Genomic DNA, 71,883 nt, shown 5'->3' with positions numbered 1-71,883 from the left:
TGGCCCTGAGCTAACATCCATGCCCATCTTCCTCTACTTTATACCTGGGATGCCTACCACATCATGGCTTGACAAGTGGTGTGTGGGTCCGCACCTGGGATCTGAACCGGTAAACCGCAGGCCACAGAAGCAGAACAAGCAAACTTAACCACTGCACCACTGGGCTGGCTCCAGCTTTGTAGTAAGTTTTGAAACCAAAAAGTATGAGTCCTCTAACTTTGTTTTCCTTTTGCAATATTGTTTTGGCTATTTGGGGCCCCTTGCAATTCCATATGAATTTTAGAATTGGCTTTTCCAGTTCAGCAAAAATGGCCTTTGGAGTTTTGATAGAGATGGCATTGACTCTGTAGGTGGCTTTGAAGATTATTGCCATCTTAACACTATATGTCTTCCAATCCATGAACACGCGATGTCTTTCTGTTGAATTAGTCCTTCTTCAATTTTTTTCAGCAAAGTTTTGTAGTTTTCAACATACAATTTGTTCACCTCCGTGGTTAAATTTAGTCCTAGGATTTTTGTTCTTTTAGATGCTATTGTAAAGGAATTGTTTTCTTATTTTCCTTTTTGGATTGTTCATGGCTGGTATATAGAAACACAAGTGATCTCCTACCCTACACATTTTTTAATTCATTTCTGATCTCCTATTCAGGTCTACTCCCCTTTATGTTGTTAATGTCATATTGATATCTTTATACATGTGTACCCATAAGTTTTACAATTATTGGTTGATGCATTTCTTATTTGATAATTATTTATTATTATGCATTTATGTATTTTAAATCATATAGGAAACAAAAAGAAGAGTTACAAACCCAGAGTAGACTAATACTAGCTTTTATATTTATCTTTGTAGTTCTTTTTACCAGAAATCTTTTTTCTTCATTTGGATTCAAGTTGCCATCTAATGCCCTTGTTTCAGCCTGAAGGACTCCTGTTAGCGTCTCTTGTAGGGCAGGTCTACTAATGATGAATTCCCTTAGCTTTTGTTTATCTGGGGATATCTGTATTTCTCCATTTTTTTGCAGGGCAATTTCACCAGATATAGAATTCTTGGTTAACAGGCTTTTTTTTCCTTTCAGTACTTTAACTATATCATCACACTGCATCCTGGCCTGCGTGATTTCTGATGAGAAATTGACAATCTTACTTTGAATCATATGTCCATAATAAGTCACTTCTTCTTGCTACTTTCTGTATTTACTCTTTATCTTGGCATTTGACAGTTTGATTATAGTGTATCTCAGTGTCGATCTCTGAGTTTGTCCTCCTTGAAATTTGTTGAGCTTCCTGGATTTGCATATTCCTATGTTTCACCAGATTTAGGAAGTTTTGGGCCATTATTTCTTCAAATATTTTTTTCTGATCCTTTCCTTTTTCTCCTTCTGGGACTCCCATAATGTATCTGTTAGTATTCTTGATAGTTTCCCATGGGTCCTTTAGGCTCTGTTCATTTTCTTCATTCTTTTTTCTTTCTGCTCCTCAGAGTGGATTCTTTTCTTTGCCCTGAAAGTTCATTGATTCTTTCTTCTGCCTGGTCAATCTATTGTTGAATCTCTCTTGTGGAATTTTCATGACAGCTGTTGTACTTTTTAGCTTCTAAATTATAATTTCTGTATATCTATGGATAGTATCTACATTTTCATACATTGTTCTTGATTTCCTGAGTTCCTTTCATATTTTCCTTTACTTCTTTGAATATTTTAAAGACAGCCAATTTACATTTTGTCTTATATGAACAATGTGTGTGCTTCTTCAAAATGTTTTCTGTCAATTTATTTTTCCCCCCTGTGAATGGATCATATTTTTTTGTTTCTTTGTGCCTGCAATTTTCCAAGAAAAGTGGGAATATTGCATATTGCAATGTGGTAGCTCTGGAAATAATGCTGTCCCTCTGCCCCAGGGATGGGCATATTTCTTGTAGAGTGGTACAATTATCCATTTGTTTAGTGACTTTTCCAAACTTTTTTGCAAGGACTATGTTCCTTCTTTGTGTGGTCACTGGAGTCTCTGTTACCTTATCTCTATCTAGTTGTGTCTGAGAAAACTGCTTCAATCTCTGTCAAGACAAGAAGCAGAGAAATATTTCAGAATACAGTTCATGGCTTCAAGTGGTGTTTGCAGTCACGAGTAACAAGTCAATCCCTTGATAAGACAAGGTATGACAGGGTCAACAGAGCACGGCACTATGGAAACTTTATTTGCTCTGTTTCTGGGGTGACTGGTGGTCATTCTGCTGACTGGAAGCTAGAAACTTCAGGGCTTTATGTCCACTCCAGCCCAACATGACTCTCCTTGGAATTGCTAGAGTTCCCATAATTTCATTAATCACTACCATGCTTTAGTATATTTGGAAAGCACCAGCTCCTCACACAGGAAGGAGAGGTTAGAGGAGGACATGAAACCCCTGAGTCTCCGGCCCTGCCCTTTCCCATCATCCTCATTCCTGACCCTCACCCAACTTGGGTTGGTTGTTTAACAGTGAGGCTAGGGCCCTGAACTTAGCCACCTTGACAGGATAGACTGATTAGCCTAAGAATGGAGGGAGTGGGAAATTCAAGGAAAATTTTCTTTTAACCTCAATGGCTAGTCAAATGGCCAAGGTCATGGAAGAACCTCCTCACAAATCCAGAAGTTGTAATACAAATTTAAGGGAGTGGAAAGCTCAGTGAGGAGGCAGACATGTTGAAAAGCGTATAATACAGGCGCCTTCCTAGAAAGAATCCTACCTGGAAGAAGTCTCAGTGGAGAGACTAAATTTCTTCTCAGATTTGACCAAATAGAGAAAGACCAAAAGATGGTGAAAAGCATTTATGACTTGTAATTTTAAGAAGCTGTGTTGAAGTGAAAGTTGATAATAAAAATATATCTAGAAAAGAAGATATGATTCTTCAGTTTGTTGAACAAATGAGTCAATAATATCCAATGTCATAATGTCGGCTGATATTTATTGATCACCATCACAGATCCTCGCCCCACCATCTGAGTTCCTACCGATGTTTCTTCCATTTCACAAATGAGGAAGCTAAGACCCTGAGGAGCTAAGGGACTTCCTCCACATGACTCAGCTCATGAGAATGGAGGGGACGTGGGATGAGAATGCAGGGATCCGATTCCAAAGTCTGGGATCTTGCCCACACCTCTACAGCTTAACCCTATCATACAGTGTTCAAGGAATCCGGGGGGAAATTTAAGGAGGTGCTGAGGAGTAAAAGTTTCTGTCTATATCTTTAATATGTGACTCTAGTTCTCTTAGAAAAGAAAGCTTCCTCAGTGTCGACCATACTGTGATGGAAATTCCATCATATTGTGATGGAAAATGTCCTTGACATCACACAATCCCTTTGCTTTTATTCTTCATTCTCCTGATTTTCTTCCCTGACGTGTAAGAGAATGTCATGCTTGGCCCATGAGGGGCAATCCCCTTGGGCCTTAGCCTCTTACCGAATCACATCTAGTACTTATTGGATGTGGACAGGGCCATTCCTTGCAGCAATGACAATGGCACAATGACATGACATTCCTGCACTCATACATGGAATTTGAGTTTGCTGCTATAAACCACTTTCCCTGAGTCTGATCATTCTCTTAAGTTCAGCCTGAAATCTGAACCTACAAGCATAAAGGGCCCGAGGTGATTTCATTTGACCATGAGACTCAGCCATGCTCTTGAGAATAGATTCCTGCCTCAGGTAGGAGTTGTCTCTACATTCCTATTAGGAAGCTGGGATGATATTTAGAATTTCTGGGGTGTTTCCAGGGCATCAAAAACAGTTTTCAGGGAAAGATGTGTCAGTGAAGGAGAACCTAGGTTATGTGTGGGAGTGGGGAAGATTGTACTTCCCTTTTGCCTCTGTAGTGGTAAGGATAAGGGAGAGAGGGCAGGATTGGGGAGAGAAAAATGTCTATAAGACAGATATAAATTTATGAGATTCCCAAAGTTTTGGTAACCACTAGAACACCCTTTAATTTCTCCTTGTTGCCTACTCTAATCATTGCCCAGCCACCAACAAAGAGCAATGTGTGGATGTTGGGTTGGGGATAATTCAGTAAAGCTCTGGTGTGGGTCAATGTCTGGGGTGAGAGTAGACAGAGGACTATAGAGGAAGGGGGAGGAGAAGTGGGCTTGGGTGAGAACAGTGTGCCCACCTCCTCCCAACTGGGGGCAGGTGTTGACCGCACTTCTGGGTGGGAGCAGGTTGGAAGGGAGTGATGTTCTGGGTTGTGATGTCAGTTTTGATGTGACCTTGGATCACACTCAAGACTCCTCTCCCCCAAATCTCTACCTGAGAGTCTTTAACTCCCCAGTAATTTAGCCCACCTAGGCCATTTCCTTTCCCCAAAGCATTCATTCCCACAGGGCCTAAAGGTCACACCTTAACCTTCTTGAGTAAATAAGTTCTTTCTTCTCCCATCTCACTCAGGGGCTAGTGCTGTGTGCTTTCTTACTGTGTCGTTACCGGATGTGGCAAATGGTTTGGTTTGGGGTAGATAAGTGGGGTGCTGCTGAATCATTTACGAGAACCTCTAGTATATGCGTGCAAAATTGGTGGGTCTTTGTCTTTCTTTCTGTCTCATGGTTCAGCGTAGATATAAGGAAGTGTTATATTTGCAGAATATAATTCACACCTAAGAATTCTCGTGTCATGTCTCCTATCTGTCCTCCAGTCTTGACATGACATTTGCTATTAGTAGGGCCCCCGCCCCCCACTGCAATTAAACTTCTATTTCTGACCAAGTACTAGGAAGTAGCACTGGAACCACATGTGGGCAAAGCAGAAGATCTGGACCATTCTAGCCAGCCCTTCAAAGGCTGCACATGAGAAATTAGGAATTGTAGAAACCTGCTGGGCCACTGAGAGCATTTTACCCTTCAACCTGCTGCAGAATAATTTACTGAGATACCAAAGACTATTATTCTCTCTGTCCTCTCTCTGGCTGAATTTGCCAGAACCTCCAGCATATGATTGCAACACTCTAAACATTTTTAATGTTGCCTTGTCTCAGGTTCCTATGCCTGGAAAATGGAGGATGGACCTGTTACTGGACCACACTTAATTCATGAAGGCACTGAACTCCACCACTGAGGGTTTTAGGAGTCAGCTTTCTGGCCCCCTGGTGATGAAATGTTAAGACTTTGGCTGAGCAGCTCTGAGCATCTTAAATACCTACACATAAATACCTAGTCATGAGTGACGTTCGATAACTCCTGAGGAGATGATGGGGACCAGAATGAGTGTGATTAGCATTGGCTTGTGTCTTTGGCTTGGCCCTTGCCTCCCAGAAATCTCATCTTTCCTGAAGTCTCACGGGGGCAGGGAAGTTAGACATTTTTGTTGACCCCATAGAGGATATAACAGATAAGAGGCAGAAAGCCTTGTCCCAAGAGGGTGCCACCCTGGGCTCTGCTGAGTGTCTCAAAAGAGAGGGTCCCCACTGGTAAACCAACTCCCAGCAGACATGTGTAGGAAAAGATGGGTGGGGGAGGGGGTGTGCATCATGCTATCTTCAAATGGGTCTTTATTTGGTCTCTGCTTTTTAACACAATACAGCTTGGGGGAAATCAGGGAAGAGAGAAGGCCAAGGGCATTACTATGAATCCACACCTCACTATGTTCCCAGGCATATGTGATTCATATATGTGATCTCACTGAATTCTCCACTTTCTGCATGGGCATTCTCAGGAATCACATTGCAAAATGAAATAGACCCAGAGAAATTAAATGATGTGCTCAAGGTCACATGGTTACAGAAAATGTGTACACACACATACATGCACAGCACGCATGCATGCCCAGCTGCAAACTCTCTTTTATATCACTCTAAGAGGTGGTGGAAGCCACAGCGGGCAGATGTTAGCTCAGCAAAGGAGAGTGTTCTGACAATCAGAGTTCTCCTAGAATGGCACTCAGGTGGCCCAGGAGCTTCCTCTCCAGGGAATTGTTGCGAGAGAGGCTGGCACACAGATTCCTCAGGGGCCAGGGAGGTTATCTTGGGTGTAGACATAAGATCACTTAAAACTTTGCAGCTCTGAGCCTTTATCTCTCAGTTGAGGACGACCTGACCTGGAGCTTAAGAGCCCTCAGCTCCTGCTCAGTCATATCAATTTCTGGGCCTCATGTCCTCCTCTAACATAAGAGCATCGGGCTACAGCAGAGGCTTTGTAAACATTGTTAGCCATGGAAATCTCTCTCAAATGGGTTATGTGTGTGCCAGGGTAGCTTTTTGAAATCACATTTCCATACCTATACCTGTATCTACACATATGTACATAGACACATGTATGCATATTTCACATATGATACACACTGAAATATATGTCTGTATGTGTTCATATATATTTGTGTATCATATATATTTGTGTGTGTATAGTCGTGTATTTTTCTTTGTTTTGTTCCCTTCCTTTTCTCTTTCTGAGCATGATCTTGGAATATCTTTGCTTCAGGAGGATTTTCAGCCCTCAGACCAAAGCTGTGTGAACACAACTGTTCTCCCCATGTTATGAAAGTGGCCAAGATCGTTAAAATATTCTGCTGCAGAGGTCTTTGTGGCAATAAGATGTGAGAAGGCACACCTGCCAGGGTGACGAGAACCCAGAGGGAGATCTTACCACATGTGAAAGTGAGTCTGCTGTGTGTGTGTTTTGGTCGGGGGATATTCATCTACTGCTGTGATTGGACTGAACTCTAAAGCCAGATAAGCATCAAGATCTGGGAGGGGATTCCTGACCTGCATGCCCAGCTCCACTGACTAGGCCCATGGGAACCAGTGTCAACACAGAGGCTTTTATCACACATGTGGCCTCCAAGTTAAGAGCTGGCCAATTTTGAGGGTCACTGTGACCTTGAATGCTAAGGAGCAGTAACCATGGTGGCCTGTGGGTTGGAGGCTGTTCTCCATTTTTCTGGCACCACGTGAGCCTCCCTGATCTGGTGTGATTTAAGGAAGATAAGGAACTGGGGTATGTCTTCCAAGTCAGTGTTTGTACTGAACTTTCTACCCATAGGGCACCCTAGATGTAAACCATAAAGAAATGGCTGTCCTGGTTGTGTTTTCCTCCTTGTATCTCTCTTCCATCCAGAGGTGGGGCTCCACTGACCACAGGACTGGAAACTTCATTTCTAATCCCAAACATGCTGTTCAGGAGACAAATGTGACAGTGCATGTGAAAACTGGAAGTGGTAAGACAGATGGATGTTGTTATTCTCTGACAAGATGATTTTCACTTGTTTGGATTTCCCCCGCAGATTCAGAGCAATCTGACCAGCCTGGACAAGAAAGGAGACTTGGGGAAATTCTGATGAAAGTCCTTTGGGCTGTAAGTTTCATGAGGGTAGGACTGGTGTCTGCCACGTTCACTTCTGAGCCTCCAGTGCCTGGCACATAGCGGGTGCTTGATATTCGTTTGCTTGCTGATTGATGGCAAAAGTAATTCTGATCAGTCCCTCTGCAAAGACTCCCTCCCTTACTTGACTGGCAGCTATAGCCCAGGTGGGCAGCAAAAGTCTGAGGGCAGAAGCCAGGTTACCACAGGTGACAAAGAGACAGGCTCTGAGTGAATGGTCTATGAGCCAATTCTAGCCCATAGGGGCCATGGGGCTGGATGTGAGGAGCTCATCCAGGAAGAGGTGTGGAAAAGCAGCAAGCTGGCTCATAACACAGCAAGGGTTTATGAGGAGGTGGTGGGAGGTGGGAGAGAGGAACATGCTGAAAACTGTGGAGAAACGTAAGCAGAGGCTAGCCTGCCCACAGCTGGTACCCAGTGACTGTTGTTCAACAAATAGAAGAGAAATCAGTCATTTCCATCTAATTATTAAGGTCATGGCAGCCTCCATGCAGGGAGGTCTGCACTCTTCCCCAAGAAAATGGTCAGTCAAAGAAGGGGCTCTCCTTGATCTCTTTCTCCAGGACAGAAAGCTCAGGATCTTGGTGAAGACCTGCGAGGGTTCCATTTTTCATCCAAAGGAGACCATGCCCTGGGCAGCATTGTTACACAGGAGGAGCCCCCAGAGTCTCCTGTACGCAGAGGAAGGGAGGACTGTGCTGGGCTCCATGTGGTCCTGCTCTCCCCATCTCCCCGAGGTGAGTGGTCTCTGTTTGGGTCTGTGTGGGAGATCAGGGGCAGTACTGGGGTCCAGCCCTGGCCTCGAGTGTTCTCCCAGCTTGACCCTGGCCTAGCCCCTGCCCACTGAGCTTCTGTGAGGCTGCACCTCTGGAGCTGCTGCCTGGCTTTACGCAGGCCATGCTGTCACACAGGTGTGAGCTTGAACTTGGCTCACTGGGGCTAATCCCCGGCTTGGGGATGCAGAGCCTTGGAGAAATGGCCACCATTTTCTTCACACAAAGGCGTAGTTTAATACCCAGTAGCCACATGGTGAGAGTCCTGAGGGGGTGCCTGTCCATACTTATAGCTGTCAGTGGGGGTGGCTTTTTCTGAGGCTCTGTATTACTTTCCTATGGCCACTGCAACACATTCTCACCAACTTGATGTCTCTAAAGGGTGGAAATGTATTCCCTCACAGTTCTGGAGGCTAGAAATCCAACATAAGTTTCCCAGGGAATTTGTTTCTTTCCTCTTCCAGCTTCAGGAACTGCATTTCTTGGGTCACAGCCCCTTCTTTCACCTTCAAAATACACAAAAATATAATTCAAGGAAATACAAATAAGCCGAATTAGCAGGAAAAAAATAGCATTATCTAATATTCGTCGCCTACTTACTACCGCCACCAACATTTTCCTGTCTATTTTAATAGGTATTTTACTATGGAAATATGTATACTTCATAAAATAAAAAAGGGATAATGTTACACATAAGATTTTCCCCTTGTTTTATTGAGGTATAATTGACATATAGCACTGCGTACGTTTAAAGTATACAACACAATGACTTGAATTGCGTATATTGTGAAATAGTCAACACAATGATTTAGTTAACATCCATCATCCTTCTAACATGATTTGTCTTGGTCTCTGCAGTGCAGGGGGTGCTTCAGCCTCGGTCCTCTGTTCTAAGATTTTCTCAGTGGTGTTATGTTCGTGAATAGTTGTTGGTTGTTCTTCTCATGAAGGGGAGCAAATTCAGGAATGACCTATGTTGCCATCTTGGTGACATTGCTCTCCCACACATGAGATTTTGTAACCTGCTTCTATCACTTGGTCATATATGGCTGTCAGGAAATGCTAGTCATCATTTCAATGGCTGCTTCTATTTTGTCATTTGCATGTGGTATATGAACTTACAACAATTTACTTACTGATGCTCTTTTTGCTTTAGTTCAAGGTTGCTCTCATTTTTAAACTTTTTGCCAGTATATACCACATTGCAATGAACAACCTTTAAGTACTTGTCCCATTTTCTGAGAATAAGTACATAAACTGGGTTTGCTAGTTCAAAGCATACTTGCATTTTTAATAGATTATTCCATGAATTATGTTTTCTATTTTTTTATTTACTTTTTTTAATTTTTATTTTTTTTGGATGTACATCATATTTCGAATTCTGTATACATTACATCATGTTCACCAACCGAACACTAATTATAGTGCATCCCCTCACATGTGACCCTAATCACCCCTTTTGCCCTCCCCCCTCTCTCCTTCCCCAATGGTAACCACCAGTCTAATCTCCAGTGCTATGTGTTTTTTTTTTTTTTTTTTGTCGTTTTTGTCTTCTACTTATGAGTGAGATCATATGGTATTGGACTTTCTCCTTCTGACTTACTTCACTCAGCACAATACCCTCAAGGTCCATCCATGTTGTCACAAATGGCCAGATTTCATCATTTCTATGGCTGAGTAGTAGTCCATCATGTGTAAATACCACATCTTCTTTATCTATTCATCCCTTCAGAGGCACCTAGGTTGCTTCCATGTCTTGGCTATTATGTATAATGCCACAATGAACATAGGGGTGCAAGTATCTTTATGCCTTTGTGTTTTCAAGTTCTTTGGATAAATACCCAGCAGTGGAATAGCTGGATCATATGGTAGATCTATCCTTAATTTTCTGAGGATACTCCAAACTGCTTTCCATAGTGGCTGTACCAGTTTTCACTGCCATCAGCAGTGAACAAGTGTTCCCTTCTCTCCACACCCTCTCCAACATTTGTTGTTTCCTGTCTTGTTAATTATAGCCATTCTGACCAGAGTGAGGTGATACCTCATTGTAGTTTTGATTTGCATTTCCCTGATAGCTAATGATGTTGAGCATCTTTTCATATGCCTGTTGGCCATCAGTATATCTTCTTTGGAGAAATCTCTCTTCAGATCTTTTGCCCATTTTCTAACTGGATTGTTGGTTTTCTTGTTGTTGAGCTGTGTGAGTTCTTTGTATATTTTGGATATTAACCCCTTATCTGATATGTGGTTTGCAAATATCTTCTCCCAATTGTTAGGTTGTCTTTTTGTTTTGTTGATGGTTTCCTTTGCTGTGCAGAAACTTTTTAGTTTGATGTAGTCCCATTTTTTCATTTTTTCTTTTGTTTCCCTTACCTGGTCAGACATGGGACTTGAAAATGTGCTACTCAGACCAAAGTCATAGAGCATACTGCCTAGCATTTTTTTGACTTACTGCACACATTAGCAAATTGCTATCTAGGGAGAGGGTGGAGCAAAATGGCAGGGTGAGCTGACCCGGGACTCTCTCCCCTCCAAACCACAACAAAGCATTGGAATAACTGAATTTCAGCCAATAATCCTAATGCCAGACCATCAGAAAACTACAGAAACATGACCACAGAGGACGGAGAGGCTGCAGCCGGCCTCGGAGGAGCTGTAATGGGACCAGAGATCACTTCACTCCCTCCCCTAGAGACTGGGATCACTGCCACAGGTGAGGGAAGGAGTGGGGAAGGGGCCGTGTGACCAGGGATCATCCAGGACTCCCGCAGCCACTGCAGTGGAAACCTGCTGATGGGGGAAAGCTTCCATGCATGAGGACCCATCAAACCAGGGCCCCGGTTGACCAGAGAACGAGAGCTGGTCAGAATCCAGTTCGGTGGGCGAGAGAAAGTGCCCCTCCTCCCCAACCCGCGCTGAGCATGGCCATCTTGCCTGAAGGCGGAGAGCTCTGAACACATGGCTCTCATCCCCCATCTACTGGCAACAGGCTGTAACTGCAACCGAATACTATAATCATCCGCAAAAACCACTCCTCTACCATCTAGCAATTTATAAAAGCTCCAGACAAGAGGGAAAACAATAAAAGCACAGAATTAAGTCCTGAGGACTTGGAAATAGGTAAACTAAGTGAAAATGAGTTCAGAGTAGCTATCATCAAAAAACTCAATGAGGTAGAGGGAAAGATAGAGAAACAAGTCAAGGAGTTCTGGAGTTACTTCACAAAACAGATTGTAACTATAAAGAAGAATCAAACAGAAATACTAGAGATGAAAAATACAATGGATCAGATAAAACAGAATAAGGATACCCTGAATGCCCGTGTAGATACCATAGAGGAGCAAATTAGCATAATCGGAGATAGACAGGCTGAATGGCTCCAGACAGAGGAAGAAAGAGAACTAAGAATTAAAAAGAATGAGGAAAATATCAGAGAAATAGCGGATTCAATGAAGAGAAATAATTTAAGTATCATCGGAATTCCGGAGGGCTTGGAAAATGAAAATGGAGCAGAAAGTGTCCTAAATTAAATTATAGAAGGGAACTTCCCAAATCTAGGGATTGAGGGAGAAATGTGTGTTGAGGAAGCTTTCAGATCTTCTAGATTTGTGGATGTAAAAAGACCTACTTCAAGGCATATAGTAGTAAAAATGGCAAAAATGAAAGACAAAGAAAGAATACTCAGGGCAGCAAGACAGAAGATAATAACCTACAAAGGAACTCCTATCAGACTTTCAGCGAATGTCTCTACAGAAACCTTACAAGCTAGGAGAGACTGGAGTGATATCTTAAAAACTTTACAAGATAAAAATCTTCAGCCAAGAATACTCTATCCAGCAAAAATATCCTTCAGATATGAAGGAGAAATTAAATCTTTTCCAGACAAACAAAAGTTAAGGGAATCTGTAACCAAAAGTCTTCCATTACAAGAAATCCTCAAGAAGGCTCTCTTACCTGAAAAAAAGAAAAAAGGGACAAAGGGGTCACAAGCCACAGAGTAGGGAGACAGATTGATAGAACCAGAATAGGATAGCAAATATTCAACTATAGCATTAGGATAAAGGTAAGGAAACCACCAAAGTAAAGACGATCTTATCACTCTGATTACAAACTCATAACACGAGTTGGAATAAGGGATGAAAATAATAATTTAGGAGGGGAAGAGCAAAGGGACTAAATCAGTCTAGGCCAAGTAAGTAAGAGACCACCAGAGAATAGACTATATTATACATGAGACTCAAAATACAAATTTCACGGTAGCCACTAAACTAAAAAACAGAACAGAGCCACAAAACATAAATAAGGAAAAATCTAAGAAACCCAGCATAAGAAATTGCAGAAGTCAATGGGTAGGCTAAAACACACAGGACGAGAAACACAGGTAAGGCAGGAAAACCAGATAACGAGTGACAGAATGACATCATTAAGCCCACATGTATCAATAATCACCCTCAATGTAAATGGATTGGAATCTCCAATAAAAAGACACAGAGTGGCAAAATGGATTAAAGAACAAGATCCAACAATTTGTTGCCTCCAGGAAACACACCTCAGCTCCAAGGACAAACACAGGCTCAGAGTGAAAGGGTGGAAGACAATACTTCAAGCTAATAGCAAGCAAAAGAAAGCAGGTGTTGCAGTACTTATACCAGATGAAACACATTTCAAAATAAGGCAGGTAAAGAGAGGCACAGAGGGATAATATATAATGATCAAAGGGACACTTCATCAAGAAGAAATAACGCTTATAAATATCTATGCACCCAACACAGGAGCACCAAAGTTCATAAAGCAACTATTAACAGACCTAAAGGAAGATGTTAAAAACAACACAATAATAGTAGGGGACCTCAACACCACACTCACATCAGTGGACAGATCACCCAGACAGAAAATCAAAAAGGAAATAGTGGAGCTAAACGAAAAGCTAAAACAATTGGACTTAATAGACATATACAGAACACTTCATCCCAAAACAGCAGAATACACATTCTCCACAATTGCGCATGGAACATTCTCAAGGATAGAACATATGTTGGGAAACAAGGCAAGCCTCTACAAATTTAAAAGAAATTGAAATAATAACAAGCATCTTCTCTGATCATAATTCTGTAAGGCTAGAAATTAATTACAAGATAAAAGCTGAGAAAGGCACAAGGATGTGGAGACTAAACAATACGCTACTGAACAAGCAATGGATCATTGAAGAAATTAAAGAAGAAATCAAAAAATACCTGGAGACAAATGAAAAGGATAAAATGCCATACCAACTCATATGGGATACAGCAAAAGCTGTATTAAGAGGAAAATTCATCGCAATACAGACACATCTTAAGAAACAAGAAAAGTCACAAATAAGCAACCTTAAACTACACCTAACCGAATTAGAGAAAGAAGAACAAACAAAGCCCACAGTCATCAAATTGCTATCTAAAAGGATTGTACCAATTATGTACTCAATATCAAGAAATTTCTACGGCAGTTTCTCCACATCTATGCCCATAGTGAGTATTGTCATTTTTTTAAATCGTTGCCATTCCAATATGCTAAAATGTTAACTTGATGTTTCAATAATTTTCTCTTTTGGGAGTGAGAGGATGCAAATAGTCAGTTAAGGTTTTGAGCCTGGTTTTCTGTAAGGTTCCAAAAATTCTTATTTATGTTTATATCATACTGCATTATGTGGATATACTATAGTTAATGCTTTCCACTTTGTTATTTAGGCTGCTTCTAATTTTTGACAAATTTAAATAATATTGAGATGAGCATCTTTATGCTCAAAGTTTGTTGTTTATTGTAGGCATTTGTGAACGTGAGTGTATGTGTGTTTCACAGTCTGTTTTCAGGATATATTCGCAGTAGTGGAATTATTGTGTCGTAATGTTACTGGCCAAGGGAGGTTGCTTGCTGCAACACATGCCCATAGTCAGGAGGCAAAGTGCTAGGAGAGAAAGGATTTCTTTGTTACAGCTTGATAGCAAGAGGAATGATGGTGGACTAATGTCCAAAAGAACCATCTACAGAGCAAAGACTACACGCTGGTTATAGGGGGTTGGTCTCCAGGTGGGGAAGACGGCTGGTCTCTGGGTGGTGCCTCCATCTGATCTCCAGGTGGGGCAGACATCTGGTCCCAGTTCCTGATAGTCCTTTGATTTATTGGATATGCATTAGAGAATGGAACAAGGCACTATACCCTGATTTTTCAGTTGTCATTGATGATGGCTATCAGCATAGGCTCTCTGCCCGGGGGTCATCATATTACTAAGGAACTCAAAAGAACAAAGTTATCATCTTAAAGCAGCTGGGAGGGGTCACAAAATAGGGTATGCCTGGACTAGTTAATCAGAGGTCATTCAAAGTTACAATATGGTTTCTTTTCTACAATGTGGCTTCCCTTGTGTCAACCTTGTGTTGACTCGATATCAATATAATATAAACATTTTAACAAATGGCATTGAATTATTGAACTGTTTCTCCTTGCTGCTGGGAAACTTGCTAAGGAATGGAGAAATCCAGGATCCTGGCCCATTAACTACTCTCTGGTTCTTGCCCTGCCATAGTCATTACCACAGTGCAGTACCATTTCATCACTGTGTTTCTCATCTTTAGGACCTCACCTTTACACAGGTAGATGGGGCCAGTGTTCCCATCAAGTACTAGCAATATATAGGGAGGAGCAAGAGGCTAAACCCCTCCTCATGAGGACCAAGGGGTGGGTGGGGACATTTCCGTCCCCTCTCCTGCTCCAACCTTGGTCTCACATCTACTGGGTCAGAACACTCCCTTCAGCAGCTTTCTCAGGCCTTTCTCTTTCCCTTTTCCATTGCTCAAGGGCCTGACCATCAAACATCAGTGATCTGAAGTGGAGTTAGCCCCTTGGACAACCATAGATTTTTCTAAGTTGTACAAGACTCCCCCAAATCCAGAAAAGGGAATTTTTGAAATTCAGGAGAGGATAGGATTCCAAAGTAAAGGAAGAGTTTGCACACCAGATTGGATTAGCTTTTTAGTGGAAACTTCCTCAGAAGAAAACCAACCTGTGATGAATTTGAAGATTGCACACTGAGATTAAACTGTCTTTTCACATGTGACTAGGGCAAGAGTCCACTAAAACGTAATCATTGAACTATTTTCTGTGATTTTGTGAGGTAAAGACTAACTGGCAAAATGATAGGGCAGTGACGAGGTGAAATAGTTCTAATTGTGTCCTTCACAAGAGAAACTGAATCAAGGATGGTTGAATAAATACAAAAGTAACACCCTGACTTCCATGTCTAGTGATAGCAGGCCAGGTTATTTGGACCAACGAACTGAATGAAAAAAATTTAAAGGAAAAACAGGGGGAAACATCCTTTTTAAAGCGTTGACATACTGACAAGACACCGAGGGAATGTCAGGTTAAATTTTGGATATTAATTCTGAAACCCGGAAAGGTAAGCAGAAGTCACGATAACTCAAGCTGGTTTTGCCCTGACGGTATTTGCCATGTAAACAATTGGGCCTTCCGTTTAGGTGATTTCTCGGGGGAAGAGGGATAAAAGTGAAGGCCCTGGGTCCAACCAATATGGAGACTCAAGTAAGAAACTGTCCTCATGTTAATCTGGGGCCCCACAGGCCGTCCCTTAGCATAACAGTGAGCAGAACTAACTCTACCCTCCACAGAGAAGATAGCCTTGGTAGTGAACAATGCTGGAAAATGGAGGAAAGGGAAAAACAATCGGATTCTGAGAAGCTGTGACCAGGGACAGCCTTCCTGAAGATTTACAGCCCAAGTTCTCATTGGGTCTCCAGCATGATTTTGATAAAACAAAACTGGCAAGTAATAGGATATATTGGAGTACATGAGGAAGCCATTTTGTGTAAACCTAATTCGGCCTGATCTTGTCTTTCCAAAAGGGCCTAAACGAGGCCATTGAGCATGCATTGTACATCTGTTTTAGAGATTCCCTATGGCAAGAGCAAAGGCCCTTGAGATAAAGGTGCAACTTCTCTCTCCCTCCCAACGTTGGCGTCTCCTTAAAGATTAAGCATCTTTCTTTAGGCTGGGAACCGATTGCAGCACTCATCTGTGACAGCCCAGCCTGAGGCAACACACCTGCCACCCCGCGGCATTCACTAAGACAGCAGACCTATCTGCCATTTCCATCAATCGCTGTGCTGACAGAGCAGCCTCATGACTACTGTAAAAGGGAGATTTCAATCATATGTGAAACATACTCTTTGAGGGTATATAACCACCCTGTATACCCCTACTTCTTTGGAGTGCTCTGTTCCTATAGGAAAGACTCTCCTGGGTTATAATCTTCAGATTTAAGCTCAGAATAAACTCACCCAAATTTTCATTTATAGATTGGTTATGGATTATTTTCGTCGACAATTTCCAGGTGGTTTAGAAGGGAAATGCCTCCTGGGGCCAGGCAGAAGCTGATGTGGGGTCAGTGAGCCGAGGAGTCGAAAGAAAGATTTCTTGGGGTCTCAAGATCTGGCAGTAGTGTTCTTTTATTTAGAGAATAGTGTGGAATAGCATGGGGACAGGACCCATGGGCAGTCAGAGCTGCTGTGTGGGGACAGGACCCATGGGCAGGAGGAGCCGCTGCTGCTGCCGCTTCTGCTGCAAACATGGGTAGAGAGGAAGGCTAAATTTTAGGCATAGGTATGTGAGTCATCTCTTTGCAAGACAAAGGAAAGAAGATGTAAAACAGTTAAAATGGTATCAGTGCCGGTAGGGTCCGGCCATTGGGTGGTCCCACAACTTTTAGATAAGAATCAAACCAGATTGAGTAAATGGCAGAAGTCACTGCTTAAATATCTTCAGCTAAAGACAAAGGAGGATGTTGTGGGGGGTCAGTTACATAAGGTTGCCAGACAGTAATGTCGATGAAAATAATCCATAGTCAGTCTATAAATGAAAATTTGGGTGAGTTTTTTCTGAGCTGAAATCTGAGGACCATGGCCCAGGGCCTTTCTTCCCAAAGGAAGAAAGGGCACCAAAGAAGTGAGGTGTACAGAGTGGTTATATACCCCCAAACAGGATGTTTCACATATGATTGAAATGTCCCTCCCACAATAGTCACAAGTTTGCCCTGACAGCACAGAGCTTGATGGACACAGCAGGTAGTGAGTCTGCTATCTTGGTGGGCCCAGCAGGAAGCACGTCTATTGTCTCAAGCTGGGGGGTCACAGGTGAGCACAGCAATCAGTTTCTAGGCTAAGGAAAGATGCTTAATCCTTAAAGAAATGCCAACTTTGGGAAGGGGAGGGAAATTGCACCTTTATCTCAAGGGACTTTGCTCTTGACATAGGGAATATCTAAAGCAGATATATAATGCATGCTCAATGGCCTCGGTCAGGCCCTTTTGGAAAGACCAGGTCAGGTCGAATTAGGTTTATACAGAATGGCTTCCTCATATACTCCAATATAGCCTATTCCTTGCCATTTTTATTTGTCAGTAAACAACTCAAGTTCTTGCCTTCCCCATTAAGAGTTTCCATAGATAAGGCCATCCCCTCTTCCTCCTGGCACAGAGAGGGAGGCATGGAGATTTCCTTCACAAATGCAACTGTCTCTCATCAAAGCGCAAACAAATTCCACTCCTCAGAGCCTGCTTCTCATCTGCAGTTTTAAAATTAACTAGCCTAAAATCCTCATCAAAGCCATTGTAAATCCTCTCTGAAGAAGGTACCTTTATTCCAGGCTTTGTGAAGCCTGCCACCCTCAGCCCCTACCAACCACACATGCAAAATCTTTTAAAAAGTATCAAGCTGCACATAATCAAAATGCCAAAGAACACATGACAACGTGACCCCATCAACGAGAGCCAGCAGAAATAACTCTTAGTGGGGACAGATCACCAACTACGTGCTTGAGATTTTGGAATTATCTTGCACATAACATAATACAAACTTAAAAATGACTGGAGGGAACAGGAAAATATGAAGTGTCATTATTGATTGGATAAAGAAATAGACAGAATTTCCAAATATAAAAAATGAAATTGTTACCAAAATGAAAGTGGGTTTTCTCCTGGCAAGTGAAATCAGACTCTCCACCAGAAGGAGCTGACTCACACAGAAAGGTGTCTTTGCAGCAAATGGGAGACCATGAGGAATCACTTCTGGAGTCATGGCATCCCCGCACAAAGGGAAGCAGGGATTTTTATTTCAGATGAAGACCGGGAGTTTCAAAAGGGAGAGGTGGATGGATCTGGCCTGGTGGTGCAAGGGTTAAGTTCACACCTTCTGCTTGGTGGCCTGGGCTTTGCCGCTTCCCATCCTGGGTGTAGACATGGCACCATTTCTCAAGCCATGCTGTGGCAGGCATCCCACATATAAAGTAGAGGAAGATGTGCACTGCTGTTAGCTCAGGGCCACTCTTCCTCAGCAAAAAGAACAGGATTGGTGGCAGATGTTAGCTCAGGACTAATCTTCCTCAAAAAAGGAAAAAAGAAAGGGAGAGGTGGGTATTTGGCTGTACAGGCTCAGATGGAAAACAGGTTTCCACATACTGCAGGTTGGCCCAAGGTCCTCCTGGAGAGATGTTAGCACTTAAAATAAGGCCAAGGTCATAGGTTGGTCTGGTTCAGGGTGGTTGGTAGCATCTTCTTAACATCACAAAAGGGAAGAAAAACGATTTGGAAAAATCATTAAATGCTTTCACCCCCACCCCTCTTGAATACTTCAGGGTAATTAGTCCTGACAAGATAACAAAATTAAAAACAAAGTGGGTAGATTTGCTTGCACATTGAAGACAACACATTAGAGAATTATAAAGTGGAAGAAATATGTGAAGAAATTATTAGAGCACAATACGGAAAAAACAAAACTAGTCTAGTAACTAGAAACTATTAAAGAAAAATGAACATTGTTTATTTAAAATGATAATCACGATTTCTAATGCGTTAACAAAACAGGGTAGAATTAAAATCCAAAATTGTTGGAGAAGGTAAATGAGATTAAAAGACCTGCATTTCCTGCATTTTCAGGGAGAAGGGTAAACCTGCTGATTAAATTTAATCCTTGAGAAGTTGTGGAGACATCCTGTACTTTTATGTAACCACTAAAATAATATGAACAATGCATAACTTCCACATAGTAGAAGGGAAAAAAGGAAAGGTAAAAAGTAATCCATCCAAGAAAAGGTAAGAAAGAAGAGGGGAAAAAACCCATAGAATAGTTGGGAGAAACGCAAAACATAAAGTCAGAGCAGACTTAAAAGCAAATATATCCATAACTATGTCAAATGTAAGCATCCTGAATACTCCAGTTACATTCAAAGAATCAAGGCAGCTGTGAAAACAAACATAAAGATGTGCCCTGTGCAATAGACAGGTCTAAAAAGTTGAAAGTAAGAGAAAGGAAATGGATCTACCATTATTGACAGTAACCGTAGAAAACCATTGTAGGTGTATCAATACCAGACAAAAGTGACTTCAAATCTAAAGTGTCTGTGAAGAGAAATAGGGTCCTTACACAACGATAAACAGATCAATGAATCGGGAAGACAAAATGATTTTACATTTTAATGCACCTATTATATGGCCAGGAAATCTATAAAACAAAAATTGGAAGAACTCCAATGAGATAAATAAACCTACCATCACCTCAAGAATTATTATAGTGAGTAGACCATAAAAGAATTCCATAAGGATATGGATGATTTAAAGAAAACAAGGAACCACCTGGACCTAATAGAGATTTAGAACATTGCATCCAATGTTAAGAAATTTTTTAAATACACACAAAACATTTGCCAAAATTGCTCATATATTGGGCCCTAAAGCTAATCTTGAGAAACTCTAGAAATGCAAATCTTTGGAATGTTTTCTGACCACAACATAATCAAGCTAGAAATCAATAAAATGGTAACTGGAAAAATTCTTATAATATTAGAAAAAAAGAAATACACTTTTAGATAACCCATAGGTCAAAATAAAATTTAAAAAGAAATAGAACATGTTTTTGGTTGAACAATAACAACATTAATACTTATTAAAAATTGCAAAATGCAGTTAAAGCATGTAGAGAAAAATTTATAGTCTTAAAACTCACATATTAGAAAAAACTGAAATTATTGAGGTGATCGTATAACCCAAGGAAGTAGGAATTGATAAGTGAATAAATTTAATGAAACGGGAGGAAGAAATAATAAGTAGCAGAAGTTAATGAAATAGTAGGAAAACACACAAGAGAGAGATTTAATAAAGCAAATATTAATTATTTGAAAAGGCTGATAAAATTGACAAGCCTCTGGAGAAACTAATCATGAAAAAAGAGAGGAAGTGCGAATGTTTAAGATCGGGAACTAAAAAGGGAATATTTTTACAAAGCTGCAGACCATTAAAAGATAAGCCAAGGATCTTATTAAGATCTTCATGCTAACACATTTTAAATTTTAGACAAAATAGAAATATCACTGCCTAACACTTTCTCGAGAAGGAATTGCCACCTTAGGTAATACTGGAGCTATCAAAGAAATTGCATCAGCCATCAAAAATTTTCCACATAGGGAACTGACCTAGATGGCTTCACTGTTAATTTCTACCAAAATTCAAGGAAAAAGACTTCTTTTGTTTTTTTTAAAGATTTTATTTTTCCTTTTTCTCCCCAAAGACCCCTGGAACATAGCTGTATATTGTTTACTTGTGGGTCCTTCCAGTTGTGGCATGTGGGATGCCGCCTCAGTGTGGCTTGATGAGCGGCGCCATGTCCGCGCCCAGGATCTGAACAGGCGAAACCCTGGGCTGCCGCAGTGGAGCACACAAACTCAACCACTCGGCCACGGGGCCAGCCACCCCGTGGAAGGAAAACTTTTAATCTACAAAGGCTTCCAGAAAAGAGAAAAAGAAGGCATGTTACCATCTCGTTCTATAAGGCTGGCATATCCTTGACACAAATAACAGGATAAGAAAGGAAAAGTACAGGTCAACCTCATGCGTGATTCATAGACACAAAACCCTGAACAATATCAACTCTCAAAACTAGTCCAACAATACATAGAAAGGTTAAAGCATCACAGGCAAGTGAAGTTTATACCAATAGTGTAGGTCTCATTTAAACTTAGAAAGATCGACTAATGCAATTTGCCACACAAACAGATCTAAGAGAAAAATCATATCATCTCACTAGGCAGAAAGGCATTTGATAAAAATCAACATCCACTCATGATAACAAAGATAACCTGTTATCAGACCAAAACAGAAAGAAATTTCCTGAGTCTAACAAATGGTATCTGTAAAACCTACAGAAACCATTTAACCAACCCCTAGTCTAGTAAGATAACCAAGGTTTCCATCCTTTCCCCAAGACTGTGAGAAAGCCCTTCACTCTCGGCTGCTTTGCACGCAGTGTGCGACTCTGGTGTTCTCCCAGCTCTTTCCCTTGGGCAGGCTTCAGTCTGGGAATGACCCCAAGTGGGATCCTTTCAGGAAGTCTATGGAGATTCAAGGGGGAGAATATGAAGAGTAGATCCGAGGGAGGGAGCAGGGCTGGGCTGGAATGGAGGAACCCTGCTGGCTCTTTTTCTACCTTTAATGCCTCTTCCCTGGGCCTGGTGCTCTGACTCTCCTGTTGTTCCCATATTTGGGGCCCTGGGTTCTCTTGTTCAGGGAAGATCATCAGGGCACAGAGGCCGAGCTCCTCTCCTGCCCTGAGAGGGCACACCTGCAACCCACTGCTAATTAGTTGGTCCAGGAGAGAGAGAGGTCCTTGTGATGGTCCCTCACTGAGCTGGAGGGGGAAAAAACTTTGGCTTCTCCAGGTTTTGGGCAACAAGAGTCAGAAACTGTTGGATACAGTGTGGGGGTAGCAGCTTGGGCTCAAAGGACCTGTTCATTTTTAAGAAAAACTGAGAAGGAAGAAGTGATATTCCCAGTTATTCTGGGATATTGTTCCCTGTGGATAACCCCCTTTAGGCCCTCTCCCCAGGAAGAGTTTGTTCCTTAGTCCTTACTGGCCAGGACCAGACTCTCTCAGTCACTCTCTAACTTACTGATAAAGCCCCTTTTCCTTTCATGATTAAACCAGCTGGGTGCACTCTTTCTCTCTCTCTTTCTCTCTCTCTGTCTCTCTTTCTCTCTCTCTTCTTTCTTCCTCTCAGTTGATGCCCCATCTCTACTAGTTGCCCCTCCAGTTTTGGGCTTGAATGAAAGAGCAAGTTCCATGAGGCGGGAAACTTGGTTCCCCGAAGGACAAGTGAGGAGCCAGATCATATCAGCCAGCCGGCTACAACCTCATCCCAATGTCCATTGTACCACAGACGAAAAGACAGCAAATGCCAAAACATTCACACTGCTGAAAGCTCACCAATTTCTGGATTTCACGCTTCCAAATCCTATACGAGATTTGCTCTTGCTTGGTTCAGAGACACTGTTCTTTACAAATGCAGCTCTCTCTTAGCAAGCAATCAATTCAGATTTTGTTTCAGACATTGAATGCTCCTCTCCTCCTGTGACACACCTTGCAATTGTTCTGGAGAACTTCCATGTTCTGATGAAGCTTGCTGAGAAACTTGCTTTCTTTCTTAGCAGCTTGCTGTGAAGTAATGGCCAAATGAGATAATGTCACATATCTCATTGCATGGAATCTTTCCTTGACTTAATCCTTTTTCTGCACTGTCGTTGTCAGCCTTGCACCACCCAAATAAATGGTTCCCACCATAATCTTTGCTTCAGGCTGTGCTTTCTATAGGACTGACAACAGAACAAAATGGGAAAGTAGCATTTTTGGCATTTCTTCCTTGTATCTCAAGCTGGAAGTTCAAGTTCAGAAGACATCTTCTCATAAGTTACAAACAAAATAATCCTCCTGGATATCCTTCCATTACACTCTTTTCTTCACATGGGATTCCCTTCTTGCAGCATTGGGATATTTCTCCCCTCTCACTTAACCAGGGTTTATGATGGAAGGCCTTTTCTTATTCCTTTTACAAGGAGTTACTGGGAAACGAACCAGAAATTTCACCTAACTCCTTTGTTAGGTAGAGTAAAGCCAGCATGGCAGCCTTACAAAGAGCATTCTGAGATTCTCAGCCTCACTGAGCGAAGGATGTTTACTTGGGCCTTCTGAAGGCAAGCATCTTATGGGGAAAATGAGACATCTATATTAGCAAATACTTTAGTAACAAAGGAAAAGTTGGGGCTCAGTCCTACAAAGTCACCAGAAAAAAATTATTGGCCTCAAAAGTGGTTGTATTTTCCTCCACTCTTCCACATACTTCATTCTTCCTGTTTTACAGTTGTGTGATTGTCTAACCAGAGAGTGACTAAAACAACCAAAGAATAACTGGATGTGCGCTGTGGCTGCTGGATGACAACCTTGGGGGCAGTGCACATGGAGAGCTTTATTGAATGTTGTAAAAAATGATGGAGATGATAAGACATGATGCAAAACAGAGAAGATGTGGACTTTAAGATGGGATGGATGTGGAGTAGTAAGGAGAGAGTGGTGAGAAACAAACTGATAGTTTATAAATTATTTGGTAGGTACTCAGAAGACTCTTGAAGAATCAGTGCTGGAAAGCAGAATGACTTTCCAGGAGCTTCTTGGGATATCCAGAGTACCAGGCTTGGACGAATCTCTTAAAACTGACTAGTCAAAAATTAGCACATTTTCACATTTTTTTCAATCCGTGCAACAAAAACATGATCTATGACTTTTTCTGTTTCTCTATAGATATTTCACTTCTGGCATTTGCTCTCATCTTCTTTGCCTTTTTTGGATGGCTTTTAGATGGTGTGATGTGCAGCCCCCTTCTTGTAAATCACCACCTTCCACCACTAAATTTCATTTCCAGGAACGTGACATTCTAGAAGTGAAGACCAATTGTGTAATCTTGGTATTCACTTTTTATATAAAGACGGAATTTTGTCATTTGGAATTCCATTGAACTTCCTCTTTCCTAAGTGATTTCCATTCTCATCTTTCCTTCATTATATAAAACGACTGTATGCCCCACACCTGATGTGCCACATCAATATTCTCATCTGAATTCTCACTTCCAAAGCAAGCTCTAGCCTGACTCAGGAGAGGAGGGTATATGGTATACTCAGGAAAACCTGTGTCAGGCAGACAATAGAGCATTGTGAGTGGGGTGCATATGTGCTAACCCTGTGCCATGGCATCCAGATGGAAGGCAGACATTCCAACGTGGCCTAATCAGTCATAATGTAACCTTGACACTCCTTTCAATGCCCTAAATTTAATAAGAATAAAATTATCCCTTGAAAATCTGTCATTGCAAAAATGCAAAATGCTTGGGGGATGAATTAAGGCTGAGAACTCCTTTTGATTAGCCAATAACCATAAACTTGCAGTTGTCTGCTGTCACCACAAATCACCCTTCTAAGATCTGCTGTGTCGGAAGAGCTGTTGATTCTTCACACTTGCCACTAGGTAACCTCATAAAGAGAAAACCACGGTGGGCTTTCGAGCAAAAATAGAGATGCAACTTCCTGCAAATTCTGAACCTTTCCATTGTTTGAGCCGATATGGGGAAGCCGGCCAACTCATAGGACCACTGGAGAAAAACTCCCTAAGTGAAAGGTTTTATATAAAAGAGATGGAGATGGAATGTCCAAGTCCAGGCAATTCTCTCATTTGAAAAGATACGTTGGGTACTTTCTCTGTGTGTGGTACTCTACAAAGTCCAGGGAATCAGACAGTAGCACTGACAGATTTAGTTTCTAATCTCAAGGGGTGAGTCATACTTTAGCCAAGTGTGCATACACGTATATGATTATGAACGGCAGCAAGTGCTCTGAAGGAAAAACAACTATAAGAGAACATGACAGGTTAACCTGCCCTTTTCAAGAGATAGGAAAGACCTTCCTGAGGCAGTCATATTTACCAGTCCTGCAAATGTACAGTTGAAGATGGAAAGTATTCTTTGATATGTCCAAGTAATTATCTTGAGATGACCACACACCCAGAGGTTCTGGAGTACCCGAGCATTATGAGAAATAATGAGGAGTTTTGAAAAAAGTTAATTTCTTCTATTTTCCAGAAAATATGTGGAATTCAAAGGCAATAGACAGAAACGAGTAAATTGGACTACTTGAAAATGCAAATCTTCTGTTTAACCAAAGGCAACAGCATAATGCATAAAACAACTATGGATTGGGAGACAATATTTACAGTGATCTGTTGAAAAATAGCATCTAGAATATATCAAGAAGTCTTGAAAATCCTTAAGGAAAACAATGACATGTAAATGTGAAAGTGATACAACAAACAACTCACAGAAGAGCAAACTCGAATGGCTAAGAAATATTTGAAGAGACGATTTGGTGGTCAGGCAGTGCTAATAAAAACCACAGTGATTCACCGCTTCACACCTAGTAGACTAACACAAATTATTAAGCTGTATAATACTAAGTATTGTTGGCAGCGTTAACTGGAACAATAACTTTGTGAAGCAACTGAGCAATTTCCAAGACAAGTGAAGGTACATACACTCTCTAACCCAGCCTTTCCACTTCAAGGATATACCCTCACATCCCTAGAGAAATTCACATCACAGAATGCTCATTGCAACCTTTTCCTAGTAGCAAAAGATTGGAAAAAGCCTAAATTTCCTAAGAATGGATAAATAAATTGTGTTAATTGCATGCATTGGAATATATGCGTCCCTTAAAATGAATGAATTATACTTCCGTGTATCAACATGGAGAAATCCAAAAAATATATCATTGATTTGTTTCTTCCAGGGAGGGAAACAGGATGACTAAGGAGTCAGAGGTGAAAGGAGTAGTTTTACTTTTTAATGCTTTTGAAACCTAAATTTTACACCAAGCAAATATATTTCTTTTTAAAAAAATGCAATTAATTTTTTAAATGTTAAATATTAAACAGTTTGCAGAGTGCTGGTATAGGATAAACTACTTTTTTAAAGTTTAAAAACAGACAAAACGAAGAATGACCAGCTTACTCCTGCTCCCCTCATTGTTTCACAACCCAGGCAGCTCACAGTTTAGCTCAGATGGAGTCCAGACTTCCTCCGTGGTTTCTAAACCTGAGTACTGCACTGGCTGGGAACAAAAGCTCTTCATTTTCTTCCATTATTTGCTTCTGACAATAAAGACAACAGGAGAAGAAAAATATAGTGAGGACCAGTGAGATAACAGACCCTACACAAGCAGGGAGGGGCTGGGGCCCCTGAGTTCTGACTCACCTTCCGCCTCCAAGGGCAAACACCTGGCGTGTGGAGCAGCCGCTGCTCTGGGCAGCCTTCTGGGGAAGCCCAGCTCCTCTGGCTGAGCTTGACAGCTCTGCTCCTTCCTTCTTCAAGACCGTTTACTTCCTTCTGTCAGAAAATTATCACAATGTGCTTGCTGAGTTAGAACGAGGCACTTTGCTGAAATCTGTTGTATACATTATTATAATTAGTAAATATATTGGCTACTGTCTACAATGTGAGTAGCTCAGATGTCTAAGTCCTGGTGTGTCTGAATTCAGCTCTTTACTAAAGGGGAACTGACCCTTCTCTTGGGCCCCTCCAACTGGTGGATAAGGTCTCAGCTGGAATGCTCAGTTGACAGTCTCAGATCGCAGGGCTCAGTCTCTTCTCTAACTATTAAGTCCCTCTTCTTTGCCTCCCACTGGCCTAGACTTTTCCTTCCCATTGGAGGCTGAGCCAATCTTCAAATTTCCTAGCGAAGCTCACGGAGAAGAAAATATTCCTTTTCTGAACCCATTGAATGTCTATTGGATGTCCTGATGTTCTGTTGATATCTCATGATCTCTAAGGCCTGGGGCTTCTGTGTCATGACCTCCCAGGTCAGAACCAGGTGAGTGTTGGCTTATGTCCCCCTGGGCCTGCTCACAGTTCTGCCTGCTCGGGAACCTGCTCTTGCTTCTATCAAGGCCCATGTGCCTTCTAATTGGGTTAGTGTTCACGTTTCTTGAGTGTCTGAGCCCTTGAGGTGATTTTGAACTTGATATAGAAAAAGTTTAATGTCCCAGGAGGGAGATTTCCCAAATGTAACTCTTCAGGTGACCCTGAACTATCCCTGCCCCATTTTTCTCCCTCACTTCATTTAAAAGCTCTGTCACTGTTACTGCTGAAATTCATAGCACTTGTGGTAGGCAGAATCCTAAAATTAGTGCCAGTGACTCTCACCCTTGTGTCATCTCCTCGCCTTTGAGTGTGGTTAGAATCCGTGAATATAATGAGATATCACTTCCATGACTATGTATGGTATAAAAGAGATGATCTTGGTGGGCCTAACATAATCACATGAGCCCTTCAACACCATAGACTTGTCTCTAGCTGGTTACAGAGGATTAAGTTATGGAAACTCCAAGTCTGAGGAGGATTTGATGCTGGCTTAAAGATTGAGGGTCCCATGTGGCAAGGACTGATCCAGCCTCTGGAAGCTGAGAGCTGCCCCTTGATAATAGCCAGCAAGGAGATGGGACCCTCAGTGCTACAACTGCCAGGAACTGAGTCTTGTCAACATCCTGAATAAGCCTGGCAGCTGATTCTCCTCCAGATCCTCCAGATGAGAGCCCAGCCTGGCTGACATCTTGACTTTGGCTTCCAGAGACCTTGAGCAGGCACCCAGCTAAGCCTGCCCAGACTTCTGATCTATAGAACTATGAGATAACAAATGGATGTTATTTTAAGTTGCTAAATTTGTAGTAGTTTGTTACACAGCAGTAGAAAATAAATAAAGCATTAATCAGAGATAATCCACATGAGAGGAAAGTGATATCTTTTTAGGGCAAAGCAAGGTGGAGAAAAGGGGACATGAAGAAAGAAGGCGACCATCACCTCCCCTGGAATGTGATCCTGAAGAAATTCTGCACTCCTCCTGTGTGAAAAGACTCCCTTTCCTTTGAATCCTCTTTTTTTCCTTTCCTTTTCTCCATTTTCTCTCATGCCTCCATCGAGATTGTGTACGTGAGATTGTATATGGAGTGTGCTTGAATGTGTGAAGAAGAGATATGGGTTGACGGATTGGGAGTATTACCTTCTGAAGCAAACAAGCTCTCCCTTCTGTTTTTTGGTCCAGTCCAGCTTTCTCTTCTTAGAGAAACTCTGGGGGAATCAGCACCTCAGTGAGGTGGGAGCTGTGAGCTATTGAGGGCCTTGTGCCATAGGAATGGGATAATGATGAGCAGATGATGTGTTTAGAGCACCTATTCTTCATCATGTACTGTTTTAAGTGCTTTATCTGAACTCATTCAATCCTATAACAATCCCAGAGGCTGTAGCATTCTTATCATTCTTTTACAGTTGAGAACACCAAGGCACAGCCAGGTTAAGGAACATTTCCATGGTTGTTTTTAGCTGGTGGTGGAACCAGGATTCACACTTAGCTGCCTGACTGTAGAATGTGTACCCACTACATGGAAGATCTTCATCCAAGTCAAAGTTGCTTTGGGGAAAACGTAATGTGTTGCATGTATCCTTGTGAATTACAAGCCCCCCTGACCCTTCTCTGCACCAGCCACATGGTGACTGTCTTCTGGTCCCCTTAGAGCTGCCCTCAACTCAGGACAAGGTCAGATCTCCTGCACCTCCTAGGGGAGGTCGTGAGGGAGATTAGTCTTGAGTGATTTTCTTGCATTGAGAGTATCCTTGAGCAGCTTTCAGAGTTAAATTCGGAAAGAAAAGTCTCAGACAGAAGGTTACATAGCTCACCTGGACCCCCACAGGTGGCCAGGCCATTAACAAGAAACATCAGGTCAAGGAATGAAGGAGAAGGTGGTGAGGTGGTGGGTCTGAGGGCCATGGAAACTTGCCACTGCTTGGACCTACTTCCTGAGATTCTGAGGGAAAAAACTCCTGCTGCAGTCCAAGGTGGACAGCCAACTCTGCCCCAGCAAGTAATCCAGAGAGATCTCTGCCCCATGTCCCTCACCCAATGAAAACAACCTCCTGGTGGTCTCAGAGCAGGCTGTCTATCATTGGCTGGGGAGACACCATAAGACTAGAGATGTTTAAGACACTGTGGTGAAGAAGTAAGATGACAGCCTTGTGGCTTTTTCCACTAACTCTTCAGCTGTCACCACCCGAGGACTTGGTGCGTTGGGTGGGCAGATTTCTTCCTGTGCACAACCTCAGGTCTAGACACATGAGTCTCCTCCCAGGTGACAAAACCACCACACCAAAACACCTCTTACAGCTCCAAACTGTAGCAGTGTCCCGTTTCATACAGGGTGCAAATCTGAGCATGCAATTTTACTCCAGAGTCCATACTTGCCTGCCTTAGGAGATGAGTTTTATTATGAGCCCTTAAGCAGTCCCAAGGACTTCCTGGCTCACATTTGTGGAGAAGGCTGTGAGTCTCAGTGCCCGCAATTTTAAAATGGAGGACTTTTTTTGTCGCTGACATTGCTAGTCACCTGCCCCATATCCATCTTCCCTTCTTCCTCACTGAAGAACTCCAGTTTTTCTCAGAGCGGTAGTGTACCCAGCTACACATACTCACCCTCCCACTCATTTGTATGTAGAGGTTTACAGGTGACACAATTCTAGCTCATGAAAGTCACTGACAGTGTTTCTAGGAGAGATTTTTCAAAGGGCAACTTCTCTTTCGCCTTTTATCCCTTCGTTTCATGACTGGAGGAGTTCTACATATGATGTATGACTATGGTATGATAAGATTGAAGACTTCTGCCTCCCTCGCTCTTCCTTTTACTAGTTTGCTCTCTCTCCATCACAATGACTTACTTCCAATCTGATTTTCTGGCTGCAGAATAGCCACTGATGCTCTGATGAAGCCTTCTCTTGGATTCACCCTCCTATCACACCTTCCAGAGGAAGTCATTAATGGGTGTGAATGCTGCAGAGACCCAGGGGATGGGAGGAGACTGCACGGAGAGAGCCATGTGTCAGCAGCAAACTGACTGTACTGATGACATGTGACCAGAGAGAGGTCTCCAAGACCCAGGCTTTGGCTGTGTTTCAGACCCTGGAACTAAATGACATGCTCCTGGTGTGAAGTTAGTCTCAAGAATGGCTAACTAAGGTTAAGTTCCCTGCCAGCTCAAATGTATGGCAGGCACAAGTCAAAATTACATCAATTGATAGAAACGAAGACAGGTGATATATTTCAAATGCTGCAGTTTTTAAATTTTATACCTGTGTGTCGACAATTGTGAGCACCAAGGTATGCTTTATATCAATGTGTCATCTAGTAGTGAAAAAAAATCATTGGACAATCTAATAGGGTCTACAAACTAATAAGAGACTTGAGCAATGTTGCTGGATATACAATAAATATAAAAAAAAATCAATTAGGTTCTAGACACCTATAACAAATAATCATAAAATATAGTTTTAAAAAAGGATTTTGTTTACATTAGAAACAAAATTTCCAAGATATTTAGGAATAAATAATAGGTGTGAGGATGTTTTGGAGAAAATGTTTTTAAAAAAAGAAAAGGAAAATAAATGGTGACATATACTTTGCTTGTGGATGACATGATTCAATATTCTTAAAGATGTCATTTCTCTCAGAATTAACTCACAGATGCAATAGCATTCTCATCAAAAGCCCAAGAGAGTTTCAAGCAAGTTAACAACTTGTTTTTAAAACTTAAATATAAAATTAAAAGGCCTAGAAGACCCGAGAAAAAATTGAATAAGAATAAGATGAGGGCTTACCTTACCAAATATCAATATTTGTTACAAGGCTATAGTTATTAGGACAGTGCAGTATTTATACAAGGGTTAAAAAAATGGGGGGCTAAGGAAAAAAATAAAATCTTTAAAAAAAAAAAAAAAAGGGGGCTGGCCCCGTGGCCGAGTGGTTAAGTTCGTGCGCTCCACTGCAGGCAGCCCAGTGTTTCGTTGGTTCGAATCCTGGGCGCGGACATGGCACTGCTCATCAAGCCACGCTGAGGCAGCGTCCCACATGCCACAACTAGAAGGACCCACAACGAAGAATATACAACTATGTACCAGGGGGCTTTGGGGAGAAAAAGGAAAAAAATAAAATCTTTAAAAAAAAAAAAAAAAATGGGGGGCTGGCCCAGTGGCACAGTGAAGTTTGCACACTCTGCTTCCACCGGGAGGGGTTCACGGGTTCAGACCCCAGACTCAGACCTATACACGGTTCATCAAAGCATGCTGTGACAGTGCCCTACATACAAAACAGAGGAAGATTGGCACAGATGTTAGTTCAAAGACAATCTTCCTCAAGTGAAAAGTGGAAGGTTGGCAATGGATTGTAGCTCAGGGCCAATCTCACTCATCAAAAAGAAAAATTATAATAATAAAGAAAAAATAAATAAGACAGGTGGAAGAGAGCAGAAAGTTCAGGAAAAACTTTTCTCACATTTCGACTCCATAGATTACAGAAGCCTAAAAAATTAGTAGAGAAAAGAATGGACCCTGATCAATGGTGCTGAACAAGCAGGTATTCATGTGGGGAAAAATTCAGTTGCATCCCTAACTCATACCATCACCAAATAGAAATTAAAGATTATTAGATACCTGCATGTAAGAAACAAATTTTTGAAAGTGTAAAAGAAAAGGTAGACTATACTTCTGTTCGTAAGGTAGCGATGTTTCCTTAATGAGATGCAAAGGGCACAAACCAAAAAGGAAAATACTAATTTATTTGCCTAAGTGGAAAAAACAAAGTCTGCATACTAAAGAAACCATAAGGAGGACTGGCCTGCTCAGGCCTGTGGCCCCCACGGCCCATGGTAATGTAGCTTTCTCCCTCCACTTCAAAGGTGATGTCAGGAAGTCCACGTGCAGCACGCTGTTGGCAGCACCTGCCTCAGAAGCAGCATCTGACAGACGAGGCTGCCCTGGGAACACATGGCAGAGAGGAGGCAGCAGAGCAGCTTGCTCTCAGACCTTCTACTCGTAGGCGGGGGACTCACCTCCTCTCTGCATGACAGTGTGGCTGTGTGACTGAACTCCCCAAAACGTTACTCTGGGAGATACAGAAAAGTTAAATTTATCACTCTGGGATAGGGAGTGCCTTCTATTTCAAGTCTTCTTATCCATGCCCACTTTCCTCTTCACCTTTATTGACCCAAAGGATAATTGTTAACTGCCTTCCTACCCCACAATATTATTTATTGTAATCTAAGGTTTAGGGTGTTTATCTGGAACAGGAAATATTGTCAAACTGGTCAATCATGCAGGCACTAGTCACGTGGAAAATTTCCCAGCTACATGCCTGCAACAAAACTCCTGCTTCATAAACTTGTGTGACATCTAAATCACTACAATGTTAAATATTCTGGTAAAAATTATGACATTTTCAACATGGACCAGTCATGCTCTCAGATGGCTCCTGTCGTGAGCTCTCATGGCCTTGAGTTACCAGGAACTGAGGGAGCTCCCCTGGGCTGTGGCCCCTTTGCAGAGGACAGGGGTCCCCGCAGGGGTCTCAGGAGGTGTCAGTTTTCTGCGGCCCCTCACCTTCCCCGGCAGTGAGCAGCCATCAGAACAAAGTCCTCTTGCACAAGGACACCGTGACACCTCTTTTTGTTCTAAAGCAGAAACTGAACAAACATGATGTAGGGGTGGGAGTGGGGCTTGGCCTCATGTCCTCTGAAAGAAAAGACTGGAAGATGTGCTGTCTAGGAGTGGCTGTGTTCAGGAGGGAAGGCTCTGGAAGGTGGTGATTGAGGGTGGGGACTACAGTGCCCTGCGGACACCAGGGGAGAGTCCTCCCAGGTTCTCCTTGCAGCAGAATAACCTTTTCTGAATGTCAAGCCTCAGAACCTCTTGTGAGAAAAGGGAGGACAGTGCTTGTTATCCCTGTCCTATTTCAGACCATGTATGGCGGACATAAGAGCTGTCTTCACGATGGTGGAGCCAAGAGGATCGTGGACAGGGCTCCGCTATGCCTTCTGTCTCAGTGAGTCTCCTAACGCCTCTGAGCCTCTGCTAATGTCTCAACTGGTGCCCATATCTAAGAATCTATCCTTGAGCCTATTGTGCTGGATTTCCTCAAATCCTCATGTCCGAGGGTCTAACCCATCCTAGGATCTCAGTGGACATTTTTTGGCTGCATGAATGAATGTCCTTCACTTAGCTTTAGGCTTAGGTTTGGTGGGGATCTTGCTGGTGGGATTGAAGGTCATTGGCCTGGAGAGGGGACACTGTGTGGAGCAGCCAAAGGCCTGAGATAACAGTGGGAGGTGGGGCTGAAAATGTGCTGCCGAGGACCGCAGCAGAGCCATGGCAACGGGGCGCCGTGCATGCAGTGATCCAGCCCCTTCAGAGATCAGCTGCTCCCTGGGCTTCTCTCCTCGGTGGCGGTGAGGGGGTGAAGTTACCAGGAAATGAAACTTAATCTTAAACTGGGTCCAGGACACCTGTCATTACTGCACCTGATTTTTCTGAACTGCCCTTTCTTGGGTTGGAGTGAAGGATTTTAATTACTTGTGATTTGTAGCCTCATGTCCTCTGCCAGATGCCTTTCTATGAACAACCCACTTCCTAGGTGATAAGAGAGAGGCTTACATACTAAACCTTCTAGTGAACAGCCTTCCTTCCTGCCATCCTTTGTGAGTGTCTATGAAGCATCAGAATTATTAGTGTAGGTTTGGGATAGAGGCTGGCATCAAGAAAGTTCTTGGGTGCAAACTGAGGAAAATCCCTGACTGTGCTGGGCAGAAGGGTGAGGAGTCCAGAGGGTTTTGTGAGATGGGCTGGGGTTTCCTGAATGGGGATGGTCACTCACATGTCTCAGCCTCAGGAGGCAGAAGAAACGCTAACAGAAGCAGGAGTGGCTGCATCCTTCCTGAAGTTTTGCCTTCAGAGCTGCTGTTATTACTTCTTTCCAGACACACAGTCCCCAAGGGGAAGGCAGGAGGGGTGGCTCAAGACCTCACAGACCTCCTAGACCTGTGCTCCTCTGGTTTTCTTTTGTCATCTGCAAGGTGGCTTGTTGAAGTTCTCTGGCTTGGCTTAGGTGACACTAACACTGTCATCAACCACACTTGCACTCCCAGTGCTGAGTCACAACGTGAAAGCAAGAAGAAAGAAGAAGAAAGTGAAGCCTGTGCTGCAGCCAGCAGAGGAGCTGGACCCCAGAAGCCCCTCAGTGACTGAATCTAGAATGTCTCCATTTCTCAGCTCTTGGCTCCTTTTCCATCCTGATGAAGTCATGAATAACTATTTAGGAAGCTTGCTCCAAGGAGATGAGTGAGATGGCTCCTGTCCTTGAGAAGATGGCGGTCGCCTTGAGTAGACTGAGAATCTGTGGTTAGAGTGTAGGCCAGTAGGGGCTGTGGTGGGGGTCTGCTTGGTGGTGGGACGTAGAGTCTGGACCTGCCTTAGAGGCATGTAGAGCTGGACACTCGCAGCCAGCCACAGTGGTAACCTCACTGCCTCTCTGACCACAAGTCCAGCCTCGTATTTTGGAATATTTAGAATCCCCTCTTTAAATGTAAATATCCTGTGACAAAGAGAGCTTCATTTATCCCACAATTTTGAATAAAATCCTGGACTTGATATTCACTGGACCAAAACAAACCTTCATTGAGTCCATCAGAATTGAATGCCTAAGTGGTTTATGCTTGAGTCATTTGGCACCCCTGGACCACCCAAATCATGGTGTCTGTTTTCTGAAGAGCGAGTTCCCCTTGAGAAATGCTGGTTACTGTGACAGATGGGGAAATGGATGCCGATCATCCAAATAATTAATATCCACTAAGTACTCTCTCTCCTGGGCCCAGTGAATCATGGCTCTGATGTCCCTGGGCCTAACGATTACAAGTATTTGCCAACAGATTATCCCAACATCCTCTCCAGTATGATGACAGATGAAAACAAGAGATTACCAATTCTAAACAGTCCTATCCCAATTCTGTTAAAGCAACGGAACATTATGAAGACACAGAAAAAGAGGGGAAGGCATCCTGCTTAAGCACTAATGATGATGATCTCGTTGTGGTGAAATTCTTTGGAATTTTAATGTTCTTATTGCTCTGTTCTTCTTTTAACTGTCTTTCTCTGCTGAACATGTATTACTTTTCTACCCAGTAAACATTGTCCCGTAGTCGAAGCACACTCATCAATGACAAACATTCAGCAGACAACGTCTTTCTAGTCCAGCCTTCTCTAAGGTGGATATTTTAAAAATGAGTTTAATTTTCTTAATCCATTCTTATATACCATATTTAGTGATTATTGAAAAATTTACTCAATACGCTATAGGCTGTAGGACATTTTGGTGAATAAAGAAAGAATTAATGATTTCCACTCTAAAGATGGAAGTTTAGTGAGTCCCTGGCAGCCTCCCCTCCATCCTCCTCTACCCAGTGCATTTCTGGCTTCTGCCCCAGAGAAGATAGATGGATCAATCTTGGAGGCAGTTTTCCCCAGATTAGAAAGCTCGAGGTCCTGGTGTAGACACGTGGTTGTTTCTCATTCTTTTTCCCAAAGGAGACAATGTCCTGGGCCACCGTGTTACACATGAGGGAGCCATTGGGCTCCCCCAGTGGGCAGGGGAGGAGGGACTGAGCTGGGCCTTCTCCTGCTCCTCCTCTCCCTTATGCCCTGAGGTTAAGTGGTCTCTGTTTGGGGGCTGGGAGTGAGATGTGGGCCAGGACAGACTTTGTGGCCTTCCTCGGTTCTGGGGCCCCAGCCTGGCCCTGAAAATTCCCTTCTTCTCCTCCCCCACAAAGAAGACTTTGCCTATAAGTGGCTGTCTGACCGGCTCCTATCCCTGCATGGTGACAGGACCAGAGGCTGAGTTGGTGGCAAGACTGAGTACATAAGGATATAGCGAGTTCCCTCTGCCCAGATCTCCTCAAGCTTGGCTGTTCCCCAGGCTGGTTGTGGACAGTGCTAGGGATCTCACCTTAAAAACAAGTCTTGCTCTTTGTTGGATCCCCCACACATATCTGGGCGACGGTGTTGTAATGGTCTTTGTAGTGAGAGATGCGTTGCTCAACCCTTTGGATATGAAGCTCTACCTCTCGCAGTTTTATGGCGGAGGGAGTCTTCCCACGAACGTGCTCACAGTCAGCCACACTGCACCATATCCCTGGCTTTGCCAGCTCTCTCCTCCTGGGCAGCCTGCGGGGGCTCATAGAGGCAGTCAGGTTGGCCATCATCTTCAAGCTGAAGGCGGTGGAAAGGAATTCACAAAGACTCCAGGGACAGTCATGGGGTTGACTTATCCACAGCCCTGAGACAAGTGAAAGGATCATCCTGGGAAGGAGGGACAGGAATGAGGTCATGAGGGATGACAAAACCTCAGGATTAAAATGTGCAGGAACCAGTGGAACAATGTGCCCTACCCTAGTGACACAATGTCATTGGAGAAATTCCTAGGCTTGTAGTCTGGCTGGGGGATGGCTCTTCTCACAGGGATGACCTGCTGGGTCCTTTCCTGCTCCTGGATGTTGTGGAGCCTCAGGGTGAAGTGGGTTACGCTGCACAGAGCAGAGTGGGACGTGCAGTCACAGGAGATGCACCCCAGGAACCATGAAGGAGGCAGGACGGCTTGGGACACAGCAGGACTGGAGTGGGGAAGAATTACAGGGATGGGGACCGGGAGCTGAGCATCTGTGTGTCCTCTGCTTCTTGGCATCCCATGCTGGGTGGAGGTTCCTGGAGCAGACTTGGCCAGGTACAGAGCTTTCCTGTGTCTAAGCAAAAGCTTGAATTTCTCCCCTGTGCACTCTGGGCATGGAGCATGACCTCAGCCTCCTCCCGATGCCAACTTTGATCAACCTGTCACTTCAACAGTCCCCTTGAACTGACCTGTTCCTCTCTGTCCAAAGCTTACCTGTCCTCTGAAGGGCTCTTCAGCGTTCCTAGACGGCCCAGCTCTGCAGCTCCTGAGAAGGCACTTTTCTGTGAAGTGTGGCCAGAAGGGTGGGGCCACACGCTGCTCCTCACCTTTCTCAGCAGCAAGTGGCTGCTGTCAGCACAAAGTCCTCACACACGAGGACACCCCCTCAGCTTTTTCTTTTCTCTGGAATCCGGATCAGAAGAAATGTCAGATACGGGCAAGAATAAGGATTGGCCTCATGGCACCTGATGATTTTCCCTGAAAGAAGTATTCTACCTTGCTTATTGTGCTCGTGGAGTCACAGGCTGGAGCAGGGAAATGGGACAAAGGAGAGCAGGGTGGGAAGGGGTTGGGGAGGCAGATATTGAGGTCTGTAGTGGCTTGAAGCAACCAAGAAGGGGGCCCTGCAGCTTCCTGGTGTGGCAACCCAGGCTTGCCTAGTGACCCTCCAGACTCAGATTCTCTGTCTGACAAAGAGAAGAGCAGTCCTCGTTCCTTAATTCTTGCTGCAGACACATGTGTGGCAGACAGGAATGATGTTTGGAACAAAGGATGGAGTCCTGCTGGATCCTGGAATATCCATTCCCTGACGTTCTTTGAGTCCTCTCCTCCCTCTTGTTTTCCAGACCTCACTGGGCTGCTGGTCTGTAATATTCAGTACAGGAGCTCAAGATGCTGAGTTGTGTTTGCTCTGTATCTGCTTGACCCTGACAGGTCATAGGTGCCCAGTAAATGTCTTGTTGGCCCCAAGGAATGGCTCTCAGTTAGGCTCTGAGGAGGGTGGGTTGGGATAGTCCTGGTAAGTTCTGAGCAGCAGGCAAGATGGAGCCTGCCAAAGCTGCTGTGCCCATTGACTGAAAAATTACCAGAGAGACCTTGAGCCTGATCCAGCTGAACATCAGTGTTAACAGAACTGAGGTGCCACCAGCTCTGTGATCAATTGGCTCCTTAGCTTCTTTCCTGGGTGGCATGGGAGTGACAAAGCTTGGAGAAGGGAGTGGAATTGGAGGCTAGTTTTCAGGACATTGAGTTAGAAAGCTAGTGGGCCCCACTTTGATTTCAGAAGCAAGCCCCTTTCTCCAAGCTGCCCTTTCCTGGGGAGTTAATTAATTCGCATTCTCATCTTCCAATCCCCTTCCAGATGCCTTTGTAAAAGAACCCACTTTCCAGATGACGAGGGTAGGGCCTGAGGAGGAACAGCACCTGCTGGCCCTCATGGAGAACAGCATTCTGCCCTGCCATTCCTGCTGAGTTTTCATTATGCATCAGATTTGCTAGTGTTTGAGGGAAGTTTGACCTGGAGTTCGGAAAGTTCCCGGGATGGACCAGCACTAGGACGTGTCTGATTATAGTGTCGGAGTAGGGCTGAGCCAGTGAGGGATGAGGCTGGGCCTCTGTTGGTGGGGACAATCACTCACCTGCCTCTGCCCTGTGGGACAGAAGACATGCCACCAGGAGTGTCAGTGGCCACGTGTCCCCAGGAAGGCTGCCCAGGTCACAGCTGCTGGTGCTTCCTCCTTGTTGTTTAACTCCAAGTGTCTCCTCAGTGTTGTGGCCTTGTCACATAAGGTTCCCTCTGAATGCCTCACACTGCTGTCTGATCAAGACCTCGGGCCTGAATGGAGCAAGAGCTTATCAGTCACCACACAAGCACTCGCAGCTCTTGTCTCAGTGCTGACCATCCCCACAGAAAGCAGGAACTGCCTACTACATGTGGGATGGTTGGGGATGTTGATCAGCCAGTAGCAGGTCTCTGAGCCCCAGTAACCTGTGGTGATAGATCCAAGAACATCTTCATTTCCTTGGCTCTCTTTGGACGTCATTATTGAGGATGATTGTTTATGGAAGCCCCTTTCTGTGTGAGACTGGGGTGCATAGAGATGAGATTCCTTACTTCTGCTGGAAAGCCAACGCCATCAGTGATCAGATAACACTGGTGGAACCCATGGTTAGAGGCATTTACAGATGGAGTGGGAGTATTGCTGAAGAGGGCTTGTTCCAGTTACTAGAGATTGAGTGGTTTAAAAGAACAAACCACATTGCTTTTGCCCACAAAACTGTGTTTTGGTCAGGTTTTGGTGTGGACAGCTCCCCTTTGCTCCCCTTTTCTCCCCTTGGACTCAGGGGAGGCTTGAAGCCCAGAGACCAGAATCACCTGAAGGCTTGCTCACACGTGCCCAGAGATTGGTGCTGGCTGTCTGCTCCGCACATCCCTTCCTCTCCACAAGGGCCTCTCAAGCAGTCTCTGTGCATGGGATTGTCGGATCTTCCTCGCAACGTGCTAGATATCTTCCCCAGTGTGAGCATCTCCCAAAAGACAGCCAGGCAGAAGCTGTGTTCTTTTTGTTTCCTAGACTTTGAAGTCATACTGCGTCCATTCTACCCTATTTCACTGCTTGGGGCCATCAAAAGGCTCCCCTGGCTTCAATTAAATAGGAAAGGGCATAGATCCGCCTGTGAGGGGAAGGAATGTTGCAGTACTTTAGGAAGAGCCTGTGGGATGGGAGATACACAGAGGCCATCCCAGCAAAGCACAATCTGTCACTCTGCTTTAGCTGCCTGTAGAGTTGGTCAGAGGCGCTGATCTGTCTAAGCCCAGGTCACAGCCTTTGATTGGCTGGAGTCTGGTTTCTCCAAATCCTGGGTCCTGACAATGGAAGAGTGCTGATTCTCCCCAAAGTTATTCTCCTCAATGAGTTACTGATACCAAGTGAAATGAGGACAGATGCCAGGGAGCCAAAGCAGTATTTTCACACCACTGCCCAGAGAACGACATTTCTGATATGCTGGTAACATTCTCTAAACGAGTTCTCTTGATTATCTCCCCATTATGGAAAAAGAGGAGTGAGTCATGGAATTGAAAATACTACTGGTTCTAAACATGTTGATCCCAATTCTCTTAAAAATCGATGGAACCTTAGTTAAAGAAACAAAGCACAATGTCAATGGTGAGTCTGGCAGGGGAGCCACAGTGAACCAGAGGGAAGTGTCCAGGTCGTGTCTGTGTGGGGTGGGGAAGGTGCTCATGCCAGGATACCCTCCTGTGTGGATACCCTCCTCATCTCACGTTGGCTCAGACACCCTGCACTAGGCAGCACAGCTTGGGGTGTCAGACTACCTGTGAGGTGAGGATGGCAGCCCACTGCAGGGAGTGGATGCCCAAGTGGGGTGAGCAGGGTGTTCACACTGGGGGCTGGTCTAGTAGGTGGTATCAGAGCTCAAGTGGGGAGACAGACAGCGGGGCAGGCTGGTGTCATTTGTCAGAGCAGGCTGATTAGTGTGTGGTGGGCTTTGACAAGAAGCGGCTACTGCTGTGGAATGCCAGAGCCTACATGTTGCAAGTAGAGGACCCACATAGGGGACGTTGGGGATGTGGGAGATTTGTTATATAAATCTTTGTGGGGATTAATCAAATAAGTAAACTTATTAAGCGTAACGATATTAAGAATATCTTAGAAAACTTCTTTCCTGAAAACAGACAGGCACTGACTCATGAACAGACAGAGAGACCAATCAAACAGAATAGAAAATCCAGAAACATTCCCCAGTACATATGGAAATGTACTTTTTCATAGGGGGTGTTTCAAATCATTGAGGAAATGATGGACTTTTAATAAATGATATTGGATCAACTAGACAGTGATTTGCTAAGAGATTAAGTTGGAGTCACATTTCACACAAATCACCAGCATAAACTCCAAACAGATAAGAGATTCAAATATAAAAAATAATATCATGCATGCACTAAAAATAAACATGGGGAAATTCCTTTATAAACTTAGAAAGGGGAAAGCCTTTCTAGCAATGACTCTAAATCCAGAAACATTAAAAGAAAAGATTGGTAAATAAACTTCAATATATAAACAAAAAAACTTCTTAAATTTGCATGTCAAAAAACACCGTAAGCAAATTCAAGATACGGACAGTGAATTTACAAAAAACTATTGCAACATATACCACAACTAAAGAGCTTATCTATCTAATATATAAAGAACTCTGAAAATTCAGAAGAAAAAGATCTAGAACCTGAAAGAAGAATGAGCAAAAGGCTAGACAGTTCACAGTAAAATATATTTAAAACATAATTAAGAGTGTCAGCTCACTCATATCAAGAAAAATGGAAATAAAATATGGAAAAAAAATGGAAAAATAAGTCTTCCAAAACACTCTGTTTCATCTCATAAGTGGCCAAAAATTCTAAAATTAAAGAGCACACTCCAGGGGCAAGGCTGTTTTCCTTGGATTGGTGTTGCAGGATATGTCTCTATTTTTTCTTCCATAATTTTGCTCTCATCCTTTCCGTGTCTTTATATTTGAGTGTCTCCTCTAAACAGCACAAAATCGGTCTTGCATTTTTTATCCAGACTGACTATCTCTGCCCTTTAGTTGGAATGTTTAATCTGCTTGCATTTAATGCAACTACTGATAGGGTTAGGTTGAAGAATATCATATTACTGTTTGATTTCTACTTGTGTGATTGATTTTTTGTTCCTTTCTCCTTCTTTTCCTGCCTTCCTTTATTGTATCTCCTTTTGTCTTCTTTATCGGCTTCTGCTTAGACCGATATATAATGTTTTAGTGGTTACACTAGGATTGCCATATGGCTCCTTCACATGCCACAGTCTACTTTGAATTGATGTTATACCACTTCAATAAGAACACTGTAGTAGTGTATTTCCATTTCTCCTCCCTCCCACCCTTTGAGTTATTTTTGTCATACATTTTGCCACTGTAGTCTATAAATCCTAAAGCATTTTTTCCTTAATAGTCATTCATCTTTGAAAGAAATGTATACAAAGTCTTTTATATTTGGTCACATCTTACACATTTATTTCTCTTTTGTCCTTCGTGCCTACGATGGGGCTATTTCCCTTCAGCCTGAAGAACTGCTTTTAGTTTTTCTTGCCCTGCAGGGCTGATGGCAACAAATTCTCGTACAATTGTTTTTCTGAAAATGTATTTACTTTGCCTTCATTTTTAAATAATATATTCACTGAGGATAGAATTCAGATATTGGTTGCCTGTTCCTTTCAACTATTTAGAAATGTCATCCCAGTGTCATCTGACTTCCGTCGTTTCTGATGAGAGCTCGTTGTTACTCTTATTGGCGTTTCTCTTAAAGTAACGTATATTGCTTTCCTGTCTGTCTACATTCAGCACTTTCTCTTTATCTTTGTTTTTTTTTTTCCCTGAAGAAGATCAGTCCTGAGCCAACATCTGTGCCTGTCCTCTTCCATTTTGTATTTGTGGGACACCTGCCATAGCACGGCTTCATAAGTGCTGTGCAGGTCCATGCCTGGGATCCAAATCCGCAATCCCTGGGCCACCAAAACACCAAAACAGAGTGCATGAACTTAACTGCTGCACCAGTAGGTGGGCCCCTATCTTTGGTTTTTCCCAGTTTGACTGTTATATGCTTACATGTGGATTCCTTTGCCCTCCCCGAGGTTCATTGAGCTTCCTGAGTCTGTGGATGAGGAATGTCGTCTAGCAATAGGCCTATGACGAAAAGGAACCAGCGACTACACTTCTTTTGTGGTGAAATGTGTTTGTTGGAGAAAAGCAGTGTTGTGTGGGATAGCAAGACAGGAAATCAACCCTGTGAGATCTGTAAGTCCACAAAGTGAGAACCAGCAGAAGTACAGTGGTGGGCAGGAAGGCAGAGCCATCTGGATACAAGTTCCCAAACAAATTAGCAAGATCTCACATTCCTTTGTGTCTCTCTCCCCCAGGAGCTGGCTTGGCGGTTCTCTCCCTGCCATCCTGGGACCCAGTTCTTCTGGTGGGTCTGGAGGGAAGGAGGGGACATGGGAGTGGGTTTGGGTGAGTAGAGGCATTTTATTGAGGTCATTCCAGAGATCTTTTATTGATTTATATTTAAATTTTCGTTACAGAGATTTTTGAGCAACAGAAAGATGACTTCCTCAAAGGCAGGGGTGGGGCAGGGGATACTTCCACAGACAAAGGACATTTGAAGGAATCAGCATGATTAGGGTGCTCACCCACCCCCATCCAAATGTGTCCCTGAGCAGTCTTCAGCTCACCAAGCAAGGTGTTGGAATCCTTGTCACAGAATGGCTGCACAGCAGCCCAGAGGTTTTCTCTCCAGGGAGGTGTGTGAGCAGAAGCTCAGCTCTTGTTCAGCAATGCCAGGAAGTCATCATGGGGCGGGCCTTAGACCACACGTCAGGGCTCTTGCTGGCCTGGCTGTCAGGGCACCTGGGCTCAGTCCAGGCTCTGTTCTAACTCTGTGGTCCCTTCAGCTGGCCAAAGCCCCCTCCTGGGACTCTGTCTCTCCCTCATCTCTCACAGGAGGAAGAAGACCTGTAGCAGGGTCCTCAAACTAGTATGAAAACCACAGAACCATTTCCTTCAAGCACATGTTATGTTCGAACTCAATATGCATGTGCCAGGGCAAATTTTTTAAATGTTATTTTTGTTTTGCTCTTGCCATTTTCCTTTTTCTTTATTTCCATCAAGGAACCAGGTTCTCAGTACGTCTTCCAAGCAGGGATATTTTTTTTTGGCTCCGGATCAGAAGCTGTGTGTCCTCACTGCTCTGCCCTTGTGAAAGTGACTGCAGTCGTGAAGAGACTGTGTTGCTGCCTTCTTTGTGCACAACAAAGTGGGAAAGGCCGTGCCTGTGAGGGTTACATGATCCCAGAGTACATACCCCTTGTGGTTAGAGGGTAGTGTTGTGTGGGTTTGGAACAGGAGCTCAGAGCTGGAACGTATGCTCAGCTCCCAGGTCCTGCCCCATATGAGCAGCAAACCCTTGGAGAGATGGCTGCTGGGAGTGTTTCCTGAGCTGAGCCCAACACAGGGAGATCCTCATTCAGCAAAGGATCCTGTACTCTATGTTTGGGCTCTAAGCCAAAACCGTCCCAAAGTCAAAAAATCTGAGTGGTCTGGATACTATGGATGCAGCAGTAACCACAGTGGCCTAAGAGGAGAGGCCTTTCTCCAGTTTTCCAGACCATTTGAACCTCCCTAATTCTGGTTTGATTCTGTGCAGGCAGGAGGTACAGTAACCACAGGGATCATGTTTCCGAGCAGTCCGATTGGATGGGTGTTTAGAGTCTGACTCTAATTGCCTGCAGGCAAGTATGTAATACTGTTTTTCCTATGATCTGAAGTTGTACAATGACATTCCTACCTGCTACTTTTAAGACAAATGAAGGTAAGGCTGCCCTCTGTATGGGAGGAAGACATTTCCTCTACCCTCTCTGGGTTTGTCTGGCCGGAGAAGGAATTAAATTCATATGAGACAGAATAGTAGGAGAAAATTAAACAAAGCTTTATAACATGTATACATGGGAGTAGCTCAGGCAAGCTGAGCAACTCGCCAAAATGGCTGAAGCCCCCACCTTAAATATCATATCCAGCTAAAGACAAAGGAAGATGTTGGGGTTGGTGGGAGTCAGTTACAGGAGGTTACCAGACAAGCACACTAAGCAAATGCAGGTTTAAGTCCTTGCCTTCCCCATTGATTAAGAGTTTCTAGAGATAAGGTTGTCCCCCCTTCTCCTTGGTAGAGAGGGAGATATCTTTATAGATGGAGATTTCCTTTACGTTGTAAATGTCTCTTAAAGGGTAGGTAAATTCTACTTTTCACTTGCTTTCCTGTCTGCAAAGTAACCAGCACCAAATAATCATCATACCAAAGAGATATATGTTGGTGTGGCCAATTCCAGGCCCCCACACCTCACTGCACATCTCCCTCCCTATGGGCTGCTCTCTCCTCTAGGTTAAGATGATGCTCCAGTGGACAGAGTTTGGTGACTTTACCCCTAGAAACTAAATGACTGATGTCATTTACAAATCCCACCCATGAGATCTAGGCCATGTGGCCTCATGTGAGGAGGGAAGAAGATCTATATGATTTGGGTACAACTCACACGGTCAGTGTCCCTTGGTTTCAGATGGCAGAGGGTATTAGGTCCACTGTGGATCCCTAGTGCTGAGCACTCAGGTGCTCAATCAGGGTGTGTTTATTTATTGATGGAAAAATTGTGCTTTTCAGCCCTATTGCAGAGATGGTAGGGCTAACTCAAAAGGCTGAGACAGCCCTAGGTGCCAGTGAGGGGTCTTAGCTTAGAGGCCAGTGGTGACTAAGAGGAACAGGCTGAAAGGGACTCAGGTTATCAAGTGACTAGGTGGCCAATGCACTCTGAGCACTTGGGGGACACTGGGCTGGATGTGAGGGGTTGAGCTGGCCTTGCCAGGTGAGAGATGTGGCAGGGGCTCTAAAGAGACAGCCTGCCTGATGTGTCCTCCATGGGTCTGCCTGTTGCCAGCACAATCCTGGTCCCTTGTAGCCCTCTAGGACAGGGCATGAGCTGGGCTGACCTCTCAGGGGAGAGGCCCTGCTGGAAGCACACAGGGCTCTGGGTGTCTTAGGCAATGAGGCTATAAAGAAGTGGCCAACTCAGACCAGGCTTGGCTGAAGGGGACAAGAGTTGGTGGACACTGAGAACTCTCAGTGGAAAGCAGGGATTGAGAAGAAGGGGCAGCCAGGAGACTGGAGGCCAAGCTGGGCCCCAAGGTCACAGGAGGGCAGGGAGGAAACTCAGGCTGGATGAGAACGAGGAGCTTCTCCAGAGACCCACCCTGACTGCGCGCCAGCTCCCTGGCTGTGGGAGAGAACTGTCCTGCTCAGGCAGCCTCTCTCCTCCCCAGTGTGGGGGCTATGCCGTTGAGCTGCAGCCCCAGGCTTGCCTGCTTGGTGTCCGGGACCCATGGTGTCCTCCCCCTTTCTTTCTGCCATCTAACACAGGGAAGGAGGTAAGAAGTTCACCCTGAGCCCCAGGACCAGAGAGGTTCATGTTTTCTCCTGATGATGCTCAGCTGCTGCCCTGGATGAAGGGCAGGCCCAGAGAAAGGTGAGGGTTAGAAGGAGCTGGGTAACAGTTTTGCATGAGGTTTGGGGGAGGTGGTGGTGGTAGGGGGAAGAAGAGGAAGCAGAAAACAGCAGATTTGTGTCATTAACCTTCTAAGGACAGAGTTAGTGCCTTTGAACGAGGGTCAGTGATAAAATCTGAATGCAGCCCTTCCCACTCAGCTCAGAGACATTTATTTAGTTGCTGGTGACATTCTGGATCAGCTCCAGAGAAGGTGGGCTGATTCCTACAGTTAGAGGCTTTTCATAGGATTTCATGGTTTCCTTTATCCAGGGCAGGAACCTTGAGAGTTTGATGAAGACCCGTGGAGGTGTCCCATCAATTCACCCACCGAGGGCAATGCCCTGGATCACGTTCTTATAGCTGAGAGGTCTCCCAGTGTCCCCCTGTGGACAGAGAGTGAGAGGACTGAGTCCATGCTCCCTGATACTGCCCACCTGCATCCCAAGCGCCCTCTCAGAGAAGGCCGCCAGGTGTGGCCTCCATGTGGTAGATCAGAGAGCAGGGCAGGGCCCTGTGGGCCCCCTCAGCTGCCCAGTCCTGACCCTGGACATTGTTCTAGCTTCATTTCACTCAAAGGGCAGCTCCCTCTCCTCCACCAGGTCCTGGATTATCTCCTCAAAGGGCGCTGTGGGACTCTGCTTCATTCTACTCTTTAAGGACATGGAAGCAGGTAGGTGAGGCTGACACTCAGCACGGAGGGTGAGCCACTTAACCAAGATGGGAGCCAGCTCTGAGGAGCCACCTGGTTTGACTGCTGCACACCCAGGGAGCAGTTTTCTAACACCTGTGCCTGGCATGGGGCAGGGTGTTGTAAATTCATCTTCCGGATGGAGCATCATGTTTGGATGCATCTCAGGCCCCTGGTAGGCTCCCAGAACGCCTGTGACTCCTCACTCCCGTTCCTCCCCCCTTCTCTTCCCAGGAGAAAGATCAGAGTCTAGGGGGTGGAGGAGTCCCTACAGCTTGGGTCTCCAGGTCCCGAAACACCCCTCTGTCCAAAGCCGAGCTAGGCAGATGCCCAGTCTCACCTCAGAGGAAGTCTTCCTTTCCTTCAGGTCCCCCACGCACAGCAGAGTGGTACTGTTGTAATGATCATGTAAGCAGGATTCACACACCTGGTCCTGCTGCACAGTCAGCTCCACCTCCCACAGTGTGTTGGAAATTATGCCTTTTAGGGCCATTAGCCTCCAACCGGCCACACGGCACACCTCTCTGGGCCTCACCTGGGCTGTGCCCCTGGGCAGGATGAGGGACCACACAGCTGCAGTCAGCTTGGCCTTTCTCTCTAGCTGATGAGAAGAGGTAAGGAAGTCCAGCTCAGCCACTGTCCTCCTGAGCCTGGACACAGTGATAGGGCTGCACTGACTTCCCTCTCCTCTGAGCCACTGGGACTAGTCAGGTGGCCGGGATGGAAAGGAGGGAAGGGACAGGTCCCAGTGGGAGGGGAAACAATCTGGACCCAGGACAGCAAGAGCAGCAGGGAGGATCCCTACCTTTAGTATCATGATGTCACTGAAGTATTCATTAGGAATATAGTCTGGGTGGCAGATGGCTCCTTTCGCAGGGATGACCTGCCAGGTCCACTCTTGATTCAGGATGTCGTGAGCCCCCAGAGTCACCCTGATTGAGCTGCATAGAAAGGAGAGTGGGGATGTGGGGGCAATGGGTTGCAGGAGATCCAGCCCTGGAGCCATGATGGGAGGGTGCCAGCCGGGGCAGGGCAAGGCTGCAGCTAGGGGAAATCGAGACCACTGGAGGGCCCGGTTCTGAGTGACTGTGTGGCCCATGCTTCTCAAGGACACTGAGAGGAGGGCTTCTGGAAGCTTTCTCTTGCCCTCAGGCAATATTGTGAAGGGACTCTGAGTTTGCCTGTTGACAAGAATGCATGCTTTCATCCTCCACAGTTGCTTTAGTTGGCCAGTGTAGTCTCTCTTCTCAATTGAGCCCCTTGCTCTCACCTCTGACCCTCGGACTGCAAAGCTTCCCTGTCCCATTTCTCACTTTCCCTGGCCCAGTCACGCTCTCAGATGGCTCCTCGCAAGATCTTTTCTGGCACTGAGTTACCAGAAGCTGAGGGAGCTCCCCTCGGCTGCTGTCCATGGGCAGAGGACAGGAGTCCCTGTTGGGGTCTCAGGAGGTGTCAGCTGTCTGTGGCTCCTCACCGTCCCCAGCAGTGAGCAGCCGTCAGAACAACGTCCAATTCCACGAGGACACTGCCACACGTCTTGGCCATCTTCTTCATGGGAACCTGAATCAATGCCATGTAGGGGTGGGAGTGGGGCCTGACCTCATGTCCTCCGATGATGACTCCTGAAAGGAAAAACTGGAAGATGCACCTTCTGGAAGCAGCTGTGGTAAGGAGGGAAGGCTCCAGAATGTGGCGATTGGGGGTGAGGTCTACAACGCCCTGCAGACACCAGGCGAGAGTCATCCCAGGTTCTCCCTGGAGCAGAATAACCTTTTCGGAATGTGGAGCCTCCAAAGCCCCTGTGAGAAAGCGGAGGATGGTGCTTCTTGTCTTTGTCCTGCTTGAGACCACGTATGGGAGGGATGAGAGCTGTCTTCACAATGGTGGAGCCCCAGGGGATTGTGGACAGGGCTCTGCTGACGCCTTCTGTGTCAGGGAGTTTCCCAACCCTTCTGAGCCTTTGCTAAGGTCCTGACTGGTGCCCGTATCTAACAATCTGTCCATGAGCTTATGGAGTTGGATTTTCTACAATCCTCATGTCCTATAGGCTAACCTGTCCTGGGATCTCAGTGAAAATATTTTGACTGTGTGAATGAATGGCCTTCACTTAGCTTTCTGCTGAGGTTTGGTGGGGAACGTGCTTGTAGGATTGAAGGCCATCATCATGTAGGGAGGGCCCTGTGTGGAGCAGCCTATGGCTTGGGAAGGCGGGGGGCAGTGGGGTGGAAAATGGGGTCCCTGGGCCTCTGGCAGAGCCAAAGCAACAGGAGAGCCCTGCATGCAGTCACCCAGCCCCTTCTGAGATCCACTGCTTCCCGGGTTCCAATCCTCGGAGGGGTGAGGGGATGAGGGCACCAAGAAGTGAAACTGTTTCTTTAGCTGGTTCCAGTGACAGTTCCACTACTGCAGCAGGTTTGTCTGATCTGTCCTTTCCTGAGTTGGAGTGAGGGATTTTAACTACTTATCTTTTAGAGCTCCATTTCCTCTGCCAAATGCCTTTCTATGAATAGCCCACTTTCCAATTGATAAGAGAGAAGCTCACACACTAAATCTTTTAGTGAACATCCTGCCTTCCCGTCGTGCTTGTTGTGTGTCTATGCAGCATCAGTCTTGTTAGTCCGTTTGGGCTGGGAGGTGGGTTATACAAAATGTTTGGTCTGAAATTGAGGAAAATCAGTGACTGTGCTTGGTAGAAGGGTCAGGAGTCCAGAGGGTTTTCTGAGATGGGCTGGACCCTGTAGCATGGGGATGGTCACTCACCTATTGCAGGCTCGGGGGGCAGAAGAAAGGCCAACAAGAGCAGGAGTGGCTGCATCTTCCTTGAAAGGCTGCCCAGGTCAGAGCTGTTGGTCATTATTCCTTCTAAATACTTGGTCAGGGAGAGGAAGGCAGGGCTGTGGCCCAGGACCTTACAGACCTCCTCCATCTGTGCTGCTGGTTATCCTGCATCATCTGCAAGGTGATTTGTCGAAGGTCTCTGGCTTTGGGTAGGTGACAGAAGCAGTCTCACCACACTTCCACTCCCTGTGCTGAGTCACAAAGTGAAAGGAACAAGAAAGAACAAGAAAGGGCAGCCTTTGTTGCAGCCAGTAGAGGAGCTGGACCCTGGGGGGCCCTAAGTGACGGAATCAAGAATGTTTCTTTTTCTCACCTCTTGGCTCTTTTTCCATCCTGATGAAGTCATGAATAATTATTTAGAAAGCTAACTCCAGGGAGATGAGCGTGATGGCTCCTCCACTTGAGAAGATGGCGGTCAGCTGGGGTAGACTGAGAATCGGTGGTACCAGCTGGTAAAGGCTGTAGTGGGGGTCTGCTTGGTGGTGGGAGATAGAGTCTGGACCTGCCTCAATAGCATCTAGAGCTGGACACACCCAAACCCCAACTGGTGAGCCCACTTCCTCTCTGGCCACCAGTCTAGGCTTGTATTTTGGAATATTTAGAATCCCCTCTTTCAATGTAAATATTCTGTGACAAACAGAGCTTCTCTTATCCCATGATTTTGAGCCAAGTTCCTGGACTTGATATTCCGTGGACCAAAACAAACCATCAGTGGGTCTGTCAGAATTGAGGGGCCTGATTGGTTTATGCTTGGGTCTTGTAGCACGAGGTGGGGACTGTTACCCATATCATAGTGCCTGGGATCTGGGGAGAGGGTTCATCTCAACAGATGCGGGTCACTCTTGCCAGGAGATGGGGAAGTGGATGCCAATTGTCCTAATAATTCCTAAGCACTAAGGAGTCTGTCTTGGGTGCAGTGAACCACGGCTCTGATGTCCCTGTGCCTAACAGTTATAAATATTTGCAAACAGATTATCCCAACACTCTCACCAGTGTGACGAGAGGTGTAGGAGTCATGGAAGGGGAGGCATCATGAGTTCTAACAGCCTAACCCCAGTTCTGCTGAAGGAACAGCATCCTATGAAGACATAGAAAACAGAGGAAGGCAACCTGCTTAAGCGTTAAGGATGAAGATGACCGGGTGGTGGAATTCTCAGGAATTTTAGTGTTATTATTGCTATTTTCTGCTTCTACTGTTTTTCTCTATGAGTATTAATACTTTTCCACTCAGCATTCATTTTCCCGTAGTCAAACACACCAATGGACGGCAGGCATTCAGCAGACTACTTCTTTATGGTCTACCTTCTCTAAGGTGGATGTTTTAAAAATGAGGTTACTTTTCTGAATCCATTCTTATACAAAACAGACATTCCTGATAGACAGAAGAAATATTTACTCAATATGCTATAGGCTCTAGCATATTATGTTGAATGAAGAAGGAATAAACGATTTCCACTCTAGAGATGGGAGTTTATTAATTCCCTGGCAGCCTCCCCTCTCCTCCACTCTGCCGGGGGCAGTTCTGGCCTCTGTCCCTGAAAAGATGGACAGATCAAACTTGGGGGTACCTGAGTCTGGTCATGCCATCTGAAGTATTGTTCTTTTCTCCAGGTGTAGAAAGCTCAAGATCCTGGTGAAGCTATGTCGAAGCTTCCCATTCTTTCTTGCATAGGAGTCAACGCCCTTGGCCACATTGTTCCACATGAGTGTGCCCCCGGAGTCCCTCTGTGTACAGAGAAGTGTGAAGTCTCAGTCAGAGCCCTCTGGCTTCACACTGCTCTCAGCATCCTTTTCTCCCTGGGGCTCTCCTAACCCCCTCTGAGGGCCCAGCTGTTCAGAGGGGTAGAGGCGGAGTGGTCACCATTCACCTTGGCTCTGAGTTTCAGGGGGATTGGTGGATCCCCTGTGATCCACCTGCATCATGAACCTGTGTCCTGGCTGTGTCCTCTCTCCAGCTACACCCAGTCCTAGGCCCTTGTCTTGTTGCCCATGGACAAAGGTCAGGAGATTGGCTGGAGGGAGATGCCTGGGTTAAACCTGCTAGGAACAGCAAGCCTCCATCCATGAGTGGACCCAGGTCAACCATTGGTTGTTGAGTGAGAGAAGTCCTGGCAATGTCACCCCAGCATCACTATGTCCCTGGGGCAAGGATGGGAAGATTCTTTTCTCCTTAGGCTTGCAGCAGCCTTCTTGTCCTTAGGCTTCCCCACACACAGCTGGGTGGAGTTTTTGTAGTTTTTGAAGAGGTCCTTGCACTTCTGCTCATTCTGCATGTCTAGATCCACCTCCCGGAGTGTGTTTGCCTTTTTACTACTTGCCACTTGTCCCCAGACTACCACACTGCACCCCTGCCATGGCCTCACCTAGTCCTGCCTCTGTGACAGGGCGGTGGTCTTCACAGCCGAGTTGAGGTGAGACTTGTTTTGCAGCTGCTCAGAAAGGTGAAAGACGGCCGTTCGGGTCGCACCCTTCTGCTGGTCTCAGATCCACAGGTGAGGTTGTCTCCACTCCCTGCTCGAAGTCTCCCAAGTCCCCTCCTATTACATAGGCCCAGGAGAGCAGACAGTTTGGAGGAGAGCAGGGGACTTAGACCATGAATGATCTGTCTGCTCCCTTGTGAACTGTGCAATTGCACCTGAAATTCAGCAAGATGCTGCTTTCAGTAGCATGATGTCATTGACCTTTGAATGATCAACATAATCCTTGTGAGGGAAGGCTTTTAGCACAGGAATGACCTGCTGGCTATGTTCCATTTTTCCGATTTTGTGAGCACCCAGGATCACACTTCTTTTTCTCTAAAGAAAAGGTGGATTGGGTAAATCACAGGAGTTACAACTCAGTCTCTGAAAGGCAGGTTGAAGTTCCAGCCTAAGGCACACCTGCAGCTGAATCAGATAGGGAGGACGGGATAGTGGACAGTGTCACCTTTCTTGGCTGGACAGCAGTGACCCAACCTGGTTCTTCAGCAGCCTGTTTTCCATCCAGATGTCTCTCCACGCAGTCCACCCCTGAATCCCACACTCACTGTGTCCTGGTCTCAGCAGATTGGTCACTGGCTCTGTGTGCTCAGTGACTTTGCTAAGTTCCAAGCCTTGAGATGCTACCATGGAATCCCAGGAATATAAGGACTCATTTGTGCTCCTCACCTTCCATTACTGTCACAATGTTGTCTTGTACGAGGACCCCCCACATCTACTCCCACCATCTATGTTATTGTTGGAAAGTACACAGGCCATGTAGGGCGAGGACTGTGGTCTGGCCTCTCTGCCCCATCTGATCTTCCCTGAAAGGGAAAATTGCCCTGGATCTCTGTGTTCATGGCAAACATAGGCCGAGCACTGCCTGGTGGCCTAAACCCATGGGATGTTCAGAGGCTGAGGTGGTTGGAGTGTCCTCAGGGACCCAACACAAGGAGAGGGGACTGCAGGCTTCAGAGGGCATCTGGCGGGCTTGCAGCATGACTTGTTTCCTGGCTTAGTTCTCCGTTTCCTTCTGTAGAGATGAGGCGCTCAGCCCTTGTTCTGGAGCAAACTTACTTTAAATACATGTTAATGGGACTCTCCTAGAAGACCTACAAATTGATATCTCTGATGTAGCCTGGTGAATTGGTCCTCAAGTTGTTCAGACTCCTGTGATACGCTTACCTCTAGAATGGGTCTGGTCGTAGACTTGAACATTTTATGCTCCTGGAGCCGAATACTCTGGTTTCTTTCTTCCCCCTGTGGCTCAGGCACATACTACAAATCCCATAAATGCTTGCTGGGTGCAGGAATGAACAGTCCTCAAATCTGCTTTGGTCAACAGCAGAGGAGGAGTGGTTTGAATACAATCTGAACTTCATCACAGCTTTAACTTTCTAAGTCACCCAGAAGGCAGAATACAAATGATGGGATATCAGAGGGAGATGGGGAAATGGGCTGGAGGGGCCTGGGTTGCAGCCAGTCTCCACTAGGGAGGTGGGGGCAGTAGTGAGGCAACACTCTGATGGTTGTGTTAAGTTCTGGACATCTGCCCTGGGAGAGCTGAGTGGCTCCGAAGAATAGGGAGAAGGTGAAAGTGACACCTAGGAAATGGAGTATTAGCTAGTTCTTATGTTCTTCATCCATACAATAGCTCCAGGCATACATTACCACTGGTAGCTTTCGAGAATGGAGAATGTTATAGCACTCATTTTCAGCTTTCCTCTTCCACTAGAATCATGTGTTATCCTAATACTAAGTCATTTTCCAGGTGACAAGGATGTGACCCTTGGGGGGAGAAGACCCACCAGGTGTCCTTAGGAGGAGCTTTCTTTTCTGTAGTTTCTCCACACTGCATAGCCAGTGACAGATCCGGGGATCAGCCAATTTCTGGGAATGGACTGAGGCAAGGAAGGATATAATGGCAGCCTCACCGGGACACTGTGAAAGTGTCAGTGTTGGAATAAGCCAGGCCTCTGATTCTTCACAGGGCACTAACCTCCTTCAGCCCTGGAGGGTAGGAGATTGGCCAACCAGAACAGGGCAGCAGCATCTTCTCGGAAAGGTTGATCAGGTCTGAAGTGGTGTGTGCCTTCTCCTCTCAGGCTTTTCAATCTTAGAGGTGCAGGAAGAAGGAGCCGGCTCAGTGTCCACCAATTTCCTCCCAGTTTTATTGATTCTCAAGATAAAATCTTTCCTTAAATTCTTCTTCCCGTCACTCAGACTGGGCTGTTCGGTGAGGGTTTTGCAAGAGCCACAATCTTAGGAGACCACATTCTCCAGGAGAAAATCCTGGACTCCTTTAGTGGAGATCGGGCTTTCTGCAGGCTTTGGGATTAGCCTAAGTGAGACCCTCCAAGAGTCTGAATATGACAACAGTATGCCTTGAATTTGTAATTAGGCAAATGGGTACTTTCTAAAACAACATACATCTGTCCAATCCTACTCTTTGTAGAGCTTCATTGTTTGTTTTCTTTAAAGATTTTATTTCTTTCCTTTTTCTCCCCAAAGCCACCAGTACATAGTTGTATATTCTTCATTGTGGGCCCTTCTAGTTGTGGTATGTGGGACTCTGCCTCAGTGTGGTTTGATGAGCAGTGCCACGTCCGCGCCCAGGATTGGAACCAAGGAAACTCTGGGCCGCCTGCAGCGGAGCTCGCGAACTTAACCACTGGGCCATGGGGCCAGCCCCAGCTTCACTGTTTTTTTAACCGAAGAATTTTTCTTTTTGTACAAATGCGAAAGTGCCAGCACTGGTCTCTCTTAAAACACACTTGCCAAGAGCCCAGTTGTCCATCAACTGCTTGGTAGTTTCAGGCAACTTCAAACTGTTAGGCATGAGAGTGAGGAGCAGAGATTGGGGATGAAGTACAGATGGGGCATTGATGAGAGTGCTAGGAAGAGAAGGTATTGACAGAATAGGAGAGCTTGAGAGGAGGGGTTTGACTGAGAAATGCATTTGAGGTCACTCCGTGGTCCCAGGTTATCCTGATAAAGCTAATGTTGTTCTCAACTTCTTGATATTTCAAAGCTTTAAAGGCCCCACTGTTAAAGTAGGTGGGGCCGTGCAGATAGAGACTGAAAGAGGAGAAACAAAGCATTGTCATTCATTCTGAGTTCCCTTAGTCACTCCTGTCCCACCTGGCACAGGTATTCTGACACAGCAGTGAAGATTGTGATGTAGGCAAAGTTTCTGCCCCTGAGGCTGCCCATCCCTGGTGAGGAACCTGGCATGGTTGCTCTCAGAGCTCTCTGCACACAAATGCTAGGAGGCTCTTTCCTTTCAGACAGGTGAAATTTCAAGTTATGATGCTACTTAGAATACAAGAATTGAGCATGAAAGTTTAAATTCTTTTTCTTTGTTCTTATATAATTTAATACAGATATGAGAAGACTTCTCAAGTCTTTCTCAAACTGGCATAATGCTTATGCTGCTTTTGCATCTGTTGGGTCAGTCATTACCCAGAAGTTGGAACATGCCAAGTGTCTTCTCATTTTCATTCTCTATCCCAGATGTGGCTCTTGCTTTTAGGAGATATCATTGTTCCCTTCATTTGATGACTTAGGCCTCCTCCCCACCCTCGATTTGGAAACTCCAATCTGTTTAGCAATGTTGAAGTGATTTATTAATGAATTGCATGTTAACACGTTGGGTTATTAAGTACCTATTAAATAATATTTATGAAGTCTTGGAAGCATAGAAAATCAAAGATGATGGAATGTAATTTTGGCCCAAAGTAGGTATTTACCATTTGAGTGCATCTTGTCAAGAGACCCATGAGAGTTCTTACAATTGCTGTAGCTGGTTTCTTGCACGTTTGGCTGCGCTATCACATTTTTTCTGATAATTTTCCTCTGAGGTATTGGAGGCTACCTTGGGTTACATGTCTACTCCACAAGTGACTCAGACCCCTGAGAGTACCCCCTGGATACAGATCATATTGGCAAGCAGTGGCCCCTCTCTGCTCTCCTTTTGCCCCTCTTGGCCTCCTGTCTCATCTGACCGACACCTAGCTGATCATGACTCTGCTGCTCTGACCAAGGGCAGAAGGCACCTGTGCCTGTGCTTAGCCATCGTGTCTGGAGAGAAGCTCGCCTGCTCTTGTGAGGTTCTCATTAATAAGTTTGTAATGGCTTTAGAACTTTTCAGTGAACAGAAAGAGCAAAGAAAGAAGAGAAGTGTACAGAGTGTCAGGGATGTGTGGGACACCATACGCAATATGCATATAATGGGAGTCCCAGAAGGAGAGAAGAGAGAGAAAGGACAAGAAAAAAATTTGAAGAAACAATGGCTGAAAATTTCTCAATTTTGGTGTAAATAGACCCCAATCAAACCATAATCCTTAATGTACACCCAGAAGACGCTCAAGAAACTTGAAGGACAATAAAGTACCGTAGAAGAATGGGCCAGATCTCCCGCCTTCCTCCCTCCCTTCTACCCTAGATCTCATGGTCTCATTTCCAGCCGAGCCCTCTCTCCAGACAGACGTCTGGCTCCTTCTCCCCACAGTTGTTGCTTCTATGTCGTGTTAGTGGGGGAAGTGCTGGTGTGCATCTACTTCTGAGACTGTGACAACAACCAAACATTACGCCTTTCTACTTGACTTAGAAACCTGAATGCTCAAAAGGAAAATGTAGCTCCAACAATGCCATATATGTGCAGAGGAGATCGCTGCCCACTTTCTACAAGAAGTGTTTTCTACCATTAGAGATTTATTCCTCTTGTATTACAAGAGATTCATTTTTACGACTACTTTTTAAATCGTGGTAAAATACATTGAACATAAAATTTAGCCATCAACATTTTTTTGTTTATGTGAAGAAGATTGGCCTTAAGCTAACATCTGTGCCAATCTTACTCTATTTTGCATGTGGGGTGCTGCCATTGCATGGCTTAATGAGAGGTGTGTAGGTCCATGCCCAGGATTGCAACCTGCAAACTCCTGGTTGTCAAAGCAGAGTAAGTGACCCTAACCACTATACCACTGGGCCAACCCCTATTAACCATTCTTAAGTGTACAGTTCAGTGGCATGAGGTACATTCACATTCTTGTGCAACCATCACCAGTATCCATCTCCAGAACTTTTCCATCTTCCCAAATTGAAACTCTGAACCCAAGAAACAGGAACTTCACATTGCCCTCTCCCGCTAGTCCCAGGGAATCAGCATTCTTCTTGGTGTCTGCATCAATTTCCAAGAGATAATTTTGTAAATGCAAGAGCTTTGAGCATGGTCTCCTCTTCAGATTTACCTGTTTTTTATGAATTGGACCTTACTAGGAAGTAGATAAACTAATAAGAAGAATTATTATTTTAACTAGTAATACAAGCAGAGTTTTGAAGAGAAGTGGAAGGAGAGAGGACGATCTGGGCAGGGGCAAGCGATGGCACACAAGCCTGCCTGAATTCATCCTTCTGCCCCTGACCACCAAGAGGAAGCTGAGGTTCCTCCTAACATCTCCTGAATGTGTTCAGGTGGGAGAGAGAGGCCTGGCTCTCCACACTTTTGAGTATTTTGGAAGATAAAGAGAGATGAGAAGAAAATTCCTCATCTGGACGGGGTATTAAAGGCATCAGGGAAAACGGAGAGGTGCTTGAGCCTCCTGAGGGCCTTTGTTCTTATTTCCAAGGAAAGACTAGCCCAAACAAAGAGTGACTGTGCACTGCTCCTCTGGTCTTTCTACAAAACTCCCTGCCCTGAGAAGTGTGAATATAAGCGGCATTGCCTCCAGAAACCACATCCCTAGTGCTGATCCTCAGGGAGCTGCTCAGTAGGGTGGAGGATGGGATCTTCTTCCACTTGTCTGGTCTCATTCACTACTTGACAGGTTAGCTTGGCATTAGGTCTGAGAAATCTCAACTTGAGGATGGGTCTGTGGGGTCCTGGTCTGGTGCTCTGAGGAGAATTCTAGAAACCAGAGGAAAGATCCAGTGGCCAGAATACAGGATGTTTAGGGCCTGGCATAGTCTGTGGAGGTGGACATGGTGGGGAAGGGAGCCCTTTATCAGGCCCACTATACACTGAGATGGGGCTCCTGGCTTTGATGGACAGCATGGTGGCCTTGTGGCATGGCCTGTTTCCTTCCTTAGTTCTCAGTTTCTCCCTGTTGTGATGAGGAACTCACCTCTGGTCTGTATCAAGCATGCTTCAGATACACCTCACAGGGAAATGTTCTGTCTTTAGGGTAGACTGTCCAGAACAAATAGAAAACACTTTCTCTTGCCTATGCTGGTTGCTTCTTTGTCCTTGACTATCTCAGACCCCTGTGTCCTGCCCTCTTCCAGGATGAGGCTGGTCTCTAAGACCTGAATATTTGGACCTGATCAAGCAGAATACTCTAGTAGCGTTCTCTTCTATCCTGAGTTGGACACATACGAAATACTCATAAAGTGTGTTTGATGCCTGAGTGAATAATATACAAATTTGCTTTGGCTTGCATGAGGGTGGGAGATGTCCACATTGGTTTCTGAACTCCTGCATGGATTTAACGTCCTAAGGCATTGAGATCTCAGAAAAATCAGTGAAGATAGAACGGAAAGGAAATCAGAGTGAGATGGGGAAATTGGCAGGAAGGGTCTGGGTGGGATCCATCCTCCACCTGGGCTATTGGAGTAGTGGTGAAGGAATACTCTGATGGCCCAGTTAGGTTCTGGGTATCTGACCTGGTAGGGCTGGATGGCTCAGCAGTGGAGGGACAAGGTAAAGGGGATACCTAGGAAACTCTTCATAATCTCTCCTATTTTTGATGTAGACAGTAGCCTTTGGATAGAAAGCCATTCTTAGCATTGGACAATGGAAAGTTATATCACTCCCTTTCAGCTTTCCTTCCACTAGAATCATGTGCCATCCTAATACTTTATCCATGTCCTGGTCACTAGTGAGTGGGCCATGAAATGGAGAAGCCAACCATTGCCCCTTGGAGAAGTTTCCATCGTTTCAGTGAGTTGTTGTCAACAATAGCGCTGGGGTCAGCAAATTCCTTGGTAGGACTGGGACAAGGATGGGTCACAGAGATAGCCTGGCTGGGGCTCTCTGCCAAGTGCTGAAGGTGTTGTAAGAACCCCCTTCTTAGGCGTTGCTGAGTCAGCGTGACCACACTCACCAGGAGGAGATACTGGCAACTCTGAAGGAATGAATAGGGCTTTGGGGGACTCTGGCCTGAGTCAGAAGTGATGCTCCCCACCTTGGCCGAGTTCTGGGTGTTCAAAGAGCCTGACTATGACCACACATCGCCTTGGGTGTGATTAGCATCAAGCTACTTCCTAAAATATCATCACTGGACCCAATCCTTTCCCTTTCAGTCTTTCACTATTTGAAGCCTGAGCCCTTTTTCTGTATTCATGCAAAAGTGCCCTTGGGGCCTGTCCCTTGGTCAAGTGGTTAAGTTCACAGGCTCCACATTGGTGGCTCAGAGTTCACCTGTGTGGCTTTTGGGCATGGACCTACACACTGCTCCTCAAGTCACACTGTGGCAACATCCCACATGTAAGGACTAGAAGGACCTACAACTAGGACATATCACTATGTACTGGGACTTAGGGGAGAAAAGAAAAAGAGGAAAATTGCCAACAGATGTTAGCTCGGGGCCCAACTTCCTTAGCAAAGAGGATACTTAAAAAAAAAAATAATAGTGCCTGGCTCTGGTCTGACCTGAAACATGCTAGCCAAGAGCCCAGTCCTCCATCAACTTCTTGGTAGTTTCAGACCACGGCAGAATCCTGGGTGTGCAGCTGCCACATGGAAATGGGGCAGGGGGTGGAGACGGGGTGTTAAGGAGAGTAGTAGAATGGTAAGAAGAGGACAGAAGGGAGCCTTAGAGGAGAGTTGAGGACAAATGTGCTCGAGTTCAGTGTGTGCTCCCTGCAGACTGGAAATCTACTTTAGCTCCAGGTGAGGTTGCTAAGCATGAGCTTGTCACGGTTTTACAGCTTCCCAGTCTAGTCCGTAGTGACTTTAATGCACAGTCTGCACCTGGAGAAAGAGTGGGAGGAATTGTGTCCTTTTGCACTAGAGGTCAATGTGCAAAACACTAATTCCAGAGCTCTGCTGCTGAGGTTTCCTTAAGAGAGGAGAGTGCAGAGCAATGCAAGGTGGTGGGGTTGGCCTCTGGGATGGTCAGGAAGGAATTGTCTCCTGGAGGTGAGCACCATGATGTCTGGAAAGCTTTTCAGCAGAGCAGCTGGAGGCAGAGAGCTACCTGGGAAGTGCTGACAGGCAGAGAAAGACATGGGAGTGGAACATGTCTGCCCTGGGTGTTTCCTGGGACTGAGTCCTGAGGCTGGGTGGTGCTCTGGGGCTCTAAGTAATTGTTGCAGAGAGGAAGGGCTGAATGGGGGACTCTGTGACTGCTCTCTCCCCCACATCGAGGATTCTTTCCATTTTGCCAGGACAAACATTTAATGAAGAGATTTTTCTCCTCCCGAGCATGCTAGTAAAGGAGAATTCCTCTGGGTAGATGATAGCAAATACAGAGAGTGCCTGGGTATTCTCAAAGAGGTATTGTTGATTAAAATTTTGTTGATACATGGCTTACATTGAATGTTAGGCTAATGAATTTCTGATAAGCAAAACCCATAAAATAATGTTCACATTTACAGGAGAATTTCTGTGTATAGTCACTCGGATTTGACAAAATATGTCCAAAGTGATTATTCCACATAAGATCACGGAAACTGCAAAAGTGCAGATGGTAAATGTCACACTGCAAAGACTAACTTATACATTTTTTTTGAATTATTTTATGAATAATTGAAATAGTTTTGAAGTCATCATGGTGTATAACATTGTGTAATTTCAGATGTACATTATTATTGATCAGTTTCTGTAAGAATAATTCACATTTTGATGGAGCTAGAAAAATCTGCCAGCTCATTCTATATACTTACCTTAAGAAAGTTTTTAAAGCATGATTTTAAATTAAGTGACTTACGTAATCTTTTCTTTGAATATGGGCTAATCTTTAGGCTAAAAGTCATTTTATTTTGGTGAGCATTTTGTGTGGAGTTTTGTGTATCTTCAGAGCATCAAAACAAGAAGCAGACCCTCCTCACATTGACAATGAGAGCATTGGTCCACAGTACAGTGGGGATGGTGTGGTGAAGGATTTAGGAGAAGGACTCTGGCTGTGATGGACACGTGGGTTGCTTCCATCTCTTGGCCATTATGAATAGTGCTGCTGTGAACATGGTAGGTTGTTAACTATTTGTAAGCAAACAAATCTTTTTCTTTTCTTTCCTTCTAGTGTTGTATTTTTTTTTTTTTCATTTAGATGTCTGATACATGTGAGAGCTATTTTAGATTATGGTGTGAAGAGTGGATCCAACTTTCTCGTTTTCCCCAAATAACTACCTAGTTGTACATCACCATCTACCAGACGTTTATTGTTTCCCAGTGATTTGGGATGCCTCCTGTACCATAAATTAAATTAGGCCTTGTGTGGCATTTCAATTCTGCCATTTGTTCTGCCTGTCCCACACGCACCAATGGCACACAGTTTAAGAGCAAGCAGTCATCCCTCAGTATCCAAGGGTGATGGGTTCCAGGATGCCTGTGGATATCAAAATCTGCAGCTGTTCAATTCCTTGTACAAAATGACAAATTATTTGAATATAACCTATGTGCATCCTCCCTTCCATATATTTCAAATTATCTCGAGATTACTTACAATACCTAATACAATGCAAATGCTATAGATGTTAATACTGTAGTTATTGTTTAGGGAATAATGACAAAAAAAATCTGTACGTGTTCAATAGGATGCTACCATCATAGGCTTTTTGATCCCCATTGGTTGAATCCGCGGTCAATATGGAATTTGGATTGTACTTGAATAACTATTAGGGGGGTCTCTGGTAAGGGGTGGAGTGCGGAGCCTTGCCCTAGGGAGAGAGATGTCCTTCTAGCCCTTCCTAAGACCATGGAGGGAGGGGAGATGGGGGAATGGATGGTTTTGAGGAGGGAAGAAGCCCATACTGATCTCCAAGACATTGACTGGGCTTGATTTGTCCTGAGGAAGAGATTCCATAATCTTGGATTTGTTCAGACTCAGTCCTGGCATATATTTGTTGTGTACTGAATCATGTTGACTAAGCAAATGAGAAATTGGATATTTCCTCTCTAGATGTGGTCATTTGTTTAGGCTCTGGCAACCCCCTGGAGCTGGCCTCTGTCCCATAGAAGAGTGAGTCACCAGGGGGGATCTCAGTCTCACCACTCTGTATGAAACATCTCATTGTTCTCGTTATCTAGAGCAGGAAGCTACAAACCCTGGTGAAGACTGCTGGAGGAGTCCCCATCCTATTGCCATAGGAGACGATGGCCTGGGCCTCGTGGTGGCACACCAGGGGGCCTTCGATGTCCCCCTATGAATGATGAGAGGAAGGGACATGAAGTCAGGCCTCCCCACTCCTGCTTCCCTAAATCACAGCCCTCAGAGAAGATATGGACAGCTGGGCTCCTTGAGTGTGGGATGTGTGAGATAGAAGTGTGGTGAGGTGCAGAAGTAAAGCTTCCAGATATTTCCATCACTGGGCTTTGGTTCTGACTGTGGTTACCATCTGTAGCTCAAGCCAAGTCAGGGTACGTTTCCCCTCCTCAGGACAAGGCTGCACATGTGTATCTTTGTATCCGGTGCTCCTCAAATCCCCTAGAGATCAGACTCCTCAGAAAAGGCCCCCATATCACTCAGATCTGGGCCCCGCACTGAGGCTGTGGGGATGTAGTCTGTTTGGACTGGTCAGTACCAGCCGGGCCCGTCTGCTTTGGGCCATGTTGGCTGATGCCTGGGGCCTTACCAGGAAGGTGGGACTTCCTCTTCCCCTGATTCCCCATACAAATCTGCATTGGGCAGGTATAGAAATTGAAGCAACTGCTGCACTCTTTATCCCTCTGCCCTCTCAGTCATTCATCCCGGAGCATGTCTGTTCTACAATACAGGCCAACCAGGCCCCAGCCCACCATGGTGCACTTGGTCCCAGGACTTGACCTGACCTGAGTCAGAGGCAGAGCGCTGTCCTCAGACTCGGTTCAGTCTGGTTCTATTCTCCAGCTGGTAGGAAGAGTGAAGTCCCTCAGGGACTCCTGGGCAGAGCTTGCCTCTTGCCCTCACCATTATCTGCAACTCTGTGCCTGCCTCATCCTCCTTGGCCCCAAGACAGGATGGAGCCTCCATGCTGGGAGAAAGCCAGCTGGGCTGGGGAAACAGAGCATCAGGTAGATAGTGCCTGCAGTAACACGATGTCATTCAGGCTGTTCTGCTGATCATATTCGGGGTGGCGGATGCTCTGAGCACAGATATGGACTGCTGGGTGCTTTCCTGATGCTCTGGGCCCCCGGATGACATTTACAAAGCTGTGAAGGAAAGGTGGCCTAGAGGTAGGTGTGAGCAGCCGCAGCTTGGTCCACCAGCGCTGTAGGGGAGGAGGATGGTGAGACAGTCGCTGAGGGAATTGAGGGGATGGGAGGGCTCTGGGGCTGAGCTGTCTGTGCCTTCAGCTCCTCAAAGCCCTGAGCTGGGGATGGTGGGGTACACAGGGACCTTGAGTTTTACTTCACCCAAAATATATTGATAGAGAGCTTCAATTCATATTTTGGGCCCCAGTGGAGCCTTCATTTTCCCCCCTTACTCTTCTTGATCGTGTCCTTCTTTTCTCCTCATTAACACTGGCCTGTTTCTGCCCCCAGACCTACTTGGTCTCTTTCTCACCCCTTCATTGCTACCACCCTGGTTTTCATGGTCCCCTTATGAACTCTTCATGGCCCATGTGACTGGTCACCCAGGAGGCTCCTTGGTTCCTCCTGTTCCCCAGCAGAGAGCTGCCATCAGCACAGTCTTCTTATACCGGGAACACCCTTCAGCTGCCAGGACTTTCTCTGAAGTATGTTCTTGGCTCCTTTAGTTAAAAAAATTAGCTGTTCTCTCATTTCTTTCTTGAAGTTGTCCATGGAGAATGGAACGTATGTGAGTAGATATGGATATGAAATTTTTTTTCCATTTTAGTAAAAATTGTAATATTAGATCAAACATGAGTGTGAAACCTTTCACCACATCCAAAGCTGGTTACGTGTACTTTGGACTGTTTTATTACATTTCTGTCAGTTACATCTTTTTCTCTTCTCTGATGCTGGGACATTAAAGTCGCATGTTCCCACCTCCTCCTTGGGCCCCTAGGCTGTCAACCGTGCAAATCTTCTGTGCAGGCTGCTGCTGGGTCACTTCCCTTTCATCCCTCTGGTGCTGCTGTGGTCAGAAACCAATCTCGTGGCTCTTGGCTTTGTAGGAGAGCAGTGTACTACTGAGCCATTCCAGACATCCTCAGGGCTGCCTTAATGTCACTCTCAGAAGGACGTTTTGGAAGCTCCTTGGGAAGGTTCTACTGATGAGCCTGTGATGTTTCATGGAGTGTCAGTGCTGGGAGAAGGCTGTGCCCGTGCCAGTGTCTTCCCACCACATGTGTCTTCGGGGAGCAAGAAACCTTCTTTCCAAGAAGTGGCCTGTGCTGTTGTCCTTGTAGGAAGGAGCAGGTGACATAAAACCTTCGGTGACGTCTGCATTCAGTCTTCCCCTCAGAGTAGTCAGTGAGAAAGAGGGACCCAGACCCTGGATGTGACAGAGAACAGTTTAAATGAACTTCAAGACCCTCAGTGTTTCTTGGCTGAAAAGTGTACTTCTGAGACTGAGCTTCTGACCCTGGGGCCCTTGGTAAACGTAGAAAGATGTGGAGGTGGACATGTTCCCTAAGACCCTCTGCCACAAATCATCAGAAAGTCCGATTATCCAAGATAAGAGAGTGGTAATAGAGTTGTGATATATTCATGGGATGGAATGCTGCCCAGCTGTTAAAAAGCATCATGTTAAAAAGCATCATGCTTACTGGCATGCAGCAGTTTGTGTCATTCAGTTTTATGTTGAAAAAGTAGATTGTCGAATGCTGTATACAATTTTAACTAGTTTTTTTAATGTGAAAGACAAGAACCAGAACGACCATTTTGCGTGACTTTAATTTCCACCTTTATATTATGCAATTTTTCTCTATAATAGAAATATATTAGTTTTATAAGCAGAAAAAGAAAATGTAGGGCTCATGATCCCTATAAACAGCAAACACTATTATGCACGGTGGTCCAGATGAGCTAGCAGTTTAGTGAAACAATTTCCTTTTCTTTCAGGGGACACAGGTGAACCCCATTGTGCCGCTTCACTTGCGCTTGGATGTGGCTGTGTGACTGTCGCCACAAATGGGATGTGAGTGGAAATGCTGTGGGCACCTTCCAGACCAGGCCCCTAACACAGTCCTGTGCTGACCGTGTAGACTCCTCCCTTTCCAGGGTTTGAGGCAGGTGAATACGAGGAGCACGGATGCCACATTTAGGGGACCGATCCTGGTCTCTGATCATGGAGTGACCACATAATTACTGCCAAACAAGGACACTTGAGAGTAAGAGGGGCACCACTCACCACGAAACTCCTTTTGGACTGTGTGTGAGCAAGAATTAGACTTCTATTGTGTTAGTCACTGAAATGCTAGAGTTTGTCAGAATAATTAAAGTTAACTAACACATGGACCATCTTACTGAAGCCTACCTTTTTCTGAATTGTAATATTCATAAAAATAAAATTATTTTAATCATCACACCTTTCAAAATTGTGAATAAATTAAAACATAGAAAGAAGAAAAATGTCAGCTCTAATCTCACAGCCCAACTGACCACTGTTAAGAGATGTTTTTCCATGTAGGTGTTTTTCTATGTGTATTTTTCTATAGGCGTGATCACAATATATTTAGTTTTTCTTCCTATAATTTAAATTATTCAACATAAACTTAACCTCATTTTATTAAAAATCTATTATTGAATATCATTTTATGATCTTATTCGTATTTAATAAATACACTTTAAAGTTATCTAAATAATACAGAAAACTTATGAAAATGAATATGTAGGAGGAATAAAAGCCAAAAGGAAAATATGCTTATAAGCAAAGATATTATTGTAGTCTATACTGACCTTTAACTAATGTTGACTTCAACAGACCAGATGAACATTCTTCCATGTGACAGAATGTAATTCTATCTCAAAACATTGAAGTTTCCATAGTGGTCTGAAACTTTTCCAAAACTAATCCTCAGATTGGTGCTGAACATTGGCACTATTTAGATGATTTGACATTTGTAACAAATCTATAAGGAATAACCTTATCCACTTTTCTCAGTGTGGTTGATCACTAGGTGAAAGACACTATTTGTCCTGTTTTTTTTTTTTTAAGGACCTTCGTGTACAAGGTGTGAAAAAGCCATTTTCTCAATGTCCATACTGAGTGTAAACATCATTGGTTTTGTAAATCCTTCCCAATTAGATAAGCACAAAATTATTAATATTTTAATTTGCATGATTCTTTAGTGAGCTTTTAGTTTTTTCCAAATGTTTATTAGTCTTTTTATCACTTGCCTATTAATGTTCTTAGTCAAGTTTCTTAGACCGACAGATAACGTGGATGTTAAGAGCTGTAGAAAAAATAATGAGCATGTACCATATGTTACCATTTTCCTCCTTGGAAATTAATACTGATTCTAATTTAGGGTCTATTATTGAATAATAGTGTGATGATCATCTTTATGAATAGCACACAAATACGTACACACACACATGCTTTTAGATCTCATGTAGGAATAATAAAAATCACTAGATTGAGATAGAGAAATACATGTAAAATAATGTGGAAGCCATTTTAAGGAAACAGGTGCCATCAGGAGCAGCCCAGTCTTCCTGATGCTACGGGCATTAGAAGGTCATCATTTTCCTTCATCATGTGTGCCATTCAATATCAAGTGTTCCTGTCAGGTGTGAGGGGAAACTGACCCACTAGGCACTGTCCTTTGAGGACACACATGCACGTCCCTGGTGGCGTATTTCCCTGGTTACTCTCTCGCTGGCACTGGCTTGAAACCTGGGACTCCATGGAGCTCCTCATGGCTGACTTTCCGGGGTTTCTAATTCTGTAGTGTGATGGTTTCTTCTAAGAGTGTCCATTTCTATTGCTGTGATCCAAGTTGTCCCCTGGCTCGTGTACCTTTTACTATTCACTTGCTTGTCTCCGCATGTGCATTCAGCTCTTCCCTCCCCTGTGCTTCTGCCGGTGCTGTGAGCCCCAGGGGAGGCTTGGCAGATGATCATGGGGACAGTCTTGAACGACAAACAAGCTTTCTTTTGCTTTTCATCTTGGTTTTCAATGTTCTAGACTTTGCTTTTCATATCTGTGTGATTTATTTGTTATTCTTTTTAATGATGGTGCTTCTGTTTTTGATGTTGGTCCCAATTGATTCAGTGTTCATCCAGCTATCATGAATTTGCTGTGTTCTGTCACATCCGCTTCACTGGTGGTGCTGTTTGAAGGATACCGGATCCTAAAATAAGGTTGTCTGGGTCATAATTGGTGCCAAAAATAATCAATGGCCAATCAGTAGATAAGAAAGTTGCAGTGATATTTATTGAGCCAATTTGCTGCAGACTAGCCTGGAAGTGCTGTCTCCCCCAAGGAAGAAAGCTCTCCTGAGAAGCATGGTCACCTCATGGCTGTAGACCATTTCACAACAAAGAACAGACAGGAAGCACGACAGGAATATAATTTTTTCCAGGTCACAAGGATCTGTTTTGCTGCAGTTTAGCACGTATGTAGCAGGTCAACTTGACCTTGGTCCTCTGGGAAGAAGAACTTACCTTGAAAGAAGTGCTGGTATTGGCGTCAGAGAAAGGCAGACATTCATCCCTGTCTTTAAAGAGTGCATTCTTTGCTTTGGGAAAATGTTTGAGCAGATGTACAGTGTGTGTTTGGTGGGTCAGAAGTGAGGCTGCTCTGGGAAAAACAAGTTTTAGGTTGAATCATTGTTGAACCAGAATGACTTCCCCATACACCTCAAGATGTGAAAGATTCTTGTTATTATTTCCATCACAATGAAAGGGCTTGCACTCAAAATGTGGCACTTTGTGGGTTTCTGGATTGAGGCTCATGCCTTCCACATGTAAATGAGCAAAAGTACGGATGCCCCAGGTCCCTCCTCCCTCCCTCGCCTCCAGACATGGACTCCACTGAGCACACACTGGGAACCTCAGGACCTGTGGTTCTCGAAGTCTCTTCATTTTCACACTGCCCTTTTGGAATCAAACAAGATCACCCATGGGAAACTCTAATGTGCAACTGAGATAGAATACAGAGAATTTAATTATTTTCAAGGCAAGATGTCTTGAGGATTCCAAACACTGATCCATTGGCCAAACTGGCTGGCCTGGGGAAAGGGGAGTCACCAGGGGAGTTTAGAGGAAATTTCCCCTCACTGTAAGTTTCCCAGTATCAGGGACAGAGCCTGTTATGGGCCTGGCACAAAAACTCAGGTTGTCAGCAGGAGGAGCCAGGACAGTCTGCCAGGGCCTGAGGCTTTTGGAGTGACTCCACAGGCCATGATGGCAGAAGGCCCGGGGATGCTGGGCTGCATAGAGGACCTGAACTGTCTCTGCTCAGATGGGAAGTGGGGACCGGGTCTCTGATAGGCATCAGGTGGGCTGGTGGTTGTGTTATGACAAGGGCAAGTTATAGAGGAGAATTCACAAGGGGCTTTGGGAACTCTGTTAAGGAGATGAGAGAGAGGCTGGCGCAAAACAGGGTGGGCTGGAGGGAAAGGAGCTGGTGGGCAGGGCAGTCAGATGGAAAACAGGGGCTGGTGTGGGATGGTCAGCCAGGAGGAAGGTAGAATGAGCTCAGTGCTTGGCAAGTTGTGGGGCAGGAAATGGGACCAGAGTGAGGCTAGGGGCCATCTAGGGAGCATTTGAGTGTGTAAAGCTGCAGGTGGTCCTGGCTGTGGGAGAAGCTGCCCCCACAGCAGAGAGAGGTCCTGGTGTAACCGAAAGTTCGGTCCCTGAACCTGATGCCAATCCAAATAACGAGAAGAGAGACTTGAGTGGAAGAGGAAAGGTTTTTACTATGCCAGGCACAGGGAGCAAAGTGAGGGCTCATGCCTCGAAAATTGCTAGCTTCCCGATGAGGAATGGGTAGGGATTTTCATTTGGGGTTTTGGGAAGGGGAGGGGGACCCTGTAGCTTGTGCAGCTTGGTGCTTTTCCACCAGCCTGCTTTTGGCATTGAGAGGCAGGGGGGATGGTGAGATAGGAGAATGGCAGGTGGGCGTCCTTCGCTGTTGTCCTGTCTTCCTGTTTGAGGCGGGTTCGAGCCCCGGGAGTTAGGAGTTGAGGTCTGGGAAGCCTCCGCTCCTTGATATTCTTGAGACAGCAGCTTTCCTGGCAAACTTCAAGGACACATAATTGGCTAAATTTTAGTGTGCCTCCAACTTTAGGCCACCTGGGCTTTTAACAATTTGTAACTCCCATTTAGTCCTAAAGCTCAAGGAGCCCAAGTTTAAAGAAACAGGTATTTACATATGAGTGGAGCTAGAGAAGCAGGAAAGGGGGTGGTGGGTTTGTTTTAACCCCATATACTCTGGGTTCAATGTGGGGGAACTGATATCAGGGCTGATGTTAAGAGCCTGTAACACTGGAAATAGGAAGCTCAGTGCCCGCGGCCTGGGCCCTGGCCTCCCGGGTCCTTGGAGTTACTCCCCTTTCACTGCCCTGCTCCTTTTCCTGCTGAATTGTTGGGGTGGTGATGGTGATTGGATTAGAGAAGGAAGGAATTTTCTATGTCCCAAGGAGGAATATATTTTGGGGAAGAAGTTTGTCCTTTTATAATGGGAACCCTTCAGATTCAGCCTTTGCACAGGGCTAAGCACCACAGAGGTGTAACTGAGAAACTATTCAGCATGAGGTTTAGGGGGAAGTAGGGATGGAAAAGAAAGGAGGAAGGCCAGCCCACAACTGACAGCAGAGGGCTGCCTGGAGCATGCTGTTGCGTGTTGAAAGTGTTTCAGTGAGTCAGTGAGACTTCAGTCACACTCGCTAGAGATCCATCTGTTATGGCCCTGTAGTCCCACTGCCCGCCCCATGGGAGTCCTGCCTCTGCCCCAGGAAAGATGGTCAGGCACACAGGAAGGTCAGCATCACACCTGCTATGAGCAGCACTTCATTGTTCTCTTTATCCAGGGCAGGTAGGGTGACGCCTCCATGGAGACTCCTGGAGGCGTGTCGCTCTCTGGTCCATAGGAGGAAATGCCCTGGACCACATTTTCACAGACGAAGGGGCCCCCAGAGACCCCTGGAAGCAGAGAGAGGAAAGACTGAGCTTGCATCCTCATGGCCTTGCCCTTCTCACCACCCCTAGGGTCAGTAGAGTCTTAGGGGGCCACGTGTGAAATCAGAGCAGGGCGGGCCTTGTCACCTCCCTCATCCCAGGGCTCCAGCCTGGCTCTGCCTGTTACATGAAGCTCCACCCAAGCCAAGGCTTTCTCTCCAATCCTCAGGGAAATTTTGGTGAAAACTCTGCTGTGGGATGACTGGTCCTTCCTCAGCCTGCACCCCTGATCTACTCCAGGGAAAAAACTAAAGTCAGGATTCATGGACCCAGGCAGCCCACCTCTCAGGCTGAGGCATGAAGATATGACCCCTCTCACCCCCGAGAGCACTCCATTTCCTCTCTCCCAGGGCCTGTCTAGGTCGATGCTGGAAACATTACCTCAGAGTCGGTCTTCGTCTTCTTTGGGTCTCCTACACGAGTCTGCCTGGCCCCGCTTTAATAGTCAGGGAAGCAGGAATCACACACCTCATCCTTCTGCACGGTCAGCATCACTTCCTGCAGAGTGCTTGCTAAAATGCCCATTGAGTCCTGCCCCCCAGCCGGCCAGGCTGCACACCTGTCCAGGCCTCACCTGGGCTGTGCCCTTGGGCAGGCTGAGGGGCCCTACAGCTGCAGTCAGCTTGGCCTTTCTCTTCAGCTGATAGGAAGAGGTAAGGAAGTCCAGCTCAGCCACTGGCCTCCTGGGCCTGGACACCGCAATGGGGCTGCACTGACTTCCCCCTCCCCTGAGCCACTCGGACTAGTTAGGTGGCCAGGATGGGAAGGAAGGAAGGGACAGGTCCCAGTGGGAGGGGAAACAATCTGGACCCAGGACAGCAAGAGCAGTAGGGAGGTTCCCTTACCTTTAGTAACATGATGCCATTGGAGAAGTTCTTAGGATTATAGTGTGGGTGGAGGATGGCTTCTGTCACAGGGAGGACCTTCTGGGTCCTCTCCTGCTCGCGGATATTGTAGGCCCCCAGGGTCACATGGATTGAACTGCCAGAAAATAGAGTGGGGACGCGAGGGGCATGGAGTCACAGAAGATCCAGGCCTAGAGCCCTGAAGGGCGGGTGACAACCAGGGCAGGGCAGGACTGCAGCAAGGGAAGACCGAGACAACACGAGCTCTGGGTGCTGAGTGACTGTCCCCTGTGCTTCTCAACAACACTGAGGGAAGGACACTGGAAGCTTGTCTTGCCCTCTGGCAACACTGTGAAAATACTCTGAGTTTGCCTTTTGATCTAAGGCATGCTTTCATCCTCCACAGCTGCTTTAGTTGACCAGTGTGGTCTCTCTTCTCAACTGAGCCACTTGCACTCACCTCTGATCCTCTGACCCCGAAGCTTCCCTGTCCTGTTTCTCACTTTCCATGGCCCAGTCATGCCCTCAGATGGCTCCTCTCATGAGCTCTCATGGGGTTGAGTTACCAGGAGCCAGAGGAGCTCTCCCGGGCTGCAGCCACTGGGCAGAAGACAGGGGTCCCTGTAGGGGTCTCAGGAGGCGTCTGTTGTCTGCGGCCCCTCACCTTCCCCGGCAGTGAGCAGCCATCAAAACAAACTCCTTTCTCACGAGGGCACCACCGCACCTGCCTTCATTCTCCTCCTCCACAACGTGAAGCAAAGCCATATAGGAGCGAGAATGGGGCCTGGCCTCGTGCCCTCCGATGATGTCCTCTGAAAGAGAAGACTGGACGATGTGCTTTTTGGGAGTGGCTGTGGTCAGGAGGGAAGGCTTCTGAAGGTGGTGATTGAGGGTGGGGTCTACAGTGCCCTGCAGACACAGGGGAGAGTCCTCCCAGATTCTCCTTGCCGCAGAATAACCTTTTCTGAATGTCAAGCCTCAGAATGCCCTGTGAGAAAAGGGAGGACAGTGCTTGTTGTCCCCATCCTACTTCCGACCTTGCATAGAGGAGATAAGAGCTGTCTTCACGATGGTAGAGCCCAGGG

The 71,883-nt window shown here is 45.3% G+C and overlaps 1 protein-coding gene and 1 pseudogene across 1 annotated transcript; both read right to left on the bottom strand.

Moving 5' to 3' along the window:
• Positions 1-46,056: 46,056 nt before the first annotated feature.
• LOC124234936 (granzyme B-like) lies at positions 46,057-49,239 on the bottom strand. The gene is made up of 5 exons (XM_046652587.1): positions 49,185-49,239; positions 47,899-48,046; positions 47,230-47,365; positions 46,765-47,025; positions 46,057-46,119 (listed from the first exon to the last, which is right to left on the bottom strand). Exons 1-5 carry the CDS (start codon positions 49,237-49,239, stop codon positions 46,057-46,059), a joined length of 663 nt encoding a protein of 220 aa, XP_046508543.1.
• Positions 49,240-62,929: 13,690 nt separating this feature from the next.
• Positions 62,930-71,883, bottom strand: part of LOC124234978 (granzyme H-like) — a 9,873-nt pseudogene continuing 919 nt past the window's right edge.

The sequence above is a fragment of the Equus quagga genome, chromosome 2 (genome assembly GCF_021613505.1).
Source record: "Equus quagga isolate Etosha38 chromosome 2, UCLA_HA_Equagga_1.0, whole genome shotgun sequence".
In the NCBI taxonomy this organism is placed as follows: Eukaryota; Metazoa; Chordata; class Mammalia; order Perissodactyla; family Equidae; genus Equus; species Equus quagga.
The sequence above is the reverse complement of the archived record's forward strand: the minus strand, read 5'-3'. Positions and strand labels throughout refer to the sequence as shown.

Coding starts and splice junctions, on each gene's coding strand:
- LOC124234936 (XM_046652587.1), bottom strand. CDS start 49,239: ATGCAGCCACTCCTGCTCTTGTTGGCCTTTCTTCTGCCCCCCGAGCCT. Junction 47,366..47,898: donor GCTGCTCACTGCTGGGGACG/GTGAGGAGCCAC, acceptor CTTTCTATGCAG/CTCAATCAGGGTGACTCTGG. Junction 46,120..46,764: donor AAAGGAAGACTTCCTCTGAG/GTGAGACTGGGC, acceptor CTCTGTCCACAG/GGGGACACTGGGAGACCTCT.